The following is a 72,089-nucleotide window of genomic DNA, read 5'->3' as shown; positions in this document are numbered from 1 at the left end:
GTCTTCCCTGTATCAGAAACAAGCGTCCTTGGACCGGTTTCGGGGTAACACCCCTCCTCAGCCAGGCTAGTATTATTCTGGTGGCAGGCGAGCACTGGACCCATGTCTGGGTATACCGTTCCTACTAGGGCGATAAATGCAATGATTATGGACGGAATGCTGAATTAATCAAACACTCACCCCCAGTCACAGATCTCAGTTAAATACATAGTTTTACACTATTGTTGCCCAACTCAAGCCCCTGGTTTCAAAACTTGACAAACTTATTGCCGCTACAAATACAAAAAAGGGAGGGCCAATTGAGGCAGCAAAACAAGTGAGAAACTCTGTACCTCATGTTATTGATACTCCGTCTCAAAGTGTCCCAAGAAATAGAGTAGTGGAAAGCAAAAGCAAAAACACCCCAGTCCAGACCACCAATGCTGTAGCTACACCAATCACCCAGAAGTCCACGCACGTTCCATCCCAACACCTGCCAAGGACCAATGCTCAGAAACAGATTTCTCAAGCAGCAGGAAACATGGCAAAAGCCATAGAGAAAGATATCCCAAAGACAAAAGAGGGCGATAAGGGGATTAACAGCACAAGCTCACCACTGAAACAAAGCCAAAATTCCAGAACCTTTTCCCGCCAATCTTATGTGGTGGCACTCGTAGGAGTTCCGCCGTTAACTGAGGGGAAAAGAGAAAGGGAGACTGAGCTGAAAAACAAGTGCATCCAGTGGCTTAGAGTAAATAGACCCCTCCCGGGGAATGTCTCAGGGGAAATCCTGTCAGCTAGAAGAGTGGGCTGGATTGGGAGGAGCCCAAACACAGTAGCCGGTGATGTGATAATTCTGAACTTTAGAGATGTTTCTGCTGTAGGGTATATTTGTAATGCTCCGCACTACAGTTCAGACACGCAAATATGTCCCCTGCACCTCTCGTATTTCTACGCCACTCCTAGTCTGGAACCATGTCGCACAAGATCCACACACATTAATAGGGGGGGCTTTCCCATATTTCATAGAACTTTAAATGGGGGCGAATTCAGGGAGGGTATGTCTTCCTACGGTTCACTACTCCCGATACAGCCACACTGTTACAGGTTCAGTGTTCTGGAAGACGTAGATTGACTTAGTCGAGCAGGAATGTCACCCCCAGAAGCCACAAAGGTAGTACACATAAGCCCAGGGGTACCAGAGGAAAATATTCTGTCGCAAATGCTGAAGGAAGCCCCGAAAGCTGCCAATATAGTAAGGAATAGGATTAGCAATAGGGAGACTAGGGAAGTTGAAGGATCAGATAGCTCAGAGGAAGGATGCCTGAAGGTAGTCTCCTGGAATATAGCCGGGCTAAAAAATAAGCTGCATACTCCTGAGTGGGCTTCCTTTATGGCAGCATACGACATCTATTACTGTAGGAACAGGATGCACTCGACATCTGCCTGATGCAAGAGACCTGGGCACTAGAAGAGAGCTCGAGCCCGACCTTTGCAACATTTGATACTTTGGCAGTATCTACAGGCAGAGGCCGCCCATCGGGAGGGCTATCAATTTGGATAGGAACCCACCTGGGAATCCAAGCAACTAAAATTCAAACAAATTCCCCGGATATTCAGTGTATCTTAATAGAACCTCCAAGCCAACCCCAAGTAGCAATAATAAACACCTATTCGAGGCCATCTAGGAATGGTCAGGAATCGGCTACATTTAGAGCCCTGAACTCCTTCATCCAAGGGCAAGACCCCTCTATTTCAATAATCCTTGGAGGGGATTTTAACTGCCAATTTGAACCTCTGGGCAGTCTAGAACTGGGTGATCAAGATGAGGTAGATGCACTATGGCATATCCCGGATCCGAACATTGCCCCTGTCAGGGCGTGGACACCTCTTGTGCTCCAAATAAAATGTTTCTCCCTTGCGACATCCCTGCGGGCGTGCAATGGGAGACTGGACCCTGACCGCCCAGCAAAGGCAACTTTTAATCGGGCAAATAAAACAACCATCATTGATTACCTAATGGTGGATGCTAAAAACTGGGATAAGCTGAAAGAATTTAGGCTCATTCAAAGACAGGACAGTGACCACAATGCCCTGGTAGTAACTTTCAAACCAGGGTCATTTGGTTTAACCACCTCTGATCACATATCTGCCACGATGATACTCCCTCTCACGCTAACCAACAATAGAAGGAGGGTTAAGTGGCCTCACATTGTAGATTCAACCTTGAAACTTGCCAAAATCTACCAACTCGCTATCCCTTTTCTAGAGCAGATGGGTGACTCGCCTGGTTGGCAGCAGGCACTAGATACGCATAAACAGCTAGTCGAGGTACTAGGGGATGTGTTTTATCCCATAAGCAGAATTAAGAAGCATGTCCCAAAAACACACCCCTGGTTCAACGATGCGTGCAGGAACTCGAAAAAGGAGCTCCTTGCGGCAATCAAGGCTAAAGATAGAGAGAATATTAGGGTAGCTAGACTGACTTACAAAAAGGAGCTGACCAGGGGTAAAAGAGAGTGGGAAGAAGACAGGTGGGAAGAACTCAGACGTGCCCTTGTGACAAAAGATGCCAAACTATTCTGGGCATTAGTAAATTCCGGTGCAAATGATGGCGGGGGGACCCCTCTACCAAATATCCCCGCCTCAATGTGGGAGGCGCATTTCTCTGCACTCTACACTGGCCCTGTGACTGGCTACAGCAACCATCTAGATAGGTCTGGGACGCCAGAGCTAGAAGGTTCCACCTGGATCTCTCCTGCCCAAATCCCCCCGCACGAGTGTCGACTGCGGGGGGCCTTGGGCATGGGATACCAGGTGGACCATAGGGACACCGAGACGAGGATGGCCCGAGAAATGGCGAGAGTATATCGGCTAAGGAGGTGGAGACTGCAATTATTAGACAACTCCCTAACAAAGCGCCAGGCCTCGACAGGGTACCGGGTGATCTTTTCCGTTCCCAGCCAAAGATCTGGGCTCCGTACCTAACTGTATTATTTAATGCAGTCCTATTGGGGGCAAAGATACCTGACACCTGGGCGGGGGCCGAAATTGTCCCCATTTTCAAGAAGGGGTCCCCTTTGGAGCCGTCAAATTATAGACCAATAAGTCTCCTGGACACTACCCAGAAACTGATGGGCCGGATACTCCTGGATAGAATACTGGGATGGGCGGAGGAGTATGAAGTAATGTCTACCCTGCAGGCCGGTTTTAGATCTGGGATCTCGACCATGGACCAACTCTTTAGGCTGCAGGTCCTCTTTTGGAAGACCGTAAGTATCGAGGGTGGCAGCCTCTACTTGGTCTTCGTCGACCTGCGGGTCGCTTTCGACATTGTGCCGAGGGAGAGTTTATGGAGGGTCCTAAAAGACCTCGGCCTTCCTCCCTATCTATTGGAGGTCCTCAAGCGGTTTCATTAAGGGAACTATGCCCGGGTGAGGTGCTGGAAGAACGGGGAACTATCTGCACGTTTCCCTGTAACTAGAGGCGTCCGCCAGGGCTGTGCCCTGGCTCCTACACTCTTTAGTCTTTACATAAATGGTCTGGTGGGGGAACTAGATAGACTCAGGGATAGTGATGCCCCCTGGTTGGCGTCAGGTCGGGTGCCTGCTCAGATGTTCGCAGACGACACTCTATTGTTGTCGCGAACATCAACAGGCATCCAGCGGGTTCTCGAGATTAATCTAGAGAAAACGAAATTTATGATCTTCGGTCCCCCGAAACGCACCCGCCCTAGCCCTACACTAAACGGCACCCCGCTTGAAAGGGTGAGAACCTTTGTATACCTGGGGGTCACCTTGACTGAGGACTTTGGTTGGGGCCCACAGGTAGCCAAATCTACCCTAAAGCTCTCACAGATATTAGGGGGTATAGGTAAGTTCCAGCGGTCAACGCAATTTAAGCCAGTCTCCCCAGCACTTGAAATTTATAGTGTTCAAGCTAGACCTGCTGTAACCTACGGTGCAGAACTTTGGGGACATTCAAGCATAGTAAGCCTTCTCAGGGTTGAACGGGCCTTTATGAGGAATCTGATTGGTCTACCCCAAAGCACCCCGCTCATACCCTTTAGATTTGATCTAGGTGAGGAGCCCATCTCTGAACTACTAGCGGCCCGACCACTCCTGTATTGGAGAAGGCTCTGGACAGTACCTGAGCTTGCGGACTACATAGCTGAGTTCGCTGCTGTCTGGGGGTCCTTGAAGAGTAAGAAAATATCCTGGCTGCTCCACATTAACACTATTGCCTATCGAATCGGAATGCCCCAAATATGGGAGTCCCCAGCGGAGAGCTGTCCAATGGTGCGGAGAACTAAGCTGCTGGCCTCTCTGAGGCACTATAACCTAAGTCTGCTGCATCGCCTGCCAAGTATGGGCAGGTTTGTAGTGTAGTTCCTATTTTCCCAATAGGCTCTGCGCATTGGAATAATATCTTCAATAGTATAGACGTAGGACTGTGGTTAACTAGGTCTTCTACTGACGATATTAGACTTAAAGTTATGTGTGCCTGCTAGCTCAGAGTTCACTAGACACTTTCTCGAATAGGCAAGGAGGAGTTTAACCTCCCTGGACAGACAAGAAGGGATTTAGTTTCTGACAACCATAGAACATGACAACTTTGCTCTCCCCTAATCAAGAGTATATCTCCAGAGTCGTGTGAAAACAAAAGACAACTTATTTTACTCAGTCAGTACGTGCATTCTTAGTTTCACCAGTTTGTAGAGAAATAAGAGATGGGCGTGGTTCAATAAAAGATGTTATTTATTGATCAGTCTCTTTTCTCATACAAGAGAAATGAATCGCTATTATTGCAATACTTATAGTTAAGTAAAGTGCATACAGTAAAAAAAGAATTATAAAATGATACTGTAAAAGCATTTATATGGTTTCTTAGCCATATGATACTTAAAATGGATAAAAGATATACATACATATATAAATTGACTAATCGTACTCAACTGGTGCTTCTAACTACGCCTACCTCGGTGTACCTGACCTAAGCTTAATACTTGGGAGGGAGTAAGTAAGTAGCAGTTTAAGTTAAGTTTGCTTTGCCAAGAATTTGACTCAAGAATTCTCTGTAAGGGGTTAGTCAGTTCAGTACCTGGGATTTAGAAGGCTGGAGGGTTGGTAACTCTGTCTCAGGACTCAATATCCCAGTTACCCGCGAGGGCGGCTGGAAAAGCCGGAGGCTGGATTTCTCGGCAGGAGAAAAGGCAGCGTCTCTCTCGGCGCGTCAAAAAGGGAGGGGCAGCGTCCGTGGGCTTTTCTGCATCAGCTGGGCTCTCCGGCAAGTAGCGCTGCTCCAAGCTCGTCACCACCGTGTCTTAGCTTAGGGCAACGTCGGTATATTTATACCTGAAAGGTGCCGTGTTTGACGTAAGGATGGACATAAGACGTCAGCAAGAATGTCATAAGGACTGGTCGTTCTTACATTCTTTGCAGGAGTTCTCGAGCGAAATCAAAACAATGGTCGCAGGGATTTCCCAGGTCTGTTGGAGGTTTGATTTGTTTTGAGAACTCGGTGTGCTTCTCTAGGGGGCTGAAGGGATAGTGCTTGCTTAATGTGACAGCATGTGCTATGACCTAATCTGAAGACGGGTTTTTGTGCCGTTGTATGGACATTAGTGAATTAATAACCGGACAAGGGTCAGAAATAGGAGTATCAATATAGGTACCTAGATAAACACACTACACCCACTCCACGAAATTATGTACATATTTACTACCCTAAGCAATAGTAAACATAACTAACAGTGCATTTGTATACCGGACCACCCCAAAAACATTTTTTTTTTTAAATGGCGTATGCAAAATGCATGAAATGAGTATAGGTACTGTATGCATTCAAGCAGTATAATCATTCAAAAGGAGATGCAAATTTTATATCGGCATGAATGATTTGTGAAATTACACATGAAATGGCTCTTGATACAGAAAAAAAATTGCGAGACCATCTCATCACATATAAACACAATGAATTGCATATAAACTAGAGGTTGAGGTAATGTAATTACTCTAGTATTCCTAAGAATAGAAGTTCTGTTCTCTAAGAATAGTTTTACTTTAAGCAGAAGATAAGTGCCAAAAAGGTAAATATTTTGGAATTGGAAAAAAGTTTTCGCTATTCAGAGGAGAAGAGAAAAAATTGTTCACAGTCACTTTGTTTTCAAAAGACTGAAGGCCAAATTCAGAGTTCAGGGAACGCCGTGTGCAAGTTTGTTTAAAATCATTCTCTCTGTTCCGGTGAAAACATCATTTCAGATAGATTCTCGAAAAAACAGTCTACAGCTTCTGGTGAGAGTTCGACTAGGTTAGAAAATGTCGCTACCATGCAGTCACGCGCATGATTGCTTTCACTGATGGTTTGATCAGAACTGCTTACAGAAGGTTGTACCTGGTCGATGCTGCTTTCATCATGTACTTCACTACCCTTCAATCGCAGTGGTGAAGTTTCCACGAATGCCGTCATCAGGATAGGTAGCCGCTGGGGACAGCACAATGCATGAGCCTTTACCGGACCCAACAAAGTATCTGCATCCAATGGTACGCTGATTGTAGTGTAAGACAGGTGTCTAACACGCATTCTTCGCCGCATAGCATGCACCTTAATACAGGCATAACACAATTCTGCCAGATGGGTCTGAATGAAAGAAACCAGGTCATATTCAGATCTCGTAGCCGGGCTAAGCCAAGGACTTTAGTTATGCGGTCCCGGTAGCGGATAGCTAGGATCGTTTCTTCCATTGTAGCTGGAGTCTTGTCTGTGACATGGCTTGCCATAACGAAGCAAGAGTAGCAAGAATAAAATGCCTGCTACGAGTCCCAACAGGAGTGGAAGTCCGCCAAAGATGGAATGGACGAAATTTGGAAAAATACCCAGGATCGCTTTGAATGGTGTTAAAGCGCCTGAAAAAACTGTCTTAAATACACTGGCGATACCACTTGTATCAGAAATATTTAAGATTTCGTTCAACATTTCTGCGAAGTGTAGGGGGCAATTTGTTGATAACATTGAATGAATCTCTGCCGTTGTCCTTGCAACTTGGAGATCATATGTTTCTTTTGATGACGTCAACTGGGTTGGCGTCTGTAGGAGCACAGTCTTCATTCTGCTTAAAGTATCAATTCGAATAGAAGAGATTTTAAAACTGGGCCATAACCTTCCCTCCCTGTCTGGAGCATCATTCGGGAACAATACTCTTTCACAGCACATGACCCTGGAAGTCACGCTTATGAGATAAGGTTTTCCTGGTAGCAAGCCACAACATCTGTGATCTACAATTAGAATGTAACTCCCGTTCGAAAGTCTTCTAAAGAATGGTTCTATTTGTGTTGCAGGTGTGCCTAACTGGTGACATGAAAGGTTATTTGAAGTCCCTTCACAGGCCCCATGCAAACTAATACCCTGACATAGAAGTATGCCACTTAGTGATTTTTCACAATTATTACCACTAAGAAATACATTCTGTCCGTTATTACTGACACATGTGTGTGTATAGGGCAAGTTCCAAGTTCCATGTGGACTTAATGTATCCTTTACCCAACCTTTTATACTGGCCTGCCTGTATATATTTTTGGCAGTATTGAAACTGGAAAGTTGTTATCGGAATATTTATTATCCCATGTATTATCCATTCCAGGTCGTTCTGACATTGTCAATGGTAATCTCTCAAGTTTTTCAATGCTCAGAATTGTATAGTCAGCACCCTTTTGTGCCAAACTGATTTGTTTATCAGTAAGGTTAAAGATATTAAATAGTGACGTTGTGTTGATTAGACGCCAAGGCACATAGCCTGAACGCAGATTTTGTAACGTCCAGCCAAGCTGTACAATAGAACGCAATTGAGACTGACCGTGTTGCAACATCAGTAAGTCTTGTTCTATTATATCGATTGCAGAAGATACAATACTGTCCAGTGAATATATTCTGGAAGACAGAGTCATTAACCCATTGTCCACAACAGAAAGTGATTTTTCCAAATTAACACGGTCAATTTCCCGTATTTTTTCTGCTGTCTCAATTTGAGTTACTTTCCAAGCTTCGTTGTAAGCTGCATATATAGAGGCCGCTATGAAACGTTTTTGACGCTGTTTGCGTGGTCCCATGATGAAATCATGCAAGTCAGCACCTTCTTTAAGTAAAGTTAAGTGTTGCTTAATTTCTGACAGTGTGGATGTATGTAGCCATTGAAGGCAGAGTTTTCCCACACTATAAGTAGTTACAATCCCTGGATGTTGTCTCTGGGAATATCTTGGGTCCGGCCTGGTCAATGTGAACCCCTGTATTTTGTTCAGGAATCTGTTTTGACAGTTATTTGTGTCTGTGGGCCAGATCAACCATTTTTTCCAATCAGCATGTGTTCTGTTTTGGTTTAAAATATGGGATACGTCTATCTCAACATCCGTAGTGCTATTACTGTTAGGTGTTGGTTTTGGAATAGACGGTTTATTTAAGTCTTTAATTTTGGCTAGGCCAAGACAGGATGTCTGTTGAATTGTATCATTCAGAAATATAATTTGTTCTGGGATCATGCAGGCTCTAAATAATGATTCTATACCTTGCACTTGCCAATCTTTTGTGCCCCAGATCGTTTTTGTTTCAATGTTATTGTTCCAGAAATCAAAACCGAAGGTATTCATTTTTTCAAAGAATGAGTCTGAATATATTAATTTTGTGTTTGTAAGCATGGTTTTCACTCCTGTCTTTTTTAACAATTTGAAATAAAATGATTCTGCATTACCTGTGTTGAACCCTGAAAAGTATAAATATTTATCAAAATATGTCTTTGAACTGCCTTTTGGTGGAGTTGCACAATGTTCCCGTTGGTTAAATTTTAAAACATTTCTAGGTTGAGTAGATTTATGCAGATAATGGTTACCATAATGGTTGTAACAAAACATTTGATCGTAATTAGATGAACCTTGCAAATAATCATGTTCTGTAAATTTAGCTGACACTACTAGATCAGACATCATATCATTAATACTTTCAAAGTCCCAATCATCAGCAAATGTGCTTGGTTTTACAAAGTCACTTAATGAAATCTTAAATTGATGAGGATACTTCAGAAGCTCAACCGGACCATAGATCAATCAGTTTTGTCCCATGCTACCCCACCGGGTATAGGATTGGCTGTGAAGTTTACTGAAAAAAGTTCTCTTTTCTCTATGTGTGAAGACTTGTGTGGTTTCAGGACCAAGTTGATGTTCTGACTTACTGTGTCCATTGTAACATATTTTCCCTCAATGAAATGTCCCAAGCATAGTACCATGATGAGCCAAAGTATGAGGATGAATACTCCTAGTGCCACCCAAAGTTCAATCCATGGAGAAATCAGATAGGTTTCTTGTAGTTGATGAAAGCGTTCCTTTGCTTTGTCTTTAAAAGTTTTTGTTGTCGGCTGTTCCTCAGGTTCACTTGGATCCTCAGAAAAATCATCGAAGTTGATGAAGTAGCCTGATGCTGTTCTGTCAATTGTTTCAATTGCTTCTTGATTCCTTTTTGTTTTGGGAATTTTCTTTATTTCATTAGCATAGTCTGTGGTTATATCATTATAGACTGGTGTTTCTTGATTTAAGATTTCAATTTGGGTTTCAAGAGGTTTAAGTTCCATTGCTTTGTTGCATAGTCCTTGTTGTTTTACTGTAGGTTTATCAATTGTGATTAGTCTTTCAGTTTGAACCTCTGTGTTTGTAGCAAACTTTGGTGTTCTACTACTTCTTGGGAGTCCACTTGGCCTACTACTTGTTATCGGCCACATGATTGTGGTTTAACCAGGTCGATGGATACAACTCGGTTCTCCTTTTTACCAGCAAGGGGCGGTAGTACTACTGATCTTGTCCCGTTGACAGACAAGACAGGAACTGCTTTTCTGTAAGAAGGCCCAAATTCCTTCTTCACCGCGATCTTCTCTCTGACCAGATCCCCGATTTTTGGAATCCAGACAGGCCTTGCTGGGACAGGTGGTTTCTCTTCAGTGGTTATTGGCTGCTGTTTCAACTTTATGTTGCTCAGGTCTTTTCTTGTTTCGTTTAAGTCCTGTAAAATAGCCAAACGATCTTTGATATCAAAGCATTTTTCTTTAACCACTGAAGTTTGACTATCAAGGTCCTGGATTAACATTCTAGTCCCAAACAATAGTTCGTATGGACTGAGACCTCTCAGAGAATTTCTTGGCAGATTATTAAGACTACGTTGGACACTTATTAAATGTTTGACCCACCCAGATCCTGAACCTAATACCTTTGCTGTTATAGATTGCTTTATGTCACGGTTTTTTCTTTCCAAAATTCCGTTTCCCTCAGGATGAAAGGGACAAGAGTACCGCAATGCAATGACCATGCTGGTCATGGCCTCCTTGTAAGCCCGAGAGCTAAACGCAGGACCCTGGTCAGAATGTAGCATGCCAATTGCGTATGTCCCGATAAAGACTCGAAAATCTTTTATAACAGTTCTGGCGTCAGCCGATCGCTGGGGCCACATCCATATGAATCTCGTGCATGAATTCACTGCGACCATGATATATTTATAGTTACCATCCCTTTGTAAGGGACCGCAGTGGTCCAGGTAAACACAGGCTAATGGTTTATCTGAGATTAGAAGGGGCGTCTGGGCTGGTCGTTTCACTGTTGATACCTTCATTCTTTGACATATTTCACATTCTAGAACATAGTTCCTAGTTTGTCTCCTCATTCGTGGCCACCAGTATCTCTGTTTTAATAACGATACTGTGGCTGAAACGCCAGCATGTACAGAAGCAAGCCCTTCGTGTGCCGCTATAATGAGTCCTAACCTATGTTCCATGTTCGGAATTGCCCTATCCCCCACTCCAGGGATTCGAGCAAATGGAATGTTATTAGCATCAGTTATGTATGAGTACTTTACTGGAAAGCCTTTCGGGAGTGTTTCTATCGCATTTTTACCGTAGCGCAGACAGCCTGTAATATTTCACTGTCTATTTTTGTTTTTGACCGGGTGATGGCAGCTACGGAAACCGTTTGCACAGCTGCCTTCGCGGCCTCATCAGCCAATGAATTCCCTGCAACGTGAACGCCATCACGTTGATGACTCAGTGTATGTATCACGTGAGTCTTTTGTAGTTCTTTTTGTAAAAGAACCACTTGTTCCCAAAGCATTTTATGCTTGATTGTGCCACCTTTTGCATCTTTAAAACCGTTCTGAACCCAGATCTGCAAGTATTTATTGTAAGACTGAACGCAATAATATGAATCGCACACTATGAGCGTGGGGAATTCTCGATCGGTATTTTCAAGCACCATCTTGAATGCTAGTAGTTCAGCTTACTGAGCTGTACAATCTCCTAGAGATTGTGTTTTAGTTACCAGTGGTCTAAATTTCCCTTCGTGCCAGCGACCTTTAACAATCGCACACGCAGCACTGTAAGCATGTTTACCCCCCACTGCGGGTTGTGCTGATCCGTCCGTATATATTATACAGCCGTAATGTTCTAGAGGCAGAATTTCAGTCGGCAGAGGACATTCAAATTCATATTGGAGAAATTCTTGTGTTTTTAAATTAGGGTCAAATTCGTATACCACGTCTGTTGCAGCAAGTGAATTAGCCCACTGTATCCATCTCGGATGTAATGCTTTAGCATTCGGAATGCTTGCCTTTGTTACCGCCTCCAGGGCCGGTATTGGTGTCACGATGATTATTCGTTTACCTTGTGCTAGGGCTCTTTCTTTCGCTACAGCAATCTGTACCGCGGTTAGAATTTTTTCCGTTGGGCTGAATTTTATTTCAGCTTTTGTGTACAAATGTGATTTGTATGCTATTGGTACCTTTTCTCCCTAATTTGAGGTCAAGTATGTGAATCCGCATCTTCCTGGGATGACTCGAATCACAAGGTTGCATGTATTATCGCGTGTTTGTAGTTTTGTTTTAACTAACATGTCTGTTTGTAAAGATCTCAAAATTTCTGTGTGTTTTTGAGTCCAATTGATTATTTTAAAATCTGGTTTTATTAGGTCATAGAGAGGTTTAACCCTCTCTGCATAGTTTATAATGTAAGTTCTTCCGAAATTCAGGAAACCTAGAATTGATTGCAAGTTTCTCAGTGTTCTAGGTGCTTGCATTACAGCACATTTCTCTAGGAAATTGTCAGCCAGGCTTTTGCCTTCACTTGATAATTCATATCCTAAAAATAGGACAGTCATATGGGCAATTCTTGACTTCTTGAAGTTGAATTTGTAACCCTCTGCTGCGAACCCAAGTATTATGGTGTTCACTCTTTTCAAGTGAGTATCCAAGTCATCATCTGTTAGATAGATGTCATCGACATAAGATAATGCCTCATCATCATACATTTGTAGTAATTCTGTTACTCTTGCTGAGAATAATCCTGGGCTGTTCTTGAACCCTTGGGGCAAACAACAGAAATTTTTCTGCGAGCCATTTATTGAGAAAGCGGTCAAATATCTGCTTTCAGGTGCTATATTTTGACAAAAGAATCCATTAGAGATGTCTAATGTTGTTTTGTATTTTTTGCGCACTATGCTATTCATTAGTGCGGCACTGTGTGAGTTTTGTACTGCAAACGTTTTGCAGCATGAGTTAAGGTGTCTGTAGTCCAAAACTAGACGATATGAATCATCTGGTTTGGAGACAGGAAACAAAGGATTGTTCATTTGTGAGGTGCATGTTTCAATCACCCCCTGGTATTCAAGTTGATCTAAGATCTCCCTGACCTGTTTTTTAGCTTCTTGCTTAATTGGGTACTGCCTCTGTGCAGTTGGTTGAGATTTTAACTGGATTTTGTGAGGAGGAGAGTCCTCATCCCATCCCACATGATTTTTATATAGTGCAGGAGCCTTGCCCACTTTCTTGCAAGTGTATATTTTTTATGAATTGGAATATGATTTGAGAAGGCAGGCATAATCATTTCTTCGCCATGAGGGCACTCCCTGACAAACTCTGGTGGCCAGTCTTTTTCAGCTAGAAGGATGTCATAGCCCTTGGAGAGATTATCCCAAAATAGACCCCTTATTTTCCTAGTCTGATCTCCCTCTATACGTAAGGTTATTTCATATATTTTATGAGGTTTGCTAACTCTGGTATCTGCAGTTTCTACCTGAATGTATTCATTCGTGTCCACTGTCTCCAGATGATTCATCAGGATCTTGCGAGCTATGCTCACTTCTGCTGCGCTGTCTAGCATTGTCTGAGCCCACTCTCCGTTTTTCAGCTGAGTCCTCAGGATCCTCTGCATATTTTATTATTTTAATGCTGGCTACCTTCTTCTTTGGAAATTGTAACTTTTTACTTTGATGAGCAGGTTCTTTGTCTTTGGACTTGACGAGCTCTTCCCTGTGTTCTGACCGTCCTCTTCTTTCCGATTTCTGCGAGGAAGTCTGAAAAGATCGAGAGGGACGTGTATCAATATCTTGATATCTATCAGGTTTCTTCAAATTATCCCTATTTCTAAGGTTGTATTTTTTCTCAGAGGGCTCCCTCTGGGGAGACTTGTGTCCTTGGTCCGGAGATCTTTCTCTCCGCCGAGGAGACCTTCCTCTGGACTGGAATCTTTTTTCTTTGGGAGTGGATTGTTTATTTCCATCCCAGTTCTTTTTTGAAGTGTTTAGATTATTTTTAATAAATACCTTTTCAGGATTTTCTATTAGTTGGGGTTTCACTGGTTTCCCACCCAAACTATCTCTTCCTAGTTCTTCATAGGATTTTTCTATGATTCTGGCAAGTTCAAATGGTTGGTCTGCTATATCTGTTTCCTTCAATCTTTGGCGGATCGCCACATTTGCTGCTTCCCCTTTTATGTTTGCTAGTAGTATTGCTGAGACCTGCTTGAAGTCTTTCAGTAATTTCATACCCTGAGTTAAAGCAGGTTCTGGACCGTATTCATTTTGAATCTGTTTTAGCACTTCTGGTATTACCGCCATGGACGGAACACCATGTGTTTTTGTGTAAATGGAAGCAAAGACTGTACCCCAAGTGTCACAGTCCTCCACATGTGGTGCGATCCCCATTGAAAGACAGATAGTCAGAATTCTGTGTTTCTCCACGGGGGTGGTATATGGAAATACCGCCTCTATTTGAGTTATTTTCTGTGCTAACCAGAATGGAATTTGTTCCCGTTTAATGGGTACTTTACCTAGACAGGACTGTATGTTCTGTGGTGTGATTTTATTTGTGTTCCCCTGATGAGGGGTCAGCTGTGGAATTTTAATAGCTGGTTGGACTGTTGAAGTCCGCATTACATATTGGACTAGTTGTCTGTGTATTTTAATCAGTTGTTTTAACTGTGTTAAAAGTTCTGTTACTGACATTTTTTCAATGTCTGGATGTGGTGTGTATTCGGCTAGAACCGGCCACGTCGCTCCTGGTCTACCTAGTGGACCGAGCCTGGTGATGTGATCATTATGTTTTAGGGCGCCTTTAAACCAGAGCAGGTGCTCTTGGTATTTGAGTGGTATTTCCACCTCCTCGAAAGGGGTGTACTCATCCGGAGGTATCTTTATCTTGTAATAATGGAACTCCTTTGTTACAGCGTTTGCTGCTGGAAAATTTATCCATGAATAGAATACCTCTGTCTGCCGATATTCGTGTGCCTCAATCACGAATATGACTGTACCACCTCTTGATGTCAGTCCATTTTCTATAAGTTTTAAGGTTATAGTTTTTCTTATGCTGACCGGGATGAGTATTGCACCCGGGTCTTGCTGTAGGAGACTTGTGTCTTCCTCTAGGAGTTGAGCTGCTATTCTAGCTGCCTCCCTATCTTCTTCAGTTTCTGACATTTTACTGACAAGAAGGTTTTTTGTTGCAGATCAGGTTTTCAAGGAAATAAAGATTAGATGCACAATATTTTGGAACACTGTATCCTTCAACGTTGAATAAACCAAAAACCATACATAGGAGTCTCCTCCTACTAAGTTTGGCGGATTTAACCTTTCACCCACTCCAGACGTCTTTGGAGTTTTTATGGGGAAAAAGGGTCTGTGTGAAAAAGCACGACTGAGTTACTCTAATGTCTTGCGTTAGATTTATCGCCTATCCAAACCGTTGGGCGCCATGTAGTGTAGTTCCTATTTTCCCAATAGGCTCTGCGCATTGGAATAATATCTTCAATAGTATAGACGTAGGACTGTGGTTAACTAGGTCTTCTACTGACGATATTAGACTTAAAGTTATGTGTGCCAGCTAGCTCAGAGTTCACTAGAAACTTTCTCGAATAGACAAGGAGGAGTTTAACCTCCCTGGATAGACAAGAAGGGATTTAGTTTCTGACAACCATAGAACATGACAACTTTGCTCTCCCCTAATCAAGAGTATATCTCCAGAGTCGTGTGAAAACAAAAGACAACTTATTTTACTCAGTCAGTACGTGCATTCTTAGTTTCACCAGTTTGTAGAGAAATAAGAGATGGTCGTGGTTCAATAAAAGATGTTATTTATTGATCAGTCTCTTTTCTCATAAAAGAGAAATGAATCGCTATTATTGCAATACTTATAGTTAAGTAAAGTGCATACAGTAAAAACAGAATTATAAAATAATACTGTAAAAGCATTTATATGGTTTCTTAGCCATATGATACTTAAAATGGATAAAAGATATACATACATATATACATTGACTAATCGTACTCAACTGGTGCTTCTAACTACGCCTACCCCGGTGTACCTGACCTAAGCCTAATACTTGGGAGGGAGTAAGTAAGTAGCAGTTTAAGTTAAGTTTGCTTTGCCAAGAATCTGACTCAAGAATTCTCTGTAAGGGGTTAGTCAGTTCAGTACCTGGGATTTAGAAGGCTGGAGGGTTGGTATCTCTGTCTCAGGACTCGATATCCCAGTTACCCGCGAGGGCGGCTGGAAACGCCGGAGGCTGGATTTCTCGGCAGGAGAAAAGGCAGCGTCTCTCTCAGCGCGTCAAAAAGGGAGGGGCAGCGTCCGTGGGCTTTTCTGCATCAGCTGGGCTCTCCGGCAAGTAGCGCTGCTTCAAGCTCGTCACCACCGTGTCTTAGCTTAGGGCAACGTCGGTATATTTATACCTGAAAGGTGCCGTGTTTGACGTAAGGATGGATATAAGACGTCAGCAAGAATGTCACAAGGACTGGTCGTTCTTACATTCTTTGCAGGAGTACTCGAGCTAAATCAAAACAATGGTCACGGGGATTTCCCAGGTCTGTTGGAGGTTTGATTTGTTTTGAGAACTCGGTGTGTTTCTCTAGGGGGCTGAAGGGATAGTGCTTGCTTAATGTGACAGCATGCGCTATGACCTAATCTGAAGACGGGTTTCTGTGCCGTTGTATGGACATTAGTGAATTAATAACCGGACAAGGGTCAGAAATAGGAGTATCAATATAGGTACCTAGATAAACACACTACAGGTTGTCTTCGGAATTCTTGCAGGTAAAACTTGTGCCCAGAAGGGAGGAATTTTTGGACCAAATCGAACCTCCCCTTGCAAGAAAACTATATACACAATTAAGGCACGGTTGCCTGCCACTTGGGGACTTGACCTGCAAATGGGCAGGTCAAGAGGAGGGAATTTGCCCTGTCTGCAACAATAGCAAAGAAGACATTGCCCATGTTTTGTTTTTTTGCCCCGCTTATAGTGCAATTCGGAGAGCCTGGCTGGTAATACTATGTAGAAATCTGGGACTAAACCATTGTGCTCAAGCTGTTAGAATTTTAAAATTTGATACATCCCCCCTCATTGTGTTTTCGGTCTCCCACTTTCTGTATAGTATGTGGCGTAGAAGGTCCACCTTGATTAATTGTGACTAATTTTTAACGATGACTACTTTGTTGATAACTGATTGTTTAATACTGTCTTAACCATTGGTTCTTAATTATTTATGTATTTTATTGTATGTACATATTTTATCTGTGCTTTTATGGTCGTCGACCGAAATAAAGTTATCAATGATGACATAGTTTTTTGCATACCACACCATTCCAGTCCCAGGATGCTTGTTTCTGGTACAGGAAAGACATGGCTTGGCAATTTGGGTTGTGCAGTTCCCATGAGCAACAGGGTCAAGACTAATTAGCATATGGCTGGGTCTGAACCGGGGTGGCGTAGTGAGCTAAAGAACGATGATAGATTCAGCCAGATCTGTGACTGGGGGTGAGTGTCTCAAATGTTTCAGCGCTCCGTCCATCATCTCCCGGTGTTTGCCCACTTCCACTTTATTCAAGTAAAAGGAAGAGAGCATTCCACAGGGTATTTGAAGGATTGCTACATGACCAAGGCTAGTGTATGCCTGATGGCCAGTCTCCTCGAGTTGAAAGGATATTACCTGAAATCTTAACTTTCTGCTGCAGGAACTGAGAGCCAACCTCGTACCTTGAAGCCTGCGTGCCTCCTGAAAGAGAGACAGAATGTGCCTGGCCCTCCTGAAGGAGAGAGAAGCCTGGCCCTCTGTTCAGGAGGAGAAGCCCAGCATGTACCTGGTCTGAGGAACACCAAGAGAACTGTCTTCACTTGTTCAGTACCACAACAACTGCCAAAGACTTGATGCTTCTATGCCAGGATGTGCCATGCTGAATGTGATTCCTGTTTTGAAGCCACCACCGCAAAGGTCACACCACAAAAGCTACAAAACACCATCTAACTGGTAATGCGTGGCTGAGCCTGCAGCCAGAAAAGCTGGACTGAGTTGTACAACTAAACATGTGGGCGTCAAAGGGGAGTAATATGCAGCTGCGCCTATTCATGCCTCTGCCCATAGGGGGGACAATAAATATTAAGGTTACCAAGATAGGGAGAGAACATGAGAAACGGCTTTTAGCTCTTACTGGCAAACCAGAACAACCATGTATACGCTAATCAACTGAATCATTTAGTACTTAGTTTATGTTTATGTTTATGTTTGGGGGATTTATTAAGCGCTCATTTACCAAAAGGTCTCTTGCCGCTATCGGAGATGGGAGAGCGGTCCTGATGTACTCTAACTGTAGGCTAGGGTGAACAGCCAAGTTTCCAGTTTTTTCCTAAAGCTGATGTACTCCGATGTTAGTCTGATGTCTATCGGTAGAGAATTCCAAAATATTGAGCCAAGTACTGAAAAGCGAGAGCCGCCCCTTCTCTTGTGCTTAAATCTGGGAATAGACAGCAGATTCATTGAGGCTGATCCTAAATTCCGTTTGGGCAAGTACCGTGAGATCTTTGCAGATATGAATTTGGGGCCTGTCTTGTAGAGTGTGTTAAAAATCATTCAGCCTGTCTTAAACATGGACCGCTGAGTTACAGGGAGCCAGTGAAGCTGCGTCAAAAGTGGCTTGGTGTGACAATGTCTCGGTTGCTGAAAGACTAACCTAGTCGCTTGATTTTGAATCAGCTGCAACTGATTGGCAGGGAGCCCTAAATAGATAGCGTTGGCATAGTCCAGACTGGACATGATCAAGGCCAGCATGATTACCATGCATGCTTCCCTTGTAAAAAAAAATCCTGATTTTCTTAAAGGTGCTCAAATGGTAGATGCAATATGAAGTAACTAGGTTGATTTGGTCATGCATGGATAGATTGGCATTAATTTTGATCCCCAGACTTTTTACCAAGTTTTTAGGGATAGGTGGAGGGCCCTGTAGTGTAGTTCCTATTATTCCAATAGGCTCTGCGCATTGGAATAATATCTTCAATAGTATAGACGTAGGACTGCGGTTAACTAGGTCTTCTACTGACGATATTAGACTTAAAGTTATGTGTGCCAGCTAGCTCAGAGTTCACTAGAAACTTTCTCGAATAGGCAAGGAGGAGTTTAACCTCCCTGGATAGACAAGAAGGGATTTAGTTTCTGACAACCATAGAACATGACAACTTTGCTCTCCCCTAATCAAGAGTATATCTCTAGAGTCGTGTGAAAACAAAAGACAACTTATTTTACTCAGTCAGTACGTGCATTCTTAGTTTCACCAGTTTGTAGAGAAATAAGAGATGGGCGTGGTTCAATAAAAGATGTTATTTATTGATCAGTCTCTTTTCTCATACAAGACAAATGAATCGCTATTATTGCAATACTTATAGTTAAGTAAAGTGCGTACAGTAAAAACAGAATTATAAAATAATACTGTAAAAGCATTTATATGGTTTCTTAGCCATATGATACTTAAAATGGATAAAAGATATACATACATATATACATTGACTAATCGTTCTCAACTGGTGCTTCTAACTACGCCTACCCCGGTGTACCTGACCTAAGCCTAATACTTGGGCGGGAGTAAATAAGTAGCAGTTTAAGTTAAGTTCGTTTTGCCAAGGATCTGACTCAAGAATTCTCTGTAAGGGGTTAGTCAGTTCAGTACCTGGGATTTAGAAGGCTGGAGGGTTGGTATCTCTGTCTCAGGACTCGATATCCCAGTTACCCGCGAGGGCGGCTGGAAACGCCGGAGGCTGGATTTCTCGGCAGGAGAAAAGGCAGCGTCTCTCTCAGCGCGTCAAAAGGGAGGGGCAGCGTCCATGGGCTTTTCTGCATCAGCTGGGCTCTCCGGCAAGTAGCGCTGCTCCAAGCTCGTCACCACCGTGCCTTAGCTTAGGGCAGCGTCGGTATATTTATACCTGAAAGGTGCCGTGTTTGACGTAAGGATGGACATAAGACGTCAGCAAGAATGTCATAAGGACTGGTCGTTCTTACATTCTTTGCAGGAGTTCTCGAGCGAAATCAAAACAATGGCTGCGGGGATTTCCCAGGCCTGCTGGAGGTTTGATTTGTTTTGAGAACTCGTTGTGCTTTGTAGGGGGCTGGAGGGATAGTGCTTGCTTAATGTGACAGCATGCGCTATGACCTAATCTGAAAACGGGTTTCTGTGCCGGTGTATGGACATTAGTGAATTAATAACCGGACAAGGGTCAGAAATAGGAGTATCAATATAGGTACCTAGATAAACACACTACACCCACTCCACGAATTTATGTACATATTTACTAAACTAAGCAATAGTAAACATAACTAACAGTGCATGTGTATTCTGAACCACCCCAAAAATAATTTTGTTTGTTTTTGAAAAATGGCGTATGCAAAATGCACGAAATGAGTATAGGTACTGTATGCATTCAAGCAGTATAATCATTCAAAAAGGAGTTGCACATTCTATATCAGCATGAATGAGTTGCGAAATTACACATGCAATGGCTCTTGATACAGAAAAAAAATTGCGAGACCATCTCATCACATATAAACGCAATTAATTGCATATAAACTAGAGGTTTGAGGTAATGTAACGTCTCTAGAATTCCTAAGAATAGAAGCTCTGTTCTCTAAGAATAGTTTTACTGTAAGCAGAAGATAAGTGCCAAAGAGGTAAATATTTTGGAATTGGAAAAAAGTTTTCGCTATTCAGGGGAGAAGAGAAAAAATAGTTCACAGTCACTTTGTTTTCAAAAGACTGAAGGCCAAATTCAGAGTTCAGGGAACGCCGTGTGCAAGTTTGTTTAAAATCATTCTCTCTGTTCCGGTGAAAACATCATTTCAGACAGACTCTCGAAAAAACAGTCTACAGCTTCTGGTGAAAGTTCGACTAGGTTAGAAAATGTCGCTACCATGCAGTCACGCGCATGATTGCTTTCAATGATGGTTCGATCAGAACTGCTTACAGAAGGTTGTACCTGGTCGATGCTGCCTTCATCTTGTACTTCACTACCCTTTAATAGTAGTGGTGAAGCCTCCACGAATGCCGTCATCAGGATAGGTAGCCGCTGGGGACAGCACAATGCATGAGCCTTCACTGGACCCAACAAAGTATCTGCATCCAATGGTACTTCTGATTGTAGTGTAAGACAGGTGTCCAACACGCATTCTTCGCCGCAGAGCATGCACCTTAATACAGGCATAACACAATTCTGCCAGATCGGTCTGAATGAAAGAAACCAGGTCATATTTAGATCTCGTAGCCGGGCTAAACCAAGGACTTTAGTTATGCGATCCCGGTAGCGGATAGCTAGGATCGTTTCTTCCATTGTTGCTGGAGTCTTGTCTGTGACATGGTTTGCCATAACGAGGCAAGAGTAGCAAGAATAAAATGCCTGCTGCGAGTCCCAACAGGAGTGGAAGTCCGCCAAAGATGGAATGGACGAAATTTGGAAAAATACCCAGGATCGCTTTGAATGGTGTTAAAGCTCCTGAAAAAACTGTCTTAAACACACTTGCGATACCACTTGTATCAGAAATATTTAAGATTTCGTTCAGCATTTCTGCAAAGTGTAGGGGGCAATTTGTTGATAACATTGAATGAATCTCTGCCGTTGTCCTTGCAACTTGGAGATCATACGTTTCTTTTGATGACGTCAACTGGGTTGGCGTCTGTAGGAGCACAGTCTTCATTCTGCTTAAAGTATCAATTCGAATAGAAGAGATTTTTAAACTGGGCCATAACCTTCCCTCCCTGTCTGGAGCATCATTCGGGAACAATACTCTTTCACAGCACATGACCCTGGAAGTCACGCTTACAAGATAAGGTTTTCCTGGCAGCAAGCAACAACATCTGTGATCTACAATTAGAATGTAACTCCCGTTCGAAAGTCTTCTAAAGAATGGTTCTATTTGTGTTGCAGGTGCGCCTAACTGGTGACATGAAAGGTTATTTGAAGTCCCTTCACAGGCCCCATGCAAACTAATACCCTGACACAGAAGTATGCCACTTTGTGATTTTTCACAATTATTACCACTAAGAAATACACTCTGTCCGTTATTACTGACACATGTGTGTGTATAGGGCAAGTTCCATGTGGACTTAATGTATCCTTTACCCAACCTTTCATACTGGCCTGCCTGTATATACTTTTGGCAGTATTGTAACTGGAAAGTTGTTATCGGTATATTTATTATCCCATGTATTATCCATTCAATGACAGGTCGTTCTGACATTGTCAATGGTAATCTCTCACGTTTTTCAATACTCAGAATTGTATAGTCAGCACCCTTTTGTGCCAAACTGATTTGTTTATCAGTAAGGTTAAAGATATTAAATAGTGACGTTGTGTTGCTTAAACGCCAAGGCACATAGCCTGAACGCAGATTTTGTAACGTCCAGCCAAGCTGTACAATAGAACGTAATTGAGACTGACCGTGTTGCAACATCAGTAAGTCTTGTTCTATTATATCGATTGCAGAAGATACAATACTGTCCAGTGAATATATTCTGGAAGACAGAGTCATTAACCCATTGTCCACAACAGAAAGTGATTTTTCCAAATTAACACGGTCAATTTCCCGTATTTTTTCTGCTGTCTCAATTTGAGTTACTTTCCAAGCTTCGTTGTAAGCTGCATATATAGAGGCCGCTATGAAACGTTTTTGACGCTGTTTGCGTGGTCCCATGATGAAATCACGCAAGTCAGCACCTTCTTTAAGTAAAGTTAAGTGTTGCTTAATTTCTGACAGTGTGGATGTATGTAGCCATTGAAGGCAGAGTTTCCCCACACTATAAGTAGTTACAATCCCTGGATGTTGTATCTGGGAGTATCTTGGGTCTGGCCTGGTCAATGTGAACCCCTGTATTTTGTTCAGGAATCTGTCTTGACAGTTATTTGTGTCTGTGGGCCAGATCAACCATTGTTTCCAATCAGCATGTGTTCTGTTTTGGTTTAAAATATGGGATACGTCTATCTCAACCTCCGTAGTGCTATTACTGTTAGGTGTTGGTTTTGGAATAGACGGTTTATTTAAGTCTTTAATTTTGGCTAGGCCAAGACAGGATGTCTGTTGAATTGTATCATTCAAAAATATAATTTGTTCTGGGATCATCAGGCTCTAAATAATGATTCTATACCTTGCACTTGCCAATCTTTTGTGCCCCAGATCGTTTTCGTTTCAATGTTATTGTTCCAGAAATCAAAACCGAATGTATTCATTTTTTCAAAGAATGAGTCTGAATATATCAATTTTGTGTTTGTAAGAATGATTTTCACTCCTGTCTTATTTAACAATTTGAAATAAAATGATTCTGCATTACTAGTGTTGAACCCTGAAAAGTATGAATATTTATCAAAAAATGTCTTTGAACTGCCTTTTGGTGGAGTTGCACAATGTTCCCATTGGTTACATTTTAAAACATTTCTAGGTTGAGTAGATTTATGCAGATAATGGTTACCATAATGGTTGTAACAAAACATTTGATCGTAATTAGATGAACCTTGCAAATAATCATGTTCTGTAAATTTAGCTGACATTACTAGATCAGACATCACATCATTAATACTTTCAAAGTCCCAATCATCAGCGAATGTGCTTGGCTTTTACAAAGTCACTTAATGAAATCTTGAATTGATGAGGATACTGCAGGAGCTTAACCGGACCATAGATTTCGTAATCAGTTTTGTCCCATGCTACCCCACCGGGTATAGGACTGGCTGTGAAGTTTACTGAAGAAAGTTCTCTTTTCTCGATGTGTGAAGACTTGTGTGGTTTCAGGACCAAGTTGATGTTCTGACTTGCTGTGTCCATTGTAGCATATTTTCCCTCAATGAACTGTCCCAAGCATAGTACCATGATGAGCCAAAGTATGAGGATGAATACTCCTAGTGCCACCCAAAGTTCAATCCATGGAGGAATCAGATAGGTTTCTTTTAGTTGATGAAAGAGTTCCTTTGCTTTGTCTTTAAAAGTTTTTGTTGTCGGCTGCTCCTCAGGTTCACTCAGATCCTCAGAAAAATCATCGAAGTTGATGAAGTAGCCTGATGCTGTTCTGTCAATTGTTTCAATTGCTTCTGGATTCCTTTTTGTTTTTGGAATTTTCTCTGTTTCATTAGCATAGTCTGTGGTTACATCATTGTAGACTGGTGTTTCTTGATTTAAGATTTTAATTTGGGTTTCAAGAGGTTTAAGTTCCATGGCTATGTTGCATTGTCCTTGTTGTTTCACTGTAGGTTTATCAATTGTGATTAGTCTTTCAGTTTGAACCTCTGTGTTTGTAGCAAACTTTTGGTGTTCTGCTACTTCTTGGGAGTCCACTTGGCCTACTACTTGTTATCGGCCACATGTTTGTGGTTTAACCAGGTCGATGGATACAACTCGGTTCTCCTTTTTACCAGCAAGGGGCGGTAGTACTACTGATCTTGTCCCGTTGACAGACAAGACAGGAACTGCTTTTCTGTACAGGCCTTGCTGGGACAGGTGGTTTCTCCTCAGTGGTTATTGGCTGCTGTTTCAACTTTATGTTGCTCAGGTCTTTTCTTGTTTCGTTTAAGTCCTGTAAAATAGCCAAACGATCTTTGATATCAAAGCATTTTTCTTTAACCACTGAAGTTTGACTATCAAGGTCCTGGATTAACATTCTAGTCCCAAACAATAGTTCGTACGGACTGAGACCTCTCAGAGAATTTCTTGGCAGATTATTAAGACTACGTTGGACACTTATTAAATGTTTGACCCACCCAGCTCCCGAACCTAATACCGTTGCTGTTATAGATTGCTCTATGCCCTGGTTTTTTCTTTACACCATCCCGTTTCCCTCAGGAAGGAGGTGACAAGAGTACCGCAATGCTATGCCCATGCCGGCCATGTCCGCCTTATAAGCTCGAGAGCTAAAAGCAGGACCCTGGTCAGAATGTAGCATGCCAATTGCGTATATGCCATTATAGACTCGCAAATCTTTTTATAACAGTTCAGACGTCAGCCGAGAGCTGGGGTCTACATTATAAGTGAAAATAGTCTCTACATGTTAATATGACGCACTATTCATACTGGGTATTTCATGTCGATAGCCTAATCCTTATTTAGCGAAAAGCCATGGGAATACACCGTTTCGTTCACTACTGCGATCTCTGTTGCAGTTTGGACAGTTTTTTGCAAATATGTGATGTTGCAGGCTCATTCCTGGCCACCAGTATGTTGATTGTAATTCTTCTAGAGAATCCTTAAGTTTAAGGTGTCTAAGACCCTCACCCATATGTGCGTCTGCTATTAACAAGCCTCTCCTGTCCATGTTTGGAATCACTCTATCCCCCACTCCAGGGATTCGAGCAAAAGGAACGGAGTTTGCATCGATTATGTATGTATAATTGAGTGGATACATGAGGGGTAGCGCTGAGCAGTCGCCGTTTGATGACATTTTTACCGCCAGCATTGTTTCCCCGTCAATGTATTTTACTGAACGCTTTTTTGTAGCTACGGAAGCCGATTTAGTTGTTTCCGCTGTGGCTGTCTCAGCCAATGAATTCCCTGCAACGTGAACGCCATCACGCTGATGACTCAGTGAGTGTATCACGTGAGTCTTTGGTAGTTCTTTCTTTAAAAGAACTATTTGTTCCCAAAGCGATTTTTGCTTTATTGTGGCACCTGTGTCATCTTTGTACCCGTTTTCAACCCATTTCTGCAAGTCGTTATTGTATGATTTGACGCAGTAATATGAATCGCACACTATTAGTGTCGGGAATTCGCGATCCGCATTATCTAGCGCCATTTTTAACGCTATTATTTCAGTTTGTTTTTCTGAATTATTTTCCACTGGGTGTGTTTTTGAAAACAGAGGTTTTAATTTACCTCCGCGCCACACGTCTTTTGTAATCTCGCATGTGGCGTTATAAGCTTGTTCTCCCCAAACTGAGGGCTGAGCATGTCTGTCTGTATGTATCACACAGGCGTACTGTCGTACGGGCAGAATGTCGATTGGCAGAGGATATTCTCTTTCATATTCTAGATTTTTTAATTTTGTCATTTCTGGATCAAAATAGTATTTCACTCTGTCTGTAGCAAGAGAATCTTCCCATTTTATCCATTTTGGATTTAGTGCCATAGTAGGTAAATTACATGGGCTTGTTAATGCCTCAAAGGCCGATTCTGCTGTTCTGACTGTAATCTGTCTGCCGTCAGCTTGGTATCTTTTTCTTGCTACAGCTGTTTGAACCGCGTGAACAATGTTTTCCTTAATGCTGAATGTTTTTTCAGCTTCTGTGTACAAATGTGATTTGTATGCTATTGGTACAGTTTCTCCCTCATTAGAGGTTAGGTATGTGAATCCGCATCTTCCTGGGATGACTCGAATCACAAGGTTGCGTGTGTTATCGCGTGTTTGCAGTTTTGTTTTAACTAACATGTCTGTTTGTAAAGATCTCAAAATGTCTGTGTGTTTTTGAGTCCAATTCATTCTTTTAAAATCTGGTTTTATTAGATCATAGAGAGGTTTAACCCTCTCTGCATAGTTTATAATGTAAGTTCTTCAGAAATTCAGGAAACCTAGAATTGATTGCAAGTTTTTCAGTGTTCTAGGTGCTTGGATTACAGCACATTTCTCTAGGAAATTGTCAGCCAGGCTTTTGCCTTCACTTGATAATTCATATCCTAAAAATAGGACAGTCAGATGGGCAATTCTTGACTTCTTGAAGTTGAATTTGTAACCCTCTGCTGCGAACCCAAGTATTATGGTGTTCACTCTTTTCAAGTGAGTATCCAAGTCATCATCTGTTAGATAAATGTCATCGACATAAGATAATGCCTCATCATCATATATTTGTAGTAACTCTGTTACTCTCGCTGAGAATAATCCTGGGCTGTTCTTGAACCCTTGGGGCAAACGACAGAAATTTTTCCTGCGAGCCATTTATTGAGAAAGCGGTCAAATATCTGCTTTCTGGTGCTATATTTTGACAAAAGAATCCATTAGAGATGTCTAATGTTGTTTTGTATTTTTTGCGCACTATGCTATTCATTAGTGCGGCACTGTGTGAGTTTTGTACTGCAAACGTTTTGCAGCATGAGTTAAGGTGTCTGTAGTCCAAAACTAGACGATATGAATCATCTGGTTTGGAGACAGGAAACAAAGGATTGTTCATTTGTGAGGTGCATGTTTCAATCACCCCCTGGTATTCAAGTTGATCTAAGATCTCCCTGACCTGTTTTTTAGCTTCTTGCTTAATTGGGTACTGCCTCTGTGCAGTCGGTTGAGATTTTAACTGGATCTTGTGAGGAGGAGAGTCCTCATCCCATCCCACATGATTTTTATATAGTGCAGGAGCCTGGGCTACTGCCCACTTTCTTGCAAGTGTATATTTTTTATGAATTGGAATATGATTTGAGAAGGCAGGCATAATCATTTCTTCGCCATGAGGGCACTCCCTGACAAACTCTGGTGGCCAGTCTTTTTCAGCTAGAAGGATGTCATAGCCCTTGGAGAGATTATCCCAAAATAGACCCCTTATTTTCCTAGTCTTATCTCCCTCTATACGTAAAGTTATTTCATATATTTTATGAGGTTTGCTAACTCTGGTATCTGCAGTTTCCACTTGAATGTATTCATTTGTGTCCACTGTCTCCAGATGATTCATCAGGATCTTGCGAGCTATGCTCACTTCTGCTGCGCTGTCTAGCATTGTCTGAGCCCACTCTCCGTTTTTCAGCTGAGTCCTCAGGATCCTCGGCATGTTTGATTATTTTAATGCTGGCTACCTTCTTCTTTGGAAATGGTAACTTTTTACTTTGATGAGCAGGTTCTTTGTCTTTGGACTTGACGTGCTCTTTCCTGTGTTCTGACCGCCCTCTTCTTTCCGATTTCTGCGAGGAAGTCTGAAAAGATCGAGAGGGACGGGTATCAATATCTTGATATCTATCAGGTTTCTTCAAATTATCCCTATTTCTAAGGTTGTATTTTTTCTCAGAGGGCTCCCTCTGGGGAGACTTGTGTCCTTGGTCCGGAGATCTTTCTCTCCGCCGAGGAGACCTTCCTCTGGACTGGAATTTCTTCTCTTTGGGAGTGGATTGTTTATTTCCATCCCAGTTCTTTTTTGAAGTGTTTAGATTATTTTTAATAAATACCGTTTCAGGATTTTCTATTAGTTGGGGTTTCACTGGTTTCCCACCCAAACTATCTCTTCCTAGTTCTTCATAGGATTTTTCTATGATTCTGGCAAGTTCAGATGGTTGGTCTGCTATATCTGTTTCCTTCAATCTTTGGCGGATCGCCACATTTGCTCCTCCCCTTTTTATGTTTGCTAGTAATATTGCCGAGACCTGCTTGAAGTCTTTCAGTAATTTCATACCCAGAGTTAAAGCAGGTTCTGGACCGTATTCATTTTGAATCTGTTTTAGCACCTCTGGTATTACCGCCATGGACGGAACACCATGTGTTTTTGTGTAAATGGAAGCAAAGACTGTACCCCAAGTGTCACAGTCCTCCACATGTGGTGCGATCCCCATTGGGAGACAGATAGTCAGAATTCTGTGTTTCTCCACAGGGGTGGTATCTGGAAATACCGCCTCTATTTGAGTTATTTTCTGTGCTAACCAGAATGGAATTTGTTCCCTTTTAATGGATACTTTACCTAGACAGGACTGTATGTTCTGTGGTGTGATTTTATTTGTGTTCCCCTGATGAGGGGTCAGCTGTGGAATTTTAATAGCTGGTTGGACTGTTGAAGTCCGCATTACATATTGGACTAGTTGTCTGTGTATTTTAATCAGTTGTTTTAACTGCGTTAAAAGTTCTGGTATTGACATTTTTCCAATGTCTGGATGTGGTGTGTAGCTGGCTAGAACCGGCCACGTTGCTCCTGGTCTACCTAGTGGACCGAGCCTGGTGATGTGATCATTATGTTTTAGGGCGCCTTTAAACCAGAGCAGGTGCTCTTGGTATTTGAGTGGTATTTCCACCTCCTCGAAAGGGGTGTACTCATCTGGAGGTTCCTCTATCTTGTAATAATGGAACTCCTTTGTTACAGCATTTGCTGCTGGAAAATTTATCCATGAATAGAATACCTCTGTCTGCCGATATTCGTGTGCCTCAATTACGAATATGACTGTACCACCTCTTGGTGTCAGTCCATTTTCTATAAGTTTTAAGGTTATAGTTTTTCTTATGCTGACCGGGATGAGTATTGCATCCGGGTCTTGCTGTACTAGACTTGTGTCTTCCGCTAGGAGTTGAGCTGCTACTCTAGCTGTCTCTCTTTCTTCTTCAGTTTCTGACATTTTACTGTCAAGAAGGGTTTTTGTTGCAGATCAGGTTTCCACGGAAACAAAGATTAGGTGCACAATATTTTGAAACACTGTATCCTTCAACGTTGAATAAACCAAAAACCATACATAGGAGTCTCCTCCTACTAAGTTTGGCGGATTTAACCTTTCACCCACTCCAGACGTCTTTGGAGTATTATGGGAAAAAGGGTCTGTGTGAAAAAGCACGACTGAGTTACTCTAATGTCTTGCGTTAGATTTATCGCCTATCCAAACCGTTGGGCGCCATGTAGTGTAGTTCCTATTATCCCAATAGGCTCTGCGCATTGGAATAATATCTTCAATAGTATAGACGTAGGACTGCGGTTAACTAGGTCTTCTACTGACGATATTAGACTTAAAGTTATGTGTGCCAGCTAGCTCAGAGTTCACTAGAAACTTTCTCGAATAGGCAAGGAGGAGTTTAACCTCCCTGGATAGACAAGAAGGGATTTAGTTTCTGACAACCATAGAACATGACAACTTTGCTCTCCCCTAATCAAGAGTATATCTTTAGAGTCGTGTGAAAACAAAAGACAACTATTTTACTCAGTCAGTACGTGCATTCTTAGTTTCACCAGTTTGTAGAGAAATAAGAGATGGGCGTGCTTCAATAAAAAGATGTTATTTATTGATCAGTCTCTTTTCTCATACAAGAGAATTGAATCGCTATTATTGCAATACTTATAGTTAAGTAAAGTGCATACAGTAAAAACAGAATTATAAAATAATACTGTAAAAGCATTTATATGGTTTCTTAGCCATATGATACTTAAAATGGATAAAAGATATACATACATATATACATTGACTAATCGTTCTCAACTGGTGCTTCTAACTATGCCTACCCCGGTGTACCTGACCTAAGCCTAATACTTGGGCGGGAGTAAATAAGTAGCAGTTTAAGTTAAGTTCGTTTTGCCAAGGATCTGACTCAAGAATTCTCTGTAACGGGTTAGTCAGTTCAGTACCTGGGATTTAGAAGGCTGGAGGGTTGGTATCTCTGTCTCAGGACTCGATATCCCAGTTACCCGCGAGGGCGGCTGGAAACGCCGGAGGCTGGATTTCTCGGCAGGAGAAAAGGCAGCGTCTCTCTGAGCGCGTCAAAATGGAGGGGCAGCGTCCGTGGGCTTTTCTGCATCAGCTGGGCTCTCCGGCAAGTAGCGCTGCTCCAAGCTCGTCACCACCGTGTCTTAGCTTAGGGCAGCGTCGGTATATTTATACCTGAAAGGTGCCGTGTTTGACGTAAGGATGGACATAAGACGTCAGCAAGAATGTCATAAGGACTGGTCGTTCTTACATTCTTTGCAGGAGTTCTCGAGCGAAATCAAAACAATGGCTGCGGGGATTTCCCAGGTCTGCTGGAGGTTTGATTTGTTTTGAGAACTCGTTGTGCTTTCTAGGGGGCTGGAGGGATAGTGCTTGCTTAATGTGACAGCATGCGCTATGACCTAATCTGAAAACGGGTTTCTGTGCCGGTGTATGGACATTAGTGAATTAATAACCGGACAAGGGTCAGAAATAGGAGTATCAATATAGGTACCTAGATAAACACACTACAGCCCAATGCAGCTGGCAAATATGCTGGCGTCCACTGATCGAGTCTGTTAACTATCTCTGTTTTATCAGAGTTTAATTTAAGAAAGTTGTGACTCATCCATTCTTTAATGAAGAGCATGGTGTGTTGGAAAAAATCCTTGGATTCCTTTGTCTCGTCAATCTGGAAAACTCAGCTGCATATCATCTGCATAGTTATATACCTTCACTTCCCTGTTTTGGAGGGAGCGGATCAGGGGACAGATAGAGATATTGAACAGATGAGGGGAGAGGGATCAACCCTGAGGTACACCACAAGTGGTATTGCCCCTGGCTGAGGTGAAGGGTGCCAGCCTAAGGGACTGGGTACGTTCCCCTAAGAATGAGATCATCCAATCCAGGGCTGTATCGCTCAGGCCTGCCGCTACCATTCTGTGCTTTAATATGGTGTGATCAACGGTATAAAACGCAGCGGACAGGTCAAGCAATACCAAAGCCTGTGTGCACCCCCTGCCTGCTCCCTCCTTCAGATTATCCACTACACTTAAGATGACTGATTCAGTGGAGTGTGATGGTCTGTAGCCTGCCTGGTGGGAGCCCAGAAAATTAGTTTCTTCGATGAATACACAGCGGAGTTTGGTACGTGTGCTTCCAGTATTTTTGGGGGATATGGAAGGAGCGATATTTGCCTGTAATTACTTAGAAGGCTGGGGTCTACTCCAGCTTTCTTTTGACATGAGACCAGCACTGCCTCTTTAAAAGCACGTGGGACCACCCTTGCTCCAAAGAAAGGTTGAGAAGAGAGAGAGATAGGTGTCTGGGAATTGTGCAAGAAGGTCTTTTTGTTTCCTAGTGGGACATGGGTTGTTGGGGGAACCGGATTGTTTCTTTTTTCTTAGTTATGCGAGCCGATCTTAGGTAATGTTTTGAAAACTAGACATAGTTTCGGGGTTTGTAAATGACCAGCTTGACTCCAGAGGAAGTGGTCACTCCACCCCGTCTCTCCTGAAATCGTAGCGCTGTTCTCCCCACTGCTGTTCTGGGTATCGTAGCGCTATTCTCCACACTGCTGCTTCTTAACATCGTAGCGCTGTTCTCCCCACTACTGCCTAAAACGAATCTGCGCCTTAATTTGTGCCTGCTTAGATGCTTAGCGCTTCGCATTGCTTTTATTAATTAATTAATTTACTGTGCCTGTGCGCCCCACCGCTCGCATTGCCCGCATTGCTTCCTATTCAGCATTGTGCACAATTTCGTCCTGTTTGCCTTTTGCTGTCGTCGCTGCCATTTGGTTGTGCCTCCAGCCTGTCCCTCCCCCCACGCCCCCGCCTCCCTGCTGACCCTCCCACCCACTGGCTATCAGAAACGTCCTGCCCGGTGAGGCGCTGTGACCAGCTTGACTCCAGAGGAAGTGGTCACTCCACCCCGTCTCTCCTGAAATCGTAGCGCTGTTCTCCCCACTGCTGTTCTGGGTATCGTAGCGCTATTCTCCACACTGCTGCTTCTTAACATCGTAGCGCTGTTCTCCCCACTACTGCCTAAAACGAATCTGCGCCTTAATTTGTGCCTGCTTAGATGCTTAGCGCTTCGCATTGCTTTTATTAATTAATTAATTTACTGTGCCTGTGCGCCCCACCGCTCGCATTGCCCGCATTGCTTCCTATTCAGCATCGTGCACAATTTCGTCCTGTTTGCCTTTTGCTGTCGTCGCTGCCATTTGGTTGTGCCTCCAGCCCGTCCCTCCCCCCACCCCCCGCCTCCCTGCTGACCCTCGCACGCTCCGCCCTCCTCCACTTACCATTTATGACAGATGCATTAGCGCGCAGCGGGCGCGCCCCATGCGCGCCGAAGGCGCGCCAAAGGTAAGCCCGTCTATGCCCGTCCGCGCCTGGACCGCGCCCAGCGCCAGACCCCCTGATCCCCGCAATGCCCAGCCCACCCGCATTACATACGCCGCCTCCACCCTCTTAGCACTAAACGCCGGCCGTCTCACCAATTGCGTCCAGTCCGCACCTGGACATACCCATGGACCCTTCACATGCAACTCTTGCAAGTATGACGGCACCAAGACCAACTCCCCATCTACCAACACCAAACAGAGATCTGACACCAACCACCTACAATGCATCCTTCTCAACACCCGCTCGGTCCACAGACACGCCATCGACCTTTGGAATCTACTAGACACCTTCTCTCCGGACGTCGCCTTCCTAACAGAAACATGGATGAACGCCTCCTCAGCCCCAGACATCACCATTGCCATCCCGGAAGGCTACAAGATCATCCGAAAAGACCGCACCAATCGAAAAACAGGAGGAGGCATCGCTATCGTCCACAAGAATTCCATCCGCATCTCAACCAGCTCAGACGTCAACCTCGCCAGCGCCGAACACCTTCACTTCCAGATCCACACCGACCCCAAGACCACACTCCGAGGCACCCTCCTCTACAGGCCACCAGGACCCCATGCACAATTCAGTGAAAACATCACTGACTTTATCACCCCACACGCCCTCCCCTCCGAGGACTACATACTACTAGGAGACCTCAATTTTCACCTGGAAAAGAGCAACGACTGCAACGCCACCACCCTTCTGGACAATCTGGCCAACCTCGGACTCAAACAACTTGTTAACACCCCCACTCACTACGCAGGCCACACACTCGACCCCATCTTCACCTCCAGCAAACATATCTCCTTCAGTCACACCACAGTTTTCCATTGGACGGACCACAGCTGTGTTCACTTTGTCTACAAAAAGACCACAACCCACTACATTCCTCAACCCACTTTGCGAAGAAACTGGAACAAAATCACCATCGACCAAATCTCCTCATCGCTTCTTCAAAACCCCCCGGCCCACTCTTCGAACGCCAACCAAGCAGCCGCTAACCTCACTCAATGGCTAACGAATAGCGCCGACAACCTAGCACCTTTGAAAAAACGTCAAAACAAACTAGGCAGCAAAAACGCCCCCCTGGTTCAACGATGATCTTAAGACATCGAAGAAACTCTGTCGCTCCCTTGTGAAGGCCTGGAAAAAAGACCCAAACACCAGCACCAAAGACGCCCTCAAAAACGCCACTCGCACACACCACCAACTGATCCGGACTGCCAAGAAAGCTGCACTTAAAGACCGTCTAGACAACAACGCCCACAACAGCAAGGAACTATTCAACATCGTCAAAGAATTTACCAACCCCTCAGCCAACTCCAACGACATCACTCCCTCTCAAACCCTCTGTGACTCCCTTGCCTCGTTCTTCCACAACAAAATCGCAGACATCCACAACAGCTTCGACAACCAACACGAAAACCAAGCCACCCAACCTTCTGCCGTACCCTCACCCCCCTTGAACATCCTAACTGATTGGAACCCAATCTCCACTGAGGACACCATCCACCTGATGAACTACATCCACTCAGGATCCCCCACAGACCCATGCCCTCACCATATCTTCAACAAAGCTGACTCCATCATAGCACCACACCTCCGAGACATCATCAACTGCTCCCTCAACTCTGCCACCTTCCCGGAAAGCTGGAAACACGCCGAACTCAGCGCCCTTCTGAAAAAACCCACAGCTGACCCCAACGAACTCAAAAACTACCGCCCCATCTCGCTCCTACCATTCCCGGCCAAAGTCATCGAGAAAGCCGTCAACAGCCAGCTCGCCGCCTTCCTCGAAACCAACAAATCCCTCGACTCCTCACAGTCCGGCTTCCGAGCAAAACACAGCACTGAGACCGCACTCATCGCAGCAACAGACGACATTCGAACCCTACTGGACAATGGAGACACAGTCACCCTCATCCTCCTTGACCTCTCCACAGCCTTCGACACAGTCTGTCATAACACCCTCCTACAACGCCTCAAAAACATTGGAATCCAAGGAAAAGCATTGGATTGGCTCAGCTCGTTCCTTACCGGAAGAACTCAGAGAGTCCGCCTTCCACCATTCAAGTCAGAAGCCACTGAAGTCATTTGCGGCGTGCCACAAGGATCTTCACTCAGCCCCACTCTCTTCAACGTATACATGAGCCCCCTCGTGACCATCGCACGCCAACACAACCTCAACATCATCTCCTACGCTGATGACACTCAACTGATCCTCTCACTCACCAACGACCCGAACACCGCCAAAACCAACCTACATGAAGGAATGAAAGAAGTAGCCGAGTGGATGAGACACAGCCGTCTGAAACTGAACTCAGACAAAACAGAAGTCCTTATCTTAGGCACCTCCCCTTCCGCCTGGGATGACTCTTGGTGGCCAGAGGCCCTTGGAAAAGCACCCACCCCGACGGACCACGCACGGAACCTGGACATCATCCTGGACTCCTCACTCTCGATGAACAGACAAGTCAACGCCGTCTCATCATCGTGCTTCAACATTCTTCGCATGCTCAAAAAAACATTTCGCTGGATCCCCACCGAAACTAGAAAAACGGTCACCCACGCACTGGTCACGAGCCGCCTGGACTACGGTAACACCCTATACGCCGGAACCACCGCAATACTTCAGAAAAAACTCCAACGCATCCAGAACGCTTCAGCCAGACTCATACTAGACATCCCGCGTAAAGACCACATTTCTAGTCACCTGAAAAACCTCCACTGGCTCCCCGTCAATAAGAGAATAACATTCCGCCTCTTAACCCACGCACACAAAGCACTTTACGAACTCGGACCCAAATGCCTCAACACACGACTCTCCTTCTACACCCCCTCCCGCCAGCTACGCTCCTCCAACCAAGCCCCTGCTGCCGTACCCCGCATCAACAAAACCACCATGGGAGGTAGATCCTTCTCCTACCTGGCAGCTAAAACCTGGAACGCACTCCCCATTCACCTTCGCCTCACTCAGAACCACCTATCATTCAGAAAGCAACTTAAAACTTGGATATTCGACAAGTATTTCCCCACCCTTCCTCAAGCGCCTTGAGACCCTCTGGGTATGTAGCGCGCTATATACATTTTTTGACTTGACTTGACTTGACTAAATTGCTTATATGATTTCCAGTCTTGAGAGCTAGAAGAGATGGAGTTCTGAATGACCTTGATTTTATCAACAAAGAAAGTATTCAGGTCATCACATAAGGTTTGGGAGGGAGTAATGGCCAATATGACGCAGTCGGGACAGGAAGGTTCTCTGACTATCTTGAAGATGTCTTTGGATTTATTATTGGAGCTAAGAACCCTTGTTGTGTAGAAGGCTTTTTAGCCTCCACGATGGCAACTTTATAATCAGTTAGTGCTTTTTCATACCTAGAATTACTTGATAAATTCTGCATTTCTGGCCAACTCTTTCTCCCCCTCCCCCCATTCACTTTGGTATATATTACACCTTCACAATATCACTGAGCACTAAAATTCACCTTCTTCACATATTATATGTCACCATGTGCCTTTAATAGCCGTAAAAACATGGAAATATGGTATCTCTAAATGATGTAATTTATATATAAAGAAGACTTTTGCAAGACCCTAGATGGTTTGGATTGGGTTTACTGTTGATTAATCTGCCTGTTTTTGAATAAGTGTTTGAATATCTTAATAATTTGAAGGAATATCATGCACCCGACAGAACCAATTGTATACTACTTTAATAGCAAATCTGGGGCTTCAGTATATAAGAGGTTGAAAATTTCTAACTGGTGCTTGATCATGGAGCGTGTATTGAGATAAATTATGTTTACCTCTTTGGGTTCAGAAGTCTTAGTTCTGCTGTGTGAATAAAGAACTTTCTTTTTACCTTAAGACTAGACTTGTCATTGAGTTATTGTGTCTTTGATATATTGTTGAGTTCTCAGCTCTTGCTTCTCCACCACATTCCCTCCATGAGAAGTGTGAGACTGATTGCCTCTTCCCTACCACATTCCCTCCATGAGAAGTGTGAGACTGCTTGCCTTTGTTACCCTTAGAGTCAAGAGTGGAAAACATTGTACCAGTTATTTATTTAGTTTAAATAACACTGCTACCCAATAAAAGGAGTCTCAGAGCTACACAGGGACAAGATACTGATGAGACTGGAAATAGAGAAGTTGACCAGTCTTATTCAGAGCGTGAGACACCAAACACCAAGCTTTAAATAGTACCTGTTTCCGAATTGGAGGTCAGTGCAGATTTTTCAAGAGGGAAGTCACTTATTGATGAAGAGGAAGTTTGAGAATAGTGCATACTGAGACACTGCACAATCTGAACGTGTTTAATGAGAATGGCAGGCAATCCTCGATAGACAGTTTCCATAACCAAACCATACTGAAATGATTAAAGACTGGATAACTGTTGTTCCAGATGACTCAAGGAGAGGGAAGACAAATTTCCTAAGCTTTTTGAGGATGGAAAATCAGGTGGCATCTGTCTGGTTAACTTTTGTGGAGAAAGATAACTTATGAACAAAGACAATCCGGCAGTTCTTCGTCTGAGTGGAAGGTAGTGGAGTGGGGTCAATATCAGCAGGCCACCAAACCATAGACAAGACAGAAACTTGGCCACAGAAATTAAAGCATTTAATGTCCCCATTACGTTTTGAACAGTTGAAACACATCCACTCACAATATCTGACATGCAAGAGCAGAAACGCTCCTGGGTATAGGCAATGTCGTCTGAGAACCGCACCGCAATTTGGGTGTCATCTGCATATGACATTGCCTCGAACCAAAAGCATCTAATCAGCGTAGACAGAGAAGAACCATGATGTAAACAGGGTAGGTCCAGTGAGAAGCCGTGGGGAACTCCACACATTGTTAATGTTATTATGGAGCAGTATAAAGGCATCATGTATGTATGTATGTATAGGCGTTCTTATAAAGCGCTATCACTGTCACCCGCCGGGCATCCTGGCGCTACGACTGTTTCTGACACAAAGCGAGATATTACCAACTTCTACACTTACTACATTGTCCTAGGGAACAGGTGAGTTTTTAACTCCTTTTTAAAGATGGAAAGAACTTCCAGGCTCCTAAGGTTCAATGGTAAGGAGTTCCATAGTCGCGCCGCAGCCGTCCTGAAGGAACGACCTCCCATCCTGGTCCTCCAAAACCTGGGTACCACCACCAAAAAGGCCGAGGCCGACCGTAGGGATCTTGCGGGGGTGTACCAGGAGAATAGGTCTTGTAAAGGGACCGGGCCTTCCTGATGCAGAGCCTTAAAAACAATACACAGAGCCTTGAAGTTCACTCGCTGGGAAATTGGGAGCCAGTGCAGGTCCCTGAGTGCCTTACTAGAGGAGTCCGAGCGGCGCCGTGAGAGCGCTAACTTAGCGGCACAGTTCTGAATCCGCTGAAGTTTCCCGAGCACGGTATTTGGAGCCCCCAGAAGCAGTGCGTTGCAATAGTCCAGACGACTAAGGATAATGCTCCGCACTACTTCTGGTCTTACCGGCGCTGGAAGTAGAGGTAAGATCTTTCTCAGAGATCCAAGTAGACCCATGCACGTAGCCACAGTCTTGTTTACTGCGGTGCCCAGTTGTAAGTCGGAGCTGAACATCACCCCCAGATTCCGAACTGAATCAGCTGGCAGATTTGCGCCCCGGAAGTCAGGCGGCCAGAAACCATGGGGGAGAGGTCTGGGCGCCCGATCCAAGGAGCAGTGTAGGACCTTTGTTTTCGAACAGTTAAATTGAAGGGAATTATTTCCTAACCAAACTGCCGTGGCCCTCATACAGTGATGGAACACCTCCTGTGACACCCCCCCCTTACCCTCAAGCGAGAAGATAAGCTGGGTGTCATCAGCATAGTTTATGACCGTGATGCCAAAGGACTTGATCAGTGTAATTAACGGACGGAGGTACAGATTAAAAAGAATGGGGCTGATGGCCGAGCCCTGGGGAACTCCCTGACACACCCTCTTGATGTTAGATTGGTAGGGTGGTAGTGCAACTACCTGGTGTCTTTGCTCAAGGTAAGACACCAACCATTCAAGGGCCGTCCCTGACACCCCGCCTCTGAAAGTCTCCTGATCAACGTCACATGGTTGACCGTGTCGAACGCGGCCGACATGTCAAGCAACACAAGAAAGGTTGCCTGACCCATGTCGGCCCGCGTCCGAAGATCGTCAAGAACGGACACCAAAGCTGACTCTGTCCCGTGTGCCGGCCGAAACCCAAACTGAGCCACATCCAAGCGATCGTTCTGCTCAAGAAAGTTGGATAGGTGTTTTTTGTGGCCAGTTTCTCTAGAATCTTGATGGGAAAAGGCAGGAGGGAGATGGGCCTGAAATTAGCTGGACATGTGGGATCCAGGTTCTCCTTTTTTAGCAGTGGGGAAACCACCGCCAATTTCCAACAGTCTGGTACCCGTGCCGTGGTGAGCGACTGACAGCATGTAAGAAACAGTGGTGGAAACAGCTCCTCACGGCAATGTTTCCAGAATCTGGGTGGTAACGGGTCCAAAGGTGAACCAGAGGACACCCCGTCAGCCAGCGAACAAAAGTCCTCAAACGATGGAAGCAGGAACGTGCTTAGCTCTGCCGATGTAGTGCGCTCCTTCTCATTCTCGGGCAAGAGGAGATCATGTGAAGTACTCCCAGTTGAAGAAGGGAGATTGTTTAAAATGCAGGTGATCTTCTCCTCAAAGGCTAGTGCTAGTTGATCGCAAAGATCTTGTGAGGCCGGAATGGTGTTTTTAGTACATCCGGGGTGAGCCAGGTCCTTCACGATCTTAAATAAGGCCTGGGATTTATTGGCCGCTGCCAGCAGGGAGCTTTCTAGAAAACTGGCTTTAGCCTGCTTGATCTTGGTCTTATAGCGTGCTAAAACTTGCCTAAAGAGGACCCTATGCGATTCCAGGTACTGTTTCCTCCAGGTACGCTCAGCCCGTTTACATTGTAGCTTGAGCTGCCGGAGATCTTCCGAGTACCATGGCATAACAAGATTGGGTCTATCTTTAATTTTCCTTTTCGGGGCCACGGAGTCCAGCGATGTGGAGATTTTCTGGCAGAGAGTCTCATAACTCTCGTCCACACTCATAATAGATTGAGTGCAGTTGTTAAGGAAAGATTTCACCATGTTCAGAGCTACAACTCAGATGCCACTTTCAAACAGCAGGCTAAGTAAATTGGAGTTTGTGATAGTATCAAATGCTTAAGGGAGATCTAACAGGATCAAAGTGACAGAGCTTTCTTGATCTAAGAAGATGTGAAGATTGTCCTCCATATCCAGTGCCACTAACCCAGTGCTGTGTAAAGCTCTAAAGCCTGGCTGAGAGACATCTAGCAGAGAATGAGTTTCAACAAAACAAGAAAGTTGGATATTGATCTCCTTTTCCATGATCTTGGAAGAAAGAGGTAACAAGGAAATAAGGCAATAGTTGCTCAAGACTTTGGAGTCAGAGTCTGTTTTTTTAAGAAGAGGGAGAACTTTAGCATGGTTACAGCTAGCTGGAAATTCCATAAAGGAAAGAAAGAGGTTAAGTAAATCATACTGCAATGGTGTATTTAATTCTGAGACACATTTCAGAACATGAGGAGTGCAAGGATTCAGCAGTGACACAGATTTGGTAGAAGACAATGAAGAAGAGATGAGATTGTGGAAGACGTGATAGGAGCAAAGGTGTGATGAGAAGGATCAGAGTTTTTTCTTGAAAGAAGTGTTGACAGAGTCCAGAGAAGGTTGAATGTCAAAGTTCTGCTCTAGAGGTCTGATTTTGTCATGGACAACAGAAGAGTTGTTGTTACAGTGCACTTAAGAGCTCTTAACAGACATATTACATGATTATGGTCTGGGTATAGGCTTAACAATAAAAACGATTTCTGTAGTTGAATTTTTAGCCTGTTCAGTTTTAGTTGGTTGTATAAGATGCAGGACTGCCAGAGAGATTCATGATTGTCTTTCAAATAATTCATATACATTACTTTATCCTCTGATCAGTAGTTCTTTCTCCACATCCTCTCCAGTTTTACAATCCTTCTTAATACCATAAGTTGGTTAGATAAAACATTTTAAGGAGATTTTCTGCTCCTCTAAAGGTTCTGATGGGAGCAATGTGAAATTGGAGCAGGAAATTCAATGATCATAGTATTCTGCAACTAGTGTTATGTCAGAAACGTCTTTATAAGATGAGAGTGCTGGGAATAGACTGTACAGGGCTTTGGGAAAAGAAGCATTGGTTACTCTAGACCAGGCCTCTCCGGTGCAAATGGTCTGTTAGGACACTGAAGGCCAAGAGTGAGAGAAAACTAATTTGAAAATGGTCCGCCCACAATAGAAGAATGGGTGAAGCCATAATAAGGTTGCTATTAGTGTTATTAAAGATGGGATCAGGTATATGACCGGCCTTATAGTTAGGAGAAGAAACCATCTGTGAAGGATCTACATTTTTCAATGAGCCTATTAATAAAAATCTATCACATGCAAGTACAAAGGGGTTACCCTGCAAACAATTAGTTTCTAAGGCATAATACTGATTAATAACCATCTATTATTTCAAACTGGAAATTGAGATCCCCTAGGTGAGTAAAATTGCAGAGCCATAGTAAGATGTACTTCAGGATACCAGTGGCAATTGACTTAAACAACGACGATTGGGCCAAGGAGCCCCTCTTTGCCCTGTGGCTGACCAATCAGGGTCTGAAAGGAACCAAACATGGGCTGTATTGCCATACTTGGCAGTGGTTCGTGGGCATTGTTATGGCTGGCTGTGTTAATCCCTGAACTACTTGTGTCAGGAAGGAATGTGCCAACACTTACTTATGAATGTGGGAGTCCTTGGTGGGCAGCAGGGCAGCAGGTTACTTATGGACTGAGCTGAGGCATGGGGTTATTCACAGCCTGTGCACTAGTCATACCTCCAGCTGCAGTGTTTGATGTGGACCAACAAATGGTGGGCAGTAGCAAAGCAGTGAAGTTGTGAGCAGTCCATGAGATAATAAGAGTAAGACAGAAGGAAGAGGGATGTTGAGGGATGAAGACAACCCCCTCTGATGGAAGACTGGGATAGTTGTACTGAGAAGAGGGAACAAGGAAGCTATAGGGGTAGGAGGAAAAGGAGGGGGAACAAATGATGTTTTTAAAGGAGCTGGAGGGTATATCAGTGGATAATTTGCTGTAAAAGAAGTATTTGGCCAGAGTGAGGGTGGAAAGGTGTATCACAGGGAGACAAGTGATAGGAATATGGATGTGGGTGGAGGCGAAGGAGGTGGTGGTGAGTGGTGTAGGGCAAAGGCCTGGTGTGACATGACCAGCCGCGGCCGGTGATGGGAATACCTGCCGGGCGGAGACGTGGGGAGGGGGAAGGGCAGGGTGGGGGCTAGTAATGTATGGATTACGAGTTTAACAGGTAGGTAAACATATAAATAAATAAAATGAATTTCGTTGCGTGCACTGCATCACCAAATGCGATGCGAGTGCGAGCAACAAAATTTGTTTTATATATTTATATGTTTACTTACCTGTTAAACTCCGTAATCCATACATTACTACCCCCCACCCTGTTCCTCCCCCTCCCCACGTCACCACCCGGCAGGTACTCCCACCACCGGCCACGGCTGGACATGACGGTATTCCACCTAAATATTGACTCAAAACGATCGCTCTGGCAATAATATTGTGGTCAAAATATTGTGAAAACACGAAAATTGTGGCTCAAAATACATGGACCAAAATATAGATAAGTATATCTTTTTTTGTATTTTACTATAATATCAAAGTTTAATACATCATTTATTTTAGTATTGTTTTCTATTATGATGATTTATTGTATTATATTTTTATTTTATTGCAAAGGTGATTGTAAAATGGATTTATCTATTCTTTTAAGATATGCAGTAGTAATGTAACTTTTTTCAACTTATTGGGTTTACACAGGATTGGGTGGGTAATACTTAAAAAAAATATATATATTTATTATTGTTATTTGATTAATATGTTAATTATTTATTCATTTATATTGTTATTTTTTAAAAGCTCCATTTAATAATTTTGCATTGAAATTTAGTTTTGGCTTGTGTCCATTATTATGGGGATGGGTGGGCAATCTTTTTTATTATACATTAATATTAGTTAATTCATTATTATGTTAAATATTTTTTAATTGTTATTCATTTGTCTAAATGTTTGCTTTTTGATAACTACTTTTTAAGTTTTAATTTTGAGATGCATTGTTTATTGATTTGGTTATATATTAATTGATTAATGTATTCATTATGCATATTGCTAAATTGGAAACTGATTATAAATTAATTAATTTTAAAATGTACAACTATATGTATGTATATTATTTTACATCAATTTGTTTTAAGTTGTGATAAAGCATATTAATTATTATACATATGTATATTGTACTTTATTATTTGATATAAGTTAATAGCTTAACTGATTGGCTAATCTAATGTTTTGGAGACCCAGGAGTGGAGCAAGATCATGCAAATTATATTGAAGAACAAGATAAAGGAAAAAGCTGAGTCGGAAAGAGGAAGGTACAGTCACCATTGGAAAGTACTGTCTTTAACCTCTAGCTAAAAGAGAACTGTTGGATTATTAGGAAAGGTTCTATGGCACTGGTAAAGGAAGGGAGGTGAGCAAAGTGTGTAGAGGGTGAGTAAAAGAGAGTAGAATGAAATAATTAGCTGTATAAAGGTTGGGCAGATAAGATAATATAGGCACAAATTATCACAAAAAATAAAGAGGTAATCAATCAATCAATCATGCCATTTGTATAGCGCACTACTCACCCGGGAGGGTCTCAAGGCGCTTGGGGGGAGGGGTATGCTACTGATCGAACAGCAAGGTCTTGAGTTGTTTCCTGAAGGCGAGATGGTCCTGGGTCAGCCGAAGGTGGATGGGGAGGGAGTTCCAAGTCTTCCAAGGTAGGGAGGAAACTAAAGGGCTGAGGAAAACGGAAAAGGTATGTGGAGGAAACTGAATGGAACAAAATGCTAGATGGAAGAGGGAGAAGACTAGTCTGGGTCTTAGGAGGGTAAATTAAAGAAATTGCCAAACACTGGAATTACAAGATAAATTGGGGGCTTTTTTGATGGTGTTAACAAAAGAGTAGATAAAGAAAGATACTGACATGTTAAAATTATCACGTAGTGTGAAGTGGAAGGAACAGGGACAAAAGTAGAAGAACGGGAGGTGGCAATGAGCCTACAGTTCTTTTTACAATAGAGAATTAGACCTTGGCATTTCTAATATATGCAAGTGTTTATTGGGAATGCAACCAGGAACTGTGCACCACACTCTTCAAGTACATTGATGCCATTTTGTTAATTTTGGCAGTCTGGCAGGGTTAGACATGGTGAAGAGTTAAAGGCAAACCTGGAGGAGCATACAGGTGTAAAATGGTAATAGTAGGTCATGGATTCATGGTTGACATGGATGGTGTTAATCAGACCTGTGATTTAGAAAATGCCAATCGGTTACCTGTTGATTACTGGTTCTTTTTTGGATGTTCCAACCCCTCTGGGGTGAGACAGTATGCGAGAGACAATTAAAGACAAGGGAGCTTTTTGGTCCTTCAATAGATGATTTTGTAAATTGATATAGGCAAATAGTTGAACCAAATACCCAGTCACACAATGCTTTGGATAAGTTGGAGAAAGTAATGAGGGTCATTTAGCTAGAAGGAAGGAATACCTAGGTATTTTGGGAAGGGGCGCATAAATAAATTAATTTAGAGATATGGAGGCCCTGGTTTTCATTTTATCCACATAGATCCACAGCAAGTGTGTTCACAATGGGGTTCAGTGTGGGTTTAGATGGGATTACTCGGGGTGGGAGGAGAGTGTGAAATAGGCTAAAGTAATGCCACAGGTGATTAAGAGAAAATTAAAGTCGGAAATATTGGTATTAAAAGTTGGAGGTTATTGTTTATTGTACTCTTGAATTTACCATCGACTATTGTTGTAACGTATTATATGGCACTTTTAAACCGTGCACTTCTGAACTTAACTGTATTATTAGATCTACTTACTGTTTGTTATTGCAGAAACAACCAATAAAAACTTTTTGAACACAAAAAAGTTGGAGGTCCTATTGATTATTTAATATTTGATAACCATATTATATCACTATTCAGCATAGTGCTGAAGAAGTGTCGGCTCATCCATCTCTTGGCTTTGTAGGAGGATCACTCTGTGATTGATTTCATCCAGAGTAGGCCATCTCACTGTAATATGCTACTGTGGGTGATGTAATTAGATGTGTGAGACCTTGTGGCAGGGGGCAGTGATGTTTTACCATTAGAACAACAGTTTGGAAAAGTCAGAAAACTATGGATACAGGTGATCTTTTTAGGTGTGGAAATAAATTATGAGGAGATGGAAGTGAAAATGCCTTAGTATACAAACCTTACACCTCAGGAAAAAGCTAAAAACCTTCCAGTTCAACTAGCCTGTCCGTCTGATCTCTGCTTTGGTTCCCTCTGATGATTTGGCTCGCGCAGGGACACTCTATTGAGTAGGCGTGTGGGCTATAAATCCCTAAATAATAATAATAAAGAGGCTGTGTCAAAGACAAACAAGACCTGAGGAAAATGCAAGTACTGTTGGGACACTTAAACCTTCCGCGTTGAGTGGTGCGAACAGGCCAGACATTCTGTAAATGGTTAGGATTTGCAGTGGGGAGGCGCAAGGCAGAGGGTAAGACTGATTTGCCAGACTTGTTGTGAAAACGAGTGTCCACATGGTCTTTGGGAAACAAGATGGAGTGGGTGGGACAAATGCTTTCTGATGGTGGGAGGCAGATGCCTTTAGTATATTCTAGTAGGGCAAATGGTGATCTCAACACTGACTGGCACAGCAGTTGAGGTAGTGCAGAAGCACTGAGATTTTCATTTTTTCCTTCTGGTGGTGGTGGGGGTGTTGAGGTAGAAAGCATTTTCAAATATGGTTTGTTTTAATGTTGACAATGAGGCTTTGCCAGCAACAGAATTACTCGAGTGTTGAGGCTTCCCAGACATGTTAGTGATTCTTATAGAGAAAAATAATCAGTTGCATATGATGGGTTTGATGCTTTTGAAAGAAATGAAGACAGAATTGAGGGCACTTAAGGGGTTTTGGGAAGACGTGTTGTTTTGACCTACCTACTTAACGGGAAAGTATGGAATGAAGAGATAAATGCATCAGTGATTGACAGGGCACAGAGAAAAGCGTACATAGAAATGACAAGGTTCAGCACCAGAAGAGGTTTTCAAAGAAAGAAAGAAAATCAATTTGAGGTATATGGTTTGACTATGGAAGGCATGATTTGTCCTTGGAGATAGCATGTTATCCCATGGAGCTGTGGGATGTGGTGGCATTGTTAGGAGAGAGGTATGGTACTACAGGTGAAATGCCTTGCACTATCGAGTACTGGGAGCTGTAACCTAGTGTGAGCCAGGTAAACTGATTGAGGGAGGGTTTTTCCTGGATGCATGTTGGAGACATTTTGGAGGGATCAAATGAGGACTACCTTCATTGCTGACCAGACGAGCTAGTATGAGGTGGAAGACATTTGGGTGCAGTTGAGCTGTGTGGCTCTGGAAAGAGATGTGAGGAAAACTGGAAATGTATTGGGGGAAATGAAATTGAGGCACTTAAAGAATAAAGGGACAGTGACAAAAGAGGCACAGAAGCCTAAGGATGTTAAAGATTACTAATGGGATGGCGAAGGGTGAGTTGACTGTTAGGTATTCATACTATATGTGTAATTTGGATGTGTTTAGCCTGTAAGGCGCTGTAAAAAATTGCTTTTGCTAGTGCATGCCTGTCTTGTTTAAATAGCCTTTCAACTCCACTGAGGCGTCTGTTACAATTTGTGCCATCTCTTGGTGATGGTGGTTTGTGTTTCTTCATCCCACACCAATAATATAACTCACTGTTAACACTGTTGAAGTCATTGGTTCCTCTGCCTCCTTTGCCTGGCCCAGGAAACTTAAGAGGAAACCTCTATTCACATACAAGTCTTCTATACAGTCATCTATACAATAGTCCTAGATGCATAAGGAGCTATCAAGAGTTGTATCAGTAAAACAACTCACCCAACTTAGTTATTCAGAGAGTCAGTATGATCATCCCACTCATTAAGGACAGGATAGATTCTCAATTTACATCCTCGGAACCATTAAGTATGCAGCAGCCCTGGTTTGAGGGGCGACATGGTTCTGTCACTTTGGGCTTTAGGCACCTCAACCCTCTTACATGGCACTTAGAGGAGTTCTTACCTCATCAGGGGATGATTTGTAAAACAGTGAGGCAGTGATGGAATCATGTTAGGCAGTGTGAGGGTCTAACCCTCCTGTTGCCGTAGCAATAGTCAGGCGTACCTCAGATTCCTGGACTGGAGACTGCATCTTGGTACCTGTCTGTGAGCAGGATTCATGTCACCATTCACCATGAAGTGAGGTCACACCCGGTCCCTTTCCCACAATCCTTGGTTGGTAGCACTATGGTGGTGATTTGACTTACATCGCACACTTAATGCTCTGAGTCTCTCTATCCGGGTCCCACAGGACTCCTTGTTATCCCCAGCATCCACCCAATGCTTCTGCAACAGTAGGAGACCCAGGAGTCTCAGTGAGTCTCCTGATTGTTAATGTGATTCGTTCAAGTGCTGCCTCTCAGGGGGCTCGGGAGACGAGTCCTCTCCAATTGACCCTGAAGACCCACCCCAAGCTGCAAGAACCCTCATATATGAATTTCTCGACTTCTTGAAGAAGGGGAGTAAAGGTGGAGGGAAAAAACAGAGCATATAATTTGCCTGGAACATTCTCTCCTGGTCCCTACACTGTGACTTCTCAGCAAGCACTGACCCAATCAAAGACCAGCAAATACTGCCAGTCACAACAGACCTAACCCATGAACATTACCCGCTGCACTCCTGAGTGCTTGCAGGGAAATTGCACTGTGACATTCATGCACAACATGAGACCAGGTCTTTGTCACATTCTCCGCTCTGTGGGAGAGGTCCTTTCAAAAAGAGCGTGCACCGCCTTCCCAATGGTAGACTCAGAAAAAAAGGGTATAAGAAATGTGTCAGTGTCAGTAGCACAGGAGGCAGGCATAGGACTAGCTGGGAAGACAATAAAAGTCACAAATGCTGCCACTAAAGACCATAAATGACTCCCTCCTGTCCTTATGTCTGATTTGATTACACAACATTTTTTGCCGCTTAGCCTGTGCTCCTGTCCTGGGAATCTTCATCCAGCTCTCTCCTCCTCCTTCTACAACCTTCTGCTAATTTTCTCTGACTATACTCTTGAACTTCTCCATATAGAACTATTATATTTTATTTATTTATAAAGGAATTGCAAAGCGTGAGCTAATTAAATCTGTGCCTAAGCAAGGAATGTAGGGAGTCGGACACATCAGCGGCAAACCACAAAGTACATTTTGAGGAAAAAAAAGGATGTGTATTGCAAGAGGGTGACTTAGACGGACTGATGATGAAATATGTTCACAACACTTTTTACCTCTCAACCAATCACATCACGGCTATTACAACAAATCAGATTCATATCAATGTGACTGTTGGCCAGTCAGAACTAACTTTCGCGATGAGACTTGAGTAATAAGGAATGGAAGGATAACACTTTTTATGTTTCAGATGCCGAGCCTCTAAATAAGATAGAGCATGATTTTCATGTTTTTATTAGGAAAAATATGATGCCTTGATAAGTTAATTAAAATGCTGTAAATACAGCACCTTCTGTACAATATCCACTGTGGCTTTACAGATTCACAATGTTCACAGTCCACATCCTTTAAAAGGCAAAATAAATATTGGAAAAAATACAGACTAAAATGAACCTAATCGATAATCCTTGGATTATCCTTGGATCCCTCAAGTCACCAAACAGTTGCAGAGTTCCACCAGTGGAGGTATTTGTAGTATCACTGACTTGGACAACGTCCCACTCAGCCCAGCAGGTGCCCATGTAAGTGAATGTCTGGACCACCTCATCAACAACCGCTGGAGCTAGGATTTAACTCATGGTTTAGACCTGGTTGACAGATTTGTTCGTTTGCTCATTGGACAAACTTTTATTCCCAATTGTTCCTTCCAATCAGATGTCATTCTGGGATTCTGCGCTCAGCTCAATATGAACTATGCGCCTCCGTGAAGCAGGAAGTGGGGGCAAAGCTTCATTGGGTAGCACTTCCTCATAAGCTCAAGGTTATAATGTTTCTCTCTCTCCTCACTAGGGGCTGCTGGTTTTTTCACCACCTCATAAGTCTGTATATTGTTTGAATGGTGTCAGCTTTATGGAGAAGATTAAATTGTTTATATTGCATGTTCTCAGGCTTAATTCTTCAATCTTGCCAAACCTTTTGTATGTATCTTTGGCACTTTTTCAAACTTCAGCAGCATTTGAAATTTCAACCTCAAGATGTGAAGTGTAGAGAGTCTATGATCCCAGCACTTCTGGCACTGCCTGAGAAAGGCCCCAGTGCCAGACAGCACGCAACACCAAACATTCTCAACTACCTGCAGTACACGCTGCATTCAGGTGGCACAACGGAGAGGATATCTTCCCTGTACCGGTGAGTCCCCGAGTGTTGGACCTCAGCTGGAGTGATACGCATTGTCTTACACAGTAGACATTTCAGACGTCCTATAAAGCTTTCTTGTCCTGGTGGCTCAGAGCCTGTGACACACAGTAAGGAATGATCCCAACGACAACAAGTGGCACAGCTGCACTCTTACAGAACGACAACACGTAGAACAGCAACTCCACCTTGGCCGGTGGTTTGAAGGAGTCGAAGAGGTGGAGGACGATGAGGGAGGAGACGATGCAGTACAGACGGAAAGTGACCTGTGCCCCTTGCTTCCCTTGGCAGCTCTCCTGGTACATACGTGAGTTGAGAGCCAGCCCCAGACCACAGAAGATCCCCAGGTTCCTGAGCAGGCCAGCGAAGGGGGTGGTGTCAATGTGGATCCACTCAGGCTTGGAGCACCAGCGTTTCGCTTTCTCCAGTGTCCAGAGAAGGTCTACTCCCAGGGCTTTCAGAATGAGGTAGAATCCCAGGGCGAAGACGAAGAGGAAGAGGGTGGTGGAGAGGTATTTCTTCAAGCTTGTCTTGTAGATGGAAGGGATGTGGTGGAAAGCTTCGGCAACGGCCATCCCTGTAAACGCAAAAGAAAAGAACAAATGGTATGAATATTTTTAAAGATATTTATGGAAAATGGCAAGACTCAGAGAAGAACACTTGCTCAAAATAACCAAAAGCAAAACTTACATTAACATATATACCAGAATGAATCCCAAGGATCATAAAAATCAGACTTCATAAGACTATTGAGTAACACAATACGTTACACCAAAGCGTATGCACTAGAATATCATGGATCTCTTCTGCTTTGTGCCTGGCCACAACTGTCTGATCTTGCAAACACATATCAACCTGATTATTATTATGGTCTCTAAAGGCATTTCGGAATAGTGTTTGCTATTCCAAGCGAAACTATTCACCCCACTGCTTGCTCCTGCTTACGCTGATTAGTGGTACCCCAGTATACAAAGGTAAGGCGGAAGAGGAACATTCATAATACTAACCTGAAATGACTCCGGTGATCACTTGGTGAGGAAAGTGAGCCGCGAGGAATATCCTGGACAAGCAAACACAGATCTGAACCACCCAGAATCCTGTCCAGACCACACTGCGGAGACACCTGGAACACAAGAAGGGCAAAACATTAAGTTAAAGCGTACTAGGCAATGTAGTAATCAGAATTTTGCAAACAGAATATAAACTAGCACATGGGTAGTTAGGGTAAGGAAGGTTCAAACTTGCATTAAGGATTGCAAAGGTAGCAGGAGAAGCCCCTCATGACCATGTTTGCCAGCAGCTGTTGAGAACCTCATTACAGGTGTATTTGGGATACCAACAGGGAATATGTCCAGGAAAAACATATACCACAGGGTAGGACAATCCCTGTAGCAACATTCCATGTGATTCTGTGTTTTTAGGAAAATGACTTATCTTTGCCTAAGCACAAGCAACTTGATTGCCAGTACTTTAGGAGGAGGTAATAAAGAAAAAACACTGGCAAAGCCATTAGCTCAAGTGCTGGCTGCTTTCCTTTGACTTAGTAATTGCTTGTTTTGTATTTTTTTTGGGGGGGGGTGAGTTTTAAAACATACACCATGTCATAGTATCCCTGACATTGAAAGGAACTACTTTTGGTGCGTTACTACTTCTTGTAAAATGGAAGAATGTGGTCACTCATAGCCATTGCCTGAAGTGTGCTTAACTACTGCCCCACGCTGTATGCTGTAGTGGGAGGAAGAAAATGTGAATAACATCAAAGGGTCTTTGCTAACATCAGACCGCATGGCTCACTCAGTCAGCCAAATGATGGTCTCCCTTTGTCTCTGCCTCGCTGTTCAAGAAGTTGTCCACTCTTGTTGTCATCTACTGGTCTACAAGACAATGTCTCCACTTGTAATGGGCAGGACAGCTCTGAAAACAGTAGGTCTTCTCTTGTTCAATCAAGAGAACAGATATTCCACAGACCAATAAGCTAAATAAGAGATATTCTGCCTACACAGGATGGGAAAAACGCAGGTAATGAGAAAACAAAAATCAATGATTGATTTATGTTACCCGTGGTGATGAATGGCTCTAGATTAAAATGGCCTCAAAGCGATTGATTGGTGCCTGACTTTGAGAAAGCATAAAGAGAATTTTAGCCCCAAAATTGTTTGCTCTATAGAAGGTGTTTAGACTAAATGTAAAGACAAGACTTGGACATAGTGTGATATCTTTTTAGCTGCTCTTTGTCACCCTAATGAACTCTGCAGTCTCAAAGTACCCCCTTCAGATGCCCCACATGCCACCTCGCTTGCTTTTCATCACTCACCAGTTCTTGAACGTGGGTGGGTTCTTCTTCAGCATGATGGACAGAAGCGAAGTCACCATCACGTAGTAAACTCCAGCGGCTCCCATAGCGTGGCCAGAGGGACTTCCTGTGGAAGTGAAACAGGAGATGCTATAAATGCCAGGTCCATTGGGTGGTGATGTGATCATTGTGATCCAGGATCATAGCAAGACCACTAAACTCTGACATATGTCACACAGGAGCTACACTGAAGTTCCTTCATTAATTTATGGGAAACGATGAGAGGCTGGAACCCCACCATCAGCTGGTCAAGCTTAAAGTCAGATCTCTCTGGGATGATGATCCTACTTTGAGTATGCATACTTCTTTTCCTCTGCTACCCGTACTAGGTGCTCCAGTTTCTGTTTGATTTATCAATGGGACTGGGCTTACCCAGACAAGGATTAATAAAATCTAGTGCAAATTTTTATGAAATATGTGCATTGTGCTTAAATTGGGCCTCCAGTGCATTTTTTGTAAGGGTGCCCACAAGGGCGCGCAAACTCTTCAGGGGCACAATTATTCAGGTCATAATGGTAAAATTTCATTTTTTTTGCCTTCAATTTCCGACGGACATAATAATAACAGTCAAACACAGCTCACACTCATCCTAGAGAATTTGAGTATTTATTAGGGGTATTCATGTTTCTAATCCAATCGTTGGACAGACCAACTCATGTTGTAAGTAAAGACATTAGCAGCTTAGGTGGGTACATTTTATGGTATTGTAGAGTCATGATAGGTGTAGGACAGCAAAAACAACAACATCTAATTGGCCACCAGATATTTTTTACATATAACCCACATTTATATGGAAATGCTTGGCTTTTAGGGATGGAAGTTACCAGGCACGGGTTGTGTCCGGACAGCACATTGTCAGCCCTATTGACACTTAAGAGAGAACAGGTGAACTTTGCGGGCACTCTAGAACTCAGGAAGGTGAAGACTACACGCTCATTACAAGAGAATGCATGCCAGAGGAAGGCCCAGCCTGGACTGATGGATATAAATCAGAAAGAAGGACAAGATGGCCATGGTTCGCCTGGAAAATGGTGCTTGGCTGGGCTCAGAGGAGGAACGGTGGTAAGGTGTTAAGCGAGTTACTGAGGGACAGTCTTGTGGATAACCGAAGTAAGTTTTTATAGGCAGTCAACCAGCCAGTTAGGAAGCGGTGGGTTTATGTGTCGACACCAGTTTGAGGACAGGAACGTTGATTGTTAAGAGACTTTGATTACTGTGAGTAGCTGGCTAGCAAGAATTTATAGTAGTCATGCATAGTCATGACCACAGCATTAATGAGTGACTTAGCGGTCTGGAAGGGGCTGGAGGAGTAGATATTTCTGAGATTCAATCCCAGGGACATTGGTGCGCTAGTGCTGATTAAGGATTATAGTTGCACTTTGGAGTTGGACAGTGTATTTTTGGAAACAAAGGATCCCTAAGCTACGTCACTATCATCATTTTCCTGTGTGGCCGAATGTATTTATTGAAATCCCACACTTCAGGCTGTGTTTCAGGTAACGAATACGTAATCATTGACTCAAGTGAATAAGCAATCGTGCAAGTGTGGACATTTAGTTGACTTCTCATGAGGAGACATTTAATGAAGTAGTTGAAACATATGTATTCAATTATAATGGATGATAACTAAATAATACATGTGAACACAGCTATCTGTGAGAAAAAAATGTATATTTATAAGCAAGTAGGGGTCTCTTGTTACATAAAGTAGTCTAGTCCAGTCCTAACAATTTTTCAAATTAATAATTTCCAAAAGCCTTGTTCCTTTTCTCTGTAGATCAGTGGTTATCTAAGAGATTAGAAACTACATACAAATTATATATTTTTTCATAAGAACTCACGTGCTTACCTGGACCGGTCTCGCAGGTGACCGGGTACTGCTCGATGACCGGCGCTGACGTGTTGTTGTAATAATCGGTGTCGTGAACCCACCAGTACGGTCTCTGCCCAAACAGGATCCTGCAAATTTAAATTGAGGGATTAATGGTAGACAGAGACTAAAGTCAAACAACAAGAGTTTCAGCTGTCATGCACACAGGTATTAGTTAATAAGATAACTAAATCGGTTGAGATTCCCATACAGTGATTTTTTTTCTTGCTCCACCTTAGAGCACCCACTGACTTCCAGAAGCTCCCATTAAACAGAAGGTGTTTGCAGGAGACGGACAGTGATACAGTGAGACAGTAATAGCTCTGTCCTACAGCGGCCATGACACATGGTAACCCTGGTCCAAGCAAGCAGAGATTTCTATCTTGCATATGTGTAGGGCTGTGTGTAAAAGGCTGAGATTGCAGCACTGAAAGGAAAGAACCTTTTCACAGAAGTCAGCCTGGCTATGTCAGGTACACCAACAAAGACCCAAAGGGAAGAAGCGCTGTGCCGCCAATCCTGCTGTCATAATGCACTGGAGAGAGGCTTGATTTATTCACAGGGACACTCCTTATGTCCTATTTAAAGAAACAATGAGGTGGCCCAGATGTAAGTCGACGTTCTGATGAAGCTGTGGGATCAATTAAACCTTTACAGTGACTTGTCACTTGTGCCACTAGGCTGATTCAAGGGATTCTGGACCCATATAAACGGGCCATTTTGCAGCCTACTCTACTCCATAAAGCAATGGGCTACAAATACACTTTGAATACTACTTGATAGTAGTGTAGTAATTCGAGATGCTAAAAGTACCAACCACAAATTACATTTGTGCGCGATGGATGCACATTTTTTGTTTTCATCGATGATCCGTACACATGGTCAAGGGACACTTTGGGCTATTTTTATATTTTTCCAATTTTTCACTTTCAATGACCAACAGCTTAAGGCTTGTTGCAGAGCAGAAATTGCAGGTCAGCTCCAACCTGGATGCAATGAAAAAACCTTCACAATAATATGTTGCTTGCAGTACCCCTAAGATTTAAATAAAGCCGTGAACCGTGGTACTGCTTTCTCTGTATCATTTCTCCCCTGTGAACCTAGGTGTATGTTGCATTGTCTTGATCAACTTTTATTAAAGACATAGAGATGACTAAAGTCCCTTGCATTTTGAAAAAATAACAATATGATATTTCAAAAGTGGTCTATTTTCTGCTTTACTTCAAAGGACTTTCGGGTATCAATTTCATTGATTTAAATTTTTCATAAATTTAGAAACCAATAAGCTGTTTTTTGATGGAGCAAGCAAGCTTATCTTGCAAAATTCTAAACCAAGGGCTACATTTGGACTCCGGTACAGATCTTTAAATGCCTCAGAATAGAAATATTCTAATATTCTTATGGGACAATTGCTTCTTAGAAGATGGATTTATAGAACAATTTCTTCTTAAAAGTCAGCATTTAACATCAAATCAGATGGCAATCTCTTAAAGAATGATGAGCCCATCACCTACTTTAAAAGTCTAGTCAGTTTAACAGTTAGTTGTTGCTTTATCGTGTAATAAGATCATTAGATTACTTGCAGTTGCCAATGTTTCACATCCGTTTACATTACACAAACACAGCTGTACAATATTCAACAATGCACATGGAGCCACTAAAAACTATGAAGCCCCAATAATGTCATATTTAAACTGCTGTAAAAGTCTAGTGAAAACGTATAATACCTCTGGAGTCTCAGGGATTTAAAATGGGAGTAGTTTACTTCCTATCTTTCATAGTGGGTGTGAAATGATTTCTTAGGAGAGTACAAAAGTATTTCTCTATCATGCAAGTAAATACCTACAAATATGTTTTACATGTTAACCCATTGCTGTTTTTGCATTTAAGTAGCTTGTGGTGCATTATTAGTTGTGGGAAATTCGGGTGCAATAAAAGGTGTGTTTTGCACCTTAACGTCCCTCTTCAGATCGGCAGCAAAAAATGTAGAGCGCCCTCGTCTGGCATCTGACTGCGGATGTCACTCAGTTGGTCTTATCACTAGAGAGGTGTGGGCGGAGGCGGCAGTGTTCGATGTGTCTGTTGCTGTCTGTTTTTGTCTGTTGTGTATACCTGCCCCGTTATAAGGAGTAAAACAGACTAGTACACCTCCTATCTGGTGGGCAGGTAACACCCCTACATTCATTCCCACTACAGTGCAAACAAAATTGACAAGAAATTCTCCTTTTTTCAATATGTTTATTCTATGTGGTGACATACAACTATGACTGAGGTACCACAAAAAACAAATAAAAGAGGTAGTCTGTCCTTCTGAAAGCCTTACCTCAAGAGCAGGGGCACGACATTGACACCTGGCGCCAAATGTCTATAATACACCCAGTACCACCACACTCAAGAACAGACCAGAACGAAAGAACGAAAATAGATCTGGTTAGAAGACTCCCTTAGTGCAATGGCCCAGGGCTTGATTCCAAAGCACTGGTAGCACAAAGCACACAACAGCTAGCGATAAGCATGTCGGTATGGTGTTCAGTATAGATACACTTATTGAATGCAGCTGATACAGAGCAAAAACTATTTGCCCAAGACCAAAGGCTTCTCAGTAGGGCTCAGAAACCCTGCAGGTGATACAGAGCAAAAACTCTTTGCCCAAGACCATAGGCTTCTCAGTAGGGCTCAGAAACCCTGAGGACCCTTGCTCAACAAATCTACACTACAGTTCGACATGTTTCTACAAAGAGTGTTAAACTTTAAATAAGCCATATTCAGGATTCCTCCCCATCATCCTGGCTACAGGAAGTGAGTACCTCACTCCAGTCAATTATCCTTCAGTGACAATGTATGCTGGTACCTCTAGTACTCACTGATGTCCGACTGCGATACTTTCTTACATTGAATTAGAAAAGCATGGACTAAAGGACTGATGCAAGCTTCTCCCATTGTAGGTTAGTTTTGTTCTTGAAACCTTGCCTTTGTAGAAGAAAAGTGAAAATGTATCTTCTCTGGAAGTAAGGGCTAATCTCAAGACCCAAATCTCGCAATAACATGGAATCTAGGATAATCTTTTGCTTTCACAATAACAATGCACAATCTTTGAGCAATGACTACTGTAAGCAAAAAATAATGATACAAGAATTCACAAATGAACCCACAAAACACTCATAGATCTGGACTTAAGGATTGGTCATGGCTGCCCGGCGACTAGGCATACATGTTTTTCGCAGAGTTTACGTTTCTAAATTCATAGCATGAAGCCGAGTCCTGAGACGGTGGTGGAATATTATCCACAATGCATATTGTTCTCAAAATGTTCAGTCTTTTAGGTTGGTATTGATTCTACCAAATTTCCCCATCGCCGGGGCTCGGTTAACTTATTTCAGGTAGATGTCGGGTCAGAATCGGTAGCAGGTAGACTGCCTTTTGTTCATGGTGACGTGGTATGAAACAACGGAAAATGACACAAAATGGAAGGCCACCATAATGTTAATTTCACGATATCATGATGCTTGAATAATATGGTCAAAATGACATGGACCAAAAAAACAACAAGACATGCATATATAGTAGTTTTAGGTTTACTTTACTTAACTCCACATCTGTGTACTATGAAGATATATGCATCAAGGTACATAGATGTGGAGTTAAGAATGATAAATCTATAGCTATACACTATATTTTTATCTTCTTTATTTTGGCCACAATATTTTAGTAGTATGATGTTTCTGTAGTTGATATTTCAAAATATAAAACCACAAATATTCTCTGTATATGATTGAGATATCTATAAGCTCCACAATATAATACATTTTGAACCCTTTATGAATGAAATATTTTCAGTGGGGTCTGTCCCTAATTAGAGTTGGGAAGGGCCAACCACACCTATAAATGAAGGAAACCCCCCAGCTGGGGTTGCCAGGCAAGCCTGGCAATGAAGGAAGAAGGGAGGGGAATGTCAAACCGTCTGTGAAGCCAACATCTTCTACCAGCCCTGAACTGGGATGAGTTAACAGCTCCATGATCCCGCGGACAGAGTACTCACCATTTGAAGACGAGGTTGAGCCAGTCGCCGATGACGGCCACCCAGATGAGCTTGATGCCCACCGCCTCGCACAGGTGGAACCAGATGGGGAAGAAGACGAAGAAGGTGTTGCGGAGGTCGGCGGCGAAGGAGACGAACATGAACCAGTCCTGGGAGCTCTTGTAGTTCACCTGGAGGTACTGCACCATCTGCGCCCCGGAGTCGTGGAGGAGGTCCATGCTGGTCTCCATGCTAGCGCTATAGATAGACCTTTCGGGCTGGTGGGGCTCTGTCGATATCTCTCTGTCGCCTCTGCTGACCCTGCACTGCTCCAGCTCTGCACTGCTGCTCCCTTTATACCATCCAGACCTCTTGTTTGCCGTTCAGTGATGTCACGGCCAATGATCTTTGGACCCAAAAAAACACTTTCAACAGAATGAAGAAAACAGCCAAAGGCTGGAACGTCGACGTAGGTGGCGCACACGTACGGAGACGACCTTGTGTGAAAAAAACACCTGCTCACCACACGCTGCACCTGTGGCGCAGTAACCCCTTGTCTCTCGGGTTTCACGTGAAGGGCATTTTTATTGATTGTGAAATAACCTGTAAAAGCACCTGCCATAAACATGCTTTGGTCTCCTAGTGCATGTTATCGATCACAGAATGCTGAGGGAAGGAAGTCTGTGCACAGGTGTACAAAGTTAGGATAAGTTTCGTTTCCACTGAAAAAATTTGTGGAGTATTCTTTAAAACTTTATAATCCTCGTGAAGTTTTCAAAAGGTATGGAAGTTTTGAAAAACAATTGATTTGAGGAAAACCTCCATGTAATAGAAAAAAACACTTAGCAAAGAAAATTCCTGCGGCAAAAACATTCTTTGGAGAACTTTTCCAATTATAATGTCAACTTCGTAAGGTTGTGCAGTTTGTCACCTACTAAAAATTGTGCTGGCAAAATGATAATTGCGCACACTTCTAGCCTGCAGTTTGTTTCTCTGCCCAGATAGTCAAAGAAGTGAGGGGCATATTATCAAGGGGGTTTATCTCCGCTTTTTTGGCTTTAAAAGCCAAGAAAGCGGAGATAAAATTATCTCCCTATTACCTAGCTGTCGCTAACACCAGTTAGCGACAGCTAGTAGGAAATAGCGACCATCTTGGGCCCCACTTTGCATGTCAGTGATATTTATCACTAATGACATGCAAAGTGGGCGTGCCAAGATGTTAGCGACTGTAAAAAGTCGCTAACATCGCTATCTCCTATTACCAACTTTTGGAGATATTCGCGCTAAGCGCGAATATCTCCAAAAACTAACACCTGCCCTGAGCAGTTCTTAGCCATGTTATCCAATGGGAGGTGGATAACATGGCTAAGAGCATTAGCTCGGTAATGCATGAATATCGCTGACTTTTCAGCGATATTCATGCATTGCGGCCGTTTTTTATCGCATTTGCGATAAACCTTGATAATAGCAAGGTTTATCTGCGATAATTTCTGACGATGCTTAGCGTTAAAAAATTTGTTGCTAAGCATCGTTAGCGATAAATATCGCTTAACGTTGGTAATATGCCCCTATGCATCAGCAGCAATTGGCTTTCACAGAAACACAGATTTCTTCAACGAGTCGGTGTCTTTATACATCACATCAAGGTCATAGTTAGTCGCAAATCTGGGAGGTGAATTTGGTTTAGTGTAAAATATTTTTCCTTGTAGAGCTGTCAGTATTGACATTAGGGGTGGACTCCTGGCTGGCACTTTAGTCCATCTCAGACAGCTGTGGGTAATATGCCATCCTTCGCACAATCTCCTAGGGCCATATGTATCAAGCAAATTTGCATTCGCAAAGGCCGAAATTCACAGAATTTCGGCCTTTGGGAATGTGAATTTGCTAAATGGTATGTATAAAGCAAAATCTGGTGCAAAACAAGGAATCGCAAAATTTGCGATTCCTATTTTGCAATTGCATTTAAGGAATCGCAAATTTTGCGAGCAAATTTTGCGATTCCTTAAATGCAATGTATGAAGCAAAAAATTTTTGCAAAATGTCCTTAAGGAATCGCAAATTACCACCAACTTCTAGTTGGTGGTAAGTTGCGAATTCCTTGAAAAATGCAAATTTTTGCATTTTTCAAAGTGCCATGTGACGTACATACATGCCCTTGAAATGAAATGAAATGAAATGAAAAACATATTTATAAAGCGCTAGCAGCTGCCCTGAGGCGTCCAGGCGCTGAGAGATTACCATCAGTGCTCAAACAGAAAAAGAAAAATAGGTCAGCTATTAATTAAACAAAAAAGTTTTAAGTTTCTTGCGGAAACTCAGAAGGTTAGATTCTGCTCTAAGATGAAGTGGTAGAGTATTCCAAATTTTCGGGGCATTATATACGAAGGATCGACCTCCGGCCCTCGCTCTATAGATTCTTGGAATTTGGGCTAGAAAGGCATGTGAGGATCGAAGAGCTTTAGAGGGTTCATATGGCGATACCAGCGAGTGATTGATCTCTGGGCCTGATTTCCAGTACGCCTGATGTGCAATGCACAAAGCTTTAAACCTGACTCTCTCCCTGATGGGGAGCCAGTGTAGTGTTCTTAAGCCAGTTTTTATTGAGATTCTCCGAGGGCTGCCAAGTAGGGTGCGAGCAGCACAATTCTGGGTACGTTGTAGTTTTTGTAGGGTGTATTCCGGTGCCCCAAGGTACAGAGCATTGTTAAAATCTAGGCGAGATTGAATTAAGCCCTGAATGACTATCTGTCTTGCCTCAAAGGGAAGGAGTGGTAAGATTTTTTTTACCATCCTTAGGAGGCCAAAACAGGTCGCAGAGACTTTAGTTGCATGCATGTCGAAGGTCAGCGATTTGTCTAACCACACCCCCAGACTTTTGATGTTATCTCTGGGGGTGGGAGCTGTGCCCATGCTCAGAGGCCATGACATCTCCAAAGTGGAGAGAGTTGGAGGGCCTAGGAGCATCAGCTCAGTTTTGTCATCGTTGAGCTTCAGACATGATTTAGTCATCCAACTCTTAACATGCTCGAGACAGATTGTTAAATTGGACTGCGATAGTGGGGTGCTCCTCTGTGCGAGAGAGACCACTAGCTGGGTATCATCCGCATAGGTGATGATGTCAATACCATGCGGACGTACTATTCCAGCCAGTGGTCTCATATAGGCATTAAAGAGCGTAGGGCTCAATGCAGAGCCCTGCGGAACCCCACATCCCAAAGGCTTCTTCGAAGAGACCGATGTACCTTCAAAGACCTGGAAGGTTCGGTCTGATAGAAAAGACCTAAACCACTCCAGGGCTTCTCCCGAGATTCCCATATCGAGGAGGCGGTCTAGAAGTATTTTGTGGTTGACCTATCGAAGGCGGCGCTCAGATCAAGGAGGATCACTGCCACTGACCCTCCCTGATCGAGTATCCACCTAGTCTCTTCTGTCACCGCCAACAGGGCTGTCTCCGTGCCGTGTTTTGGGCGAAAGCCAGTCTGTGAGATATCGAGCAGATGGTTATGCTCGAAAAACTGGGTTACACTGATGTTGATGTGTTTCTCTAAGATCTTAGTAGCCCAGGGGAGCAGTGAAATCGGGCGATAGTTGTTGAAATTAGTTGGATCGAAGTTGTTTTTTTTTAACAATGCTCGGACCATGGCGTGTTTCCAGGACTGTGGGACTGTCCTACTCGTGATAGAAGAATTCAACAGCTTCATTAGATTGGGGAGAATGGCTTCATTAGCTAGGGTCAACATCTCAGGGGGGCAGGATCACAGGGTGAGCCTGATTTGATTTGGTTTGTTAAGGCCTCAAGAGTGTCAAGATGCAGCATTGGGAAGTGGTCCAGAGAGTTGTTATGGAGGGAGATCGCTGATGTAGTCGGCGGATTAAGTTTTTGAGGAGACAAGTCAGTTTCTGGATCAGAGAAGGAGAGATAGATTGTGTTTACTTTTAGAAAAAAAGGCATTGGCCAGTTCCTCACATCGAGAGGATGAGTTGGCATCAATTGCTAGTGGTGATGGCAACCTGGTCAATGTTTTCACAATCTGATAAATTTCTTTAGGCTTAGATTTTGCCATTTTAATCTTTTCCGTGTAGTGTGTAGCTTGTTTATCTCTGATTTCATTTTTATAGTTCCTAATTGCCTCTCTATAAATCGCTTTATCCGCGGGCTCATAGGATAAACGCCACTTCCTCTCTAGTTTTCTACAGAGGCGTTTTTTTTCCCTGAGATCTTCGGAGTACCAAGGGGCAGTTTTTTGTTTCCTTCTAGTACCGGAGGTTCGATAGGGAAGTACAGGGTCCAGGGAGCTTGTTATCCAGTTATTAAACAACTCATTGTTAGCACAAGGATCAAGGGAGAGTGACGGATTAGTGGCAGTAAGATTGCTCATCCATCCATCTGTTTTGAGCTTTGACCAATTTCGAGTGGCATGAGGAGAGGGGGTGGGAGGTAGAATTTTGGGAGTGGACCAAATTAAAGCAATTAAAAAATTATCAGACCAGGGAAGATGACTAGTACTGTCGACCTTTAAGGTGTTACTATTACTAAATACTGGGTCTAAGAGATGACCCTTGTTGTGTGTAGGTCCTGACACCAATTGATCTAGTTGCAAAGCAGCTAGACTGGTTGTGACACCCATGGCAGTAGAGTCTAGCAAATTATCAAAATGAATATTAAAATCTCCGAATAAGGTAAAATTAGAAGGCGAGGTGACTAATTCTGCTACAACAGTTGGGAGATCGGTCAGAAAATTTTTAATAGGGCCAGGGGGATGGTAAATAAGGAAGCCAGAAAAGCTATTGTTCGGTGTGAATTCAATGACAAAAGGGAGGCTTTCACAGTCCGCAATGGACTCCGTTAGGCAGCGACATGTATAGATGTCTTTATAAATAATAGCCAACCCTCCACCCTTGCCCTGTGGTCGATCTAACCTGGCTATCTGATAGCCGGGAATAAGGGCGTGCACTATATCAGAGTGAGAATCTTGGGTAAGCCAAGTTTCGGTTAAAAATACCACATCCGGCATATGCTCCTCTAACAACAACGACATCTCCAAACTATGTTTGGCGAGAGATCGACAGTTAAGGAGAAACATATGGTAGTCCTTAGAATCCAATTGGGTGAGGTGGTCAGTAAGCTCAAGATTACAGTGAGGGCATATATGAGGTATTTCTAAAGGGAAGAACTGATGAGGGCAGCCAGCGGGGGTGGTGGGACAAGATCGAAGGAGGGTGGCCTTATTATAAACTAGCCTTTGTGGTTGGGGACAACCAGGGGGGGTGGCCCCTGGTCCCGGTCGGGCGCGGACGGGCGCAAACGGGCTTGCCTTTGGCGCGCCGCCGGCGCGCCCGCTGCGCCCGCCCGCTGCGCGGACGAGATGACATCGGGAATTTATAGGGTGTTTAGGAGGGTGAGAGGCTTCCTGCAGCTAGAGTGTAATCCCTTACCCCTCTCAATATGTCGGCTGTCAGTGGCGGTAAGCCCTATTTTTATCTCTCTGCGCCAGCTCCTACTCGGCTGCTCAGGAATCGGTAAGGCAGTTTTTCAAGCTAGTAAGTGTTCTAAAAGTCCTGACAAGTAAGTATTCTACTTGCGGACAAGCGACGATTTAAAATATCAAAAAGACAGTGATAAAGAAAAATAAGCAGCAAGGTAGCTGAAAAGAGCCCCCGGCTTCCGCCTCAGGGGAGAGATAATAAAACAGCACGATAGCAATCAGCGCGCAGTTGGGACTGACAAGGTTTAAGTACTGTGAGAGGGCGGGAGGTGTCCTGCAGCTAGAGTGTAATCCCTTACCCCTCTCAATATGGCGGCTGTCAGTGGCGGTAAGCCCTATTTTTATCTCTCTGCGCCAGCTCCTACTCGGCTGCGCAGGAATCGGTAAGGCAGTTTTTCAAGCTAGTAAGTGTTCTAAAAGTCCTGACAAGTAAGTATTCTACTTGCGGACAAGCGACGATTTAAAATATCAAAAAGACAGTGATAAAGAAAAATAAGCAGCACGGTAGCTGAAAAGAGCCCCCGGCATCCGCCTCAGGGGAGAGATAATAAAACAGCACGATAGCAATCAGCGCGCTGTTGGGACTGACAAGGTTTAAGTACTGTGGGAGGGCAGGAGGCGTCCTGCAGCTAGAGTGTAATCCCTTACCCCCCTCAATATGGCGGCTGTCAGTGGAGGTAAGCCCTATTTTTATCTCTCTGCGCCAGCTCCTACTCGGCTGCGCAGGAATCGGTAAGGCAGTTTTTCAAGCTAGTAAGTGTTCTAAAAGTCCTGACAAGTAAGTATTCTACTTGCGGACAAGCGACGATTTAAAATATCAAAAAGACAGTGATAAAGAAAAATAAGCAGCAAGGTAGCTGAAAAGAGCCCCCGGCTTCCGCCTCAGGGGAGAGATAATAAAACAGCACAATAGCAATCAGCCCTTAGGGCATGTATGTGCGCAACATGTGCACCCATGCATATTTCAGGGGTGCAAAAGGGTGTCCTTTGGACACCCCTGCACCCTTGAAATTATTCTCGATTTGCGATTAGCAGATTGCGAATCGCAAATTGAGAATATTCTCATTCATTCCTATGGGCCTTCTGGCCCATAGAAATGAATGGGAAATGATTCCGTAATTGCGATTCGCGATTTGCTAATCGCAATTAAGGAATTTTAAGAAATCGCAAAAAAAATTAGATTTTGTACATACATACCTATTTGCGATTCTCAAATAGCGATTTCTTAAAAATCGCTATTTGAGAATCGCACATCAGGTTGATGATACATATGGCTCATAGTGACATAGTGACAAGGTGCCCTAAAAAAAGGACGCAAGCCATCACCCACTAACCTAGGTGTCATGCTTTATCATCAGACTGCTCCTGATTCAAACTCCATGCATGCTGTTTTGAAGAGGCGTCTATTCATTTCAGAAGCGCTTTCGGACCTCTTTTTTGTTGTGCAGGGTTGTTATCTGTATAAATTGCCTTATAGCTACCCATATAATCTTAATGGGAGTCTCCTACACCTAGATTACAAACCGTGTGTTGAATGTAGGAATTGTCAATAGTCCCCATTCTTCGATTCGACATGTTTCACCTGGACCTTGGTTAACTCTATGAATATGACTCGTTACAACGCGAGTCATCACAACGCATGCTATTACAACATGATTGTTACAACGACCACGTTGTTACTACGCAAAGCCATTATTACGCAAGTCATTACATTGACTTGCAGTAGATGGTGCGCTGACATTAGAAATGTATAATTTACTATTCCAACTCCAGCCTACATAACAGTAGGGAAGGTGTTGGAATAGTAAACTATACTATTTCTAATGTTAGCACGCTATCTACTGCAAGTCGGTGTAATGGCATTGCGTGGTAACAATGCGGTTGTTGTAACAACCGCGTTGTAATGGCATCGCGATGTGATGTCCGCGTTAAGATTGTTTACCCTCTATGCCATTTTTCTACAGGACCTATTGTTACCCCATCACTTGTAGTCAGTCCCAGATATACACTTAATTTTTCATGACCAGTGACCCTGTATACATATCATCCATCACTCTCACTCAAACAGTCATGCAGCACGCATCTCTAAAACACTAGAATGCCCTTTCTTAAACTAAATAATTTGTATTTCTCCTTAAGAAACGTGCTAGAAATTCTATGCAACTTACTCTGATCTGTTAATACCTCACCTGCAGCGATTATATCAGACATCTTTGGATATGGGTACCCTACCCCTTACCACGCTTCAGGCGACAGTAGTCTTGTTGTTGAAACCGGGGCGGGATAGTACTGACATAACGGAATATAGACCTCTCTCATTGTTAAATGTGGACTATAAGATATTGAGTAAATTGTTGACCACTAGACTCTGCCAATGCATACCACATCTAATACACGTTGACCAATGTGGGTTTGTCCCAGGGAGGAGTACATCCTTAAATATCAGGCGTTTGCATCAAATAATGACACACGCACAACCGACAGCAGACGCGGGGGATGTATTTTGCTGGATTTGTGCCAGGCCTTTGATTCCCTACATTGGACATATATATTTCAGGCACTGTCCAAATTTGATATACCGGAAGAATATATAAAGTGGGTGAAGCTGTTATATTCCAATCCCACGGCACGGGCACGCACGGGACAGCATATCTCGCAGCAATACCGAGTTGAATGGGGTACCAGACAGGGATGCCATCTGTCACCCTTGTTGTTCATCTTCGCTCTGGAACCTCTCTTGCACAAACTACTCTCTGTGACGAGCCACAGAGGAATTGCAATGGGGTCCACGACACATACTGTTTCTGTATATGCTGACAACTTAATATTATATTTAAAAAACCTAGATGAGGGCTGTGAACCAATACCACCACGTTTTCTCAATTCCAGAAGCTATCCGGGCTCTCGATTAACGAGAATAAGTCCTATGCTTATTTTTTTGTGGACGCAACACGTACTGGGACTCAGACTTTTGGGAACTGGTCATTCCATATTGCACCTACTACTTTCAAATATTTAGGAATTAATATATATAGGAACACATCAGTTCTGGTTGATGGCAACTTACATCGTGTAATAGCTGATTTCAGGTCCCAAATAAAGTTCTGGACCTCTTTGCCTATATCAGTGGCTGGTACGGTGGCTATAGCCAAAATGGTCATGCTCTCTAGATTCTTATATTAATTCCCTAATTTACCCGTTATGATCCCAGCACAGATATTTAAATTATTGTCATCCATACTGATCGAATTAATATGGGGTAGAGGTCGGAGATGAATAGGGTTAGCAAAATTACAATTAGACACTAAGCGGGGTGGGTTGGGGGTCCCAGACCTGAAGGCTTACTGCTACGGCAGTCAGCTACAATGGTTGGCGTATTGGTTAGCAGGTCGGAACTTGCAAGAGGTATGACTCAACTGGCTTGGCAGAAAGGGGATATACATACACTAATTTTACCCAACAGCAGGATTCCACCAACGGCGCACCATTTGCTGAAAAAAAAAAGAAACGTGTTAGATGACTTTTAATAAGCCTTTCATGCCCTTCACTTTACAGAAATAGAACTCAGATATTTAAAGACTGTCATTACATCAGCTCATGTAAATCATGTATCCTTTACTCTCTTACCTATCTGCTACATTTTGCATGGGTGGTCATGGTTGAAGGTACACTATGTAAATTACTTCTCTTGGTGATGCTCATCTTTTGGACTTTTCAACCATTTTTATGTGGGGGAAAACTTTTTTCTCTTTTTCAGCTTTCTCAGCCTTCTAGTTAGACATATAGGATTGTCTCACATCAGAAATTACCTAGCATGTGCATTTGTAAAGCGCACATTCACCCAGAAGGCACCTACTGTTTACTTGTGTTTCCATTAGCCAACTCAATGGTACTCATTTTACCTACCTTGAAAAGATGAAAGGCTGAGTAGATCTTACGAGATTTGAACCTGTGACTATGAGGTCAAACACAGATCCCTGCAGTGGATGCATTAGAGCTCTGAGCCATCAAACCAGTATGTTGACCAATTCCCTGGCATTACATTATCTCATTGAAGGCCGAGGTCTTAATATTACCTTATCCAATCAACTCCTGACTTCCTGACCTTTGCCACGTCTGCCAGAAACCTCTGAGTTGATTATTAATAACATTCCTACCGCAGCTCAATATCAAGTATTAAATATATGCAGCATCTTCATATTTATCACCTTCAATATTGCTAAATCGGTGATAGATTCTCTGGAATTCAGTCATTTGCATCACTGCAGTAGTTGGCTCTCCATCAATAATCCTTACACCAATGGCAAAGTATGAAAGACCACTACAAGAACACTTTAATCCCATGCACGCCACACTCATCTTTTAGTCACAGGGTGGACAAATTCTGTGCAAAAATGGCACATGATATTCATGCCTATATTTAAGCTGTTGTCTCCTGTCTGTCTGTCTCCAGCTATCTGGTAGCCACAATCCATCCAAGAGTTTTGAACAGTCCTATAGAGTTCTGGTGCTGGAAGGTGAAGGGTGGAGTCTGCCTCTTTTAACCCTCAAACATGTTGTGTATTTACATTTCAGTCTTTTTTGTCTCATATTAGTGATTGGTAAATCCTACTGCAATTTGCTACGTGAGACACCTAAACATTTTTCAGGTTACCCCTTCTCCGCTCTCATCTACTGTGTCTGCTTGTAAGCATTCCCTTATTAACCCCGACACCACGGGGAAAGTTCTAAACATTGCCACAAGAACACTTACAATATCAGGCAAACTCTCACCTTGAGCTAGTCACCAGGGGAGCTGGCACTCTGCAAAACAAGCATTTACAATGCAACAGGTCATGCATTTGCGAGAGTTTAAGCTATCGGCATTGTAAATGACAATGCCTTTTATTTATCTGTTTCGTTAATTAACACATGAATAAAAAGCATTGTCATTTACAAAAAAAAAAAAAATAGCTCAAAGTCTTGTACATGCGAGACCTATTCAAAAAAGCAGGTGCCATTGTCCTTGCTGCTCGAAAAGTTAAAGCACGCATGGGTGCTGAATTTGATGGAGGACAGCATGTCGTGACTGCAGTAGGAGAAACTCATTAAAGAAAATAGTGCTTACAGACTAACCAAAGACATACCGTGTAACAACCGAAGTAAAAGGGCCAGTGCTCATGGGAGGTTACAATGAAGAAAAGGTGGTACTAAGGAGGGACTAACAAGGCTATTAACGAATTAGAAACCAGCATTTACGAAGGACAATGACACAAGCCAATGGAAAATATATGCTGGGAGTTGGCAGGGCTTCTACTCCATACTACCAAACAGCATGCAGCAGAGCAGCGCATGCTTTGCCCAGGCTTGTCCTAAAAAGAGAGCTCTTCACTTGATATTGTTGCCTTTGCTGTTTATGCTCTAAAAATGGTCCTACTTATGTTTGCCAAGAACTCTCAGTATTTGTTAACCAGCCACCTGCCCCAACTGCTATGAACTGTTTGTGTTCTCTTGTAAAACTCTTTTGTTTGAAAGTTTATGGATGCTAAATAAATACATCAGAAGAAATGCTGCATGAGAGAGTTGGTTTTAGCAGCTGGAGGGTGCAAATTACTGTTAGTTTGAAAGTACCTGTATAACCAAAAAAAATTTCTTTTTTTGAAAAAATAATTTTTGTTTTAATTTAGTAGTTTTGTGCAGAGATCTATTTGCCTCAGCCTTCTTGCAGAGTCAAATGTTCCGGGAGCTCTTAAACCTAGAAAGGATTACAGTGGTATGGGATTTAATCAGCAACTTTATAAAGATCTCCCAGTATTGTAGGGAACAAACACCTAAGAACATTTATTCAAATATGGGAACAATCAAGTTTACATCACTGGAAAAGCGAATAGATCTTCTGGAACATACAACGTAAACAATTGCTTTGTCATGGACTTTAACGGTTGTCCTTTTGATGTAATGAAACTCTATGCTTGACAACATGCTTGAGTGATAGAGTCAAACTTAGGACACAACGAATGAGGCAAACTATTACCTTTTGAAACTCCCTACGCGTATATGTAAGAACCGCTTATAAAGCTTCAGGTGCAGTAGTACAACTTGGTTTGTATCGAGTATGTAGACACCGCATCACGCCACAAGACCATGGCATTGGCCATGGGTACAAGTGATATCTGAAGAATCAAAAATCTTTTTTAGGAAATTTGAGCTACAAATCGTAGTGAGAGGGTGAGTAAATAGAGTAAGGTCGGGCAGATCCTTTGGAAGAAAACGGCAAGTGTGAGTATGATCAAGGTACACATGGAAACACAAACCGAATACCTTCACGACCTCGCACAGCGGCCTCGCATCGGGGAGTACTGTTGGACTCCATGGAGAATTCAGTAGCAGTAACCTGTATGAGGCGTGAGTGGTGGGAGACCATGTAATGACCTACTTCTCTGTATGTTTTGGTGCTTCTGTCAGTCACCAGGTCATTACTTACCACATCATTTCTCAGGTTCCAGAAAGACACCACATTTCACAATACTTACCCAAGAAAGGAATAAACACTGACAACATATAAGACCATTGCTGAGGAGCTCGCAAATAACAACAAGTCACAACACCTCCACATCTGAGAGGGTACGCAGAGCAAGTCACAACACCTCTCTATTCTTTGAGAGGGTACACAGCACATGCTCCTCCTAGCAATGTAATTTAGACATCCCTGATGGGAGCCGATTTCCCTCCCGTATCAACAATTACCCATTAGAGGGGAATCGCCCATCCCTCTGTAAGTACTTGGTAAAAAAAAGGGTCCCGACCTTCCCTCACAAGGAATACAAGCAAATGATATGCTCTAGGGTTTCTTTATTACATGATAATAGGATGACAAAAGAAAGAAATGACTAAACATCACAGTAAACATTAGTAGCAATCATCAACACAAACATATACATAGAGCCTGACAATAAAAGCATAGTTAGATAAAGTTAGATATACATGGAACACCTCACCACAATCTTAGGCGTCTTGTCATCTGAAGAAGGGTGTGTCTCTCTTTCCCTCTCTCTGGTTGGGTCAGGACTCTCTGTTGCACAAACACGACTGCACGTCTGCACCGTGATGTATCATCAGACCGCCAAAACACCAGACCAGCATCTCAGCTCAGCATCCCAGCTCAGCGTCTCTCAGCATCTCAGAATCTCTGAATCTCTCGGACCCCCTTTCTCTAATATAGAACTCTATCCTCTATCGAAGCTTCTGGAAGAACCCGCCTACCTTTCTCACAAGATTCCTGCACCTTTCCACACCAACCACCCAACACCAGCTGGCCAAGCGTTTTGTTATGGCGCCAATGCGAAGAAGGCACATTCCTCCTGATAAGAACTGGTCTGCTAGGAAGATCCTTCTCTTACCTGGCTGCCACGACTTGGAACTCCCTCCCCATCCACCTTCGGCTGACCCAGGACCATCTCGCCTTCAGGAAACAACTCAAGACCTGGCTGTTCGAGCAGTAGCATACCCCTCCCCCCAAGCGCCTTGAGACCCTCCCGGGTGAGTAGTGCGCTATACAAATGGCATGATTGATTGATTGATTGATTGGTTCACTGCCGGTGAACAACACATGTAATCTCAAATATCACCTCTCACCTACAGAGGCTCAGAAGATGGCTGCAGTTTAGAATATGTAGTTGCTCAAGCATAGGCCTCTACTACTTGGAAAGCAGAATAATATTAGACCACGTCAAAGCCAATATGCTAAAGTCATAATTCACCTAACTCAAATAACACTATGCACTTAATCCCTCAGTATCCACTATGGAGCACATGTGTGCACCATCACCAACAACTCTGCACCTCGACATCCCACACCTTCTATTCTTTGGCAAGATTATTCTAATGCAAGACCATCCTACATTAAGGCTAAAGTAACATAGCACACTAAAATCAGTACACAATGGTGGTGATCGAGGGTCATCACAGATCATCAGACCACTAAAGTGGCTCATTCACTACATTGCACCCCTTGACCCTTGAACATCACCATTCACATATATCAAAAATAAAATCACTGACTAGCAACTGAACATTATGACTGAAAAACAAAACTATCATTGGGGCACCATATCTGTTAACTGTAAAAGCAGTATCAAAGCACATTAAACAGCAACTAAATAAAACCTAACTGAAGAGTTGAGTGTCATTGAAACATTGCATTTCTCATTTAAAGGCAAAACCTTAAAAACTAAATTTTCAGAGTGAAAGATTTAAGACTGTATGCCACATTGGAAAGAGTAAAAACCGCATTACAGAATCAAAAACATAATCAATAACTCTTGTGTTAAAGTGACTACTCAAAAACATTGAATTCAAAGCAGATCATAACGAATTGGTTTTCTCTTTTTGTTCTATTCAAACTTACTTCATTACCTAAAACAAGAACACAGGTGAAATATCTAGAAATAATTCAGCTTGTGTCATTTGAACCTCTAATTATTGAACTGCAAATTCTACTGCCAAGGCAGCCAACTTTAGCTCAGAAAATATCGACTCCAATTGCTGCAAAGTGTCTCTATGGGAAAAAAGTGTTCTTTTCTGTGAAAAAAGGAAAACAAAAACACCACTGTCTCTTGTCAGGGTGCACAAGCAATTCTCCTGTGCGAAAGACACACAGCTCTCATGCTTTCAAAGTTAGCCTCACTTGAAGGGGACAGTTCTAATTGTAGTACACTCTGCTGATCCCTTCTTCGCTTAGAAAGAAGCAGTCCATCAATGTAGATGACAGCCCTTTGGCATCCATCTTCATCAGTATCCCCTTGACAAGGAAGAACCCCATCCGATCTGGTTCTCCATAGATCATCAGCTCCCGTCTGCCATCAGCCACAGGACATCACCGTCCGCTCCGGTCTGGCTCCAGGCTTGGTGGGGGGGGGGGGTTTGGGGGCCCACTCACACAAAAATAACAAAGGGAAGGGGAGGGCCACACACACCCCGGCATGATCTGGCAACCTGAAACGATAAACACGTATCACTCATCTTAAAAAAAAGTTTTAATTCAAAAGCACACATTTTTTTAATGTCTAAAAGTCCTTTCCATCTGCAAAACTCTCCTCTAGATCTGGGGAATAGCTTAAGAATGCTAACTGCATTATATTCTCTAAGTTTATTTGGGCAAAATCTAATTTTTCCTTACACAAGCCAGAAGGGCTGGGAAGCTAACTTCACTACTTTCTCACTCCTTGCTAGCATACCCCTCCCTTCAGAAATGTCCGCGTCCCAGGGCTGGCTCAGTATCAACCATAACAAGCAGGAGACAGGCTGCTCTCTGCCTCGCAACCCCTCCTTTCCCTGCAGCTCTCCGCGATCTAAAATTGAGTCGCTGCCAATTTCTGTCTGCTCTGCCTACCTCCTCATAGGGATGGGGCATGATGGTGATGAAGCCTGCACCTTTGTGCAAGCCTCCCTATCTTTCCAATTAAAGGAAGCTTCACAGTCTGAAGAGTGGAATCCCC

General features: G+C 43.1%; 1 protein-coding gene across 1 annotated transcript; it reads right to left on the bottom strand.

Moving 5' to 3' along the window:
• Window positions 1–47,970: 47,970 nt before the first annotated feature.
• LOC144755930 (glucose-6-phosphatase catalytic subunit 1-like) lies at window positions 47,971–57,451 on the bottom strand. Its single transcript, XM_078645332.1, has 5 exons — window positions 57,149–57,451; window positions 53,089–53,198; window positions 51,201–51,306; window positions 49,894–50,009; window positions 47,971–49,463 (listed from the first exon to the last, which is right to left on the bottom strand). Exons 1-5 carry the CDS (start codon window positions 57,376–57,378, stop codon window positions 48,952–48,954), a joined length of 1,074 nt encoding a protein of 357 aa, XP_078501458.1. The 5' UTR covers window positions 57,379–57,451; the 3' UTR covers window positions 47,971–48,951.
• Between the last annotated feature and the right edge of the window lie 14,638 nt (window positions 57,452–72,089).

This window comes from Lissotriton helveticus, chromosome 5_1 (genome assembly GCF_964261635.1).
Source record: "Lissotriton helveticus chromosome 5_1, aLisHel1.1, whole genome shotgun sequence".
Classification (NCBI taxonomy): Eukaryota; Metazoa; Chordata; class Amphibia; order Caudata; family Salamandridae; genus Lissotriton; species Lissotriton helveticus.
This window is presented reverse-complemented; position numbering and strand designations above follow the sequence as displayed.

Bases quoted from the DNA above. Each gene is read 5' to 3' on its own strand.
- LOC144755930 (XM_078645332.1), bottom strand. From the start codon at position 57,378: ATGGAGACCAGCATGGACCTCCTCCACGACTCCGGGGCGCAGATGGTG. The intron at 53,199-57,148 runs GTGAGTACTCTG...TTAAATTTGCAG, and splicing joins CTCAACCTCGTCTTCAAATG to GATCCTGTTTGGGCAGAGAC. The intron at 51,307-53,088 runs GTAAGCACGTGA...TCACTTCCACAG, and splicing joins CACCTGCGAGACCGGTCCAG to GAAGTCCCTCTGGCCACGCT.